This window comes from Schistocerca americana, chromosome 5 (assembly GCF_021461395.2).
Source record: "Schistocerca americana isolate TAMUIC-IGC-003095 chromosome 5, iqSchAmer2.1, whole genome shotgun sequence".
Taxonomy (NCBI): Eukaryota; Metazoa; Arthropoda; class Insecta; order Orthoptera; family Acrididae; genus Schistocerca; species Schistocerca americana.
In genome coordinates, this window is record NC_060123.1 from 436,846,181 (window position 1) to 436,918,269 (window position 72,089).

Consider the following 72,089-nt stretch of genomic DNA (forward strand, 5'->3'; position numbering starts at 1 on the left):
TGGCAGCCCACCGCACACATCTCTGACTCCTGCAATGTTGGAACGTGCGGACACTCTCATTCGCAGTGATCAACATCCACCAGTTGCTCACCACCTAACAGAAGACCATAAAGAGCAGCGATGGACCATCTGTGCGTAGTACAGGCCGGCCGCGGTGGCCGAGCGGTTCTAGGCACTTCAGTCTGGAACCGCGCGACTTCTACGGTCGCAGGTTCGAATCCTGCCTCGGGCATGGATGTGTGTGATGTTATTAGGTTAGTTAGGTTCAAGTAGTTCTAAGTTCTAGGGGACTGATGACCTCAGATATTAAGTCCCATAGTGCTCAGAGCCTTTTTTGTGCGGAGTTGTTTGTGTTTTATGAGGCTGATCGTGACAATTTGTTGTCGAACATCATCACAGACGATGCAACATGGGTTCCTCACTTCGAAACGGCAATCCATGGAATGACGCTACACTACCTGTCGTCCGAAGAAAAAGTTCAAAGCTGCAGCTGCAGTCGGTAAAGTCGTAGCAAAGGTTTCTGAAACTCTGAGGAGGTTATTCCGTTTGATTTCCTCTCTCATTGTGCAACGATCAACTCTGAAATGTATTGCGCTACCTTCAGGAAATTGAACAAACGAGTTCAGCTACTTCTTTGCTACAAAAATGTAAACTGACATCTGCTTCTCCATGACAACGCATGGCCTCACACAAGCCTCTGCATCCGAGAGGTGGTCATAAAACTTCGTTGGACTGTTCCTCCTCATCCACTCCACAGTCGGCATCTCGCACCTTTCGCCTTCCTTCTTTGGTCCTATGAAGGATGCACTCCGTGGGAAAGAGTACGTGGATGGTGGGGAGGTTATTGATGCAGCAAGATCTTGGCTCCGGCGTCGACCAATAGGGTGGTACCATGTGGGCATGTAGCCGCTGTAAGTAAGGTGGTGTAAGGCCGTCACAATGAACGTAGGTTATATTCAAAATTAGGGTTTCGTATCCTGAAGAGTAGGAAGTAATACGTTGTATTGCAATCCTGAATAAAACCAACGTGCTTTCAGACAAAAATGGGTGGCATACTTATTGAACGACCCTCATACTATTCTAGTTACGTTAATCATCGTTCGCTACAGTAAAGAGTACACCACTGTTCTGAATTAAGTTAAGTATATGAGAGCAAGTGACCACTGTACTACATTTCCACGCATCGTCTTCATATTTTAGTTAAGTATTATGAAATTTCTGTTTATAAACTATTATTAGGCTTTGCTAATCTGTGTTACCTTCAATTTCGTCGCAATTTTTCTAAACCTAGAAGTTCGTGTGACATAGTGTCTGTGTAGTGGCTGCGTTCAAGCAAGGCGCCTAATAAAAGCAACCACATTAGGTGGAAAAGGGTCCTCTTCTTCATACTTGAGCCGTGGCTGGCTCGCGTTGATACCATTTGCTCCTTGGCATTTTGTCACAATCGAGTGGCGTCATATTTCTCCCTGATTTACTACCATGATGAGTTGCTGACTTGCCTCTGTCAGTGGCAGCAGCAGCACTTATCGATACTAGTCCTGCGTTACCATCTCTGGTGTGACCGCTATATTTCCGTGTGGTGGTGTGTGTGGCAGTCGGTCGGTCGGGACAGAGCAGCGAGGAAGTCTCCGCAGGGCGGGGTCAGGCAAGGACCGCTGTCGGCGTGCATGCGTGGTCGCATTTGTGAGGCGCTAGCTGTGAGAACTACAAAGTTCGCTGCCCACCGAACCTGGACACTGAAGTTAACCTGTTATGAAACCTCAACTGCTGTGACACCTCTTCGTTCATTGCCGGTTGTTGCTTCCTGGGCCATTCTGGCTAGCAGCAACGTATGGTGTGTTGGGAGTCGGCAAAATTTTGCAGCCGTCTTCCTGTATGGTCTTTAACTATTAACTTGGTTGTTAGTTATCAGTGAAGTGCACCAGCGGTATTTTCTGCCTTGTGGCCGTTAACGCCCCAGTTACCTGCCCTGGTCGTTAGTGTATTTCTCTAGCAGTGTGTTTTCCCTCGCCGTGTTGACACTGTCCGGCACGGCGTGTGGTTCGACATCCTTTAGTAGTTTGTTCATAGTTTTTTCTAGGAAGTTGTTCTTGTGCCTCGGCTGTTTTTAGACGCCATTTTGGAAGACATAGTGCTGCTGGTATCTTCGTCCTCGGCTGATACTTTCCATTGTCCTGCCGTGGTCGGACGGGAGGGAATTGATTAGGTTCTTGGCCGGTCCTTCAGCCATCCGTGGGTCGGGTTGCCATCCGATTATTTAACCTTACTCTTGGCTGCCTGTCTCACCTCACCTTACGTTAGAGCTACCTCCTCAGGCCGACCCTTGGAACACTTCTGAGCACCACTGTTCTCTCGGTTTTAGATTCTGATTTTCATTTTAGTCTGAAGTATTGTGCTAGGCCTTCAGCCGTCTATTAATTTAGTTTGCTTTAATTTTAAAATAATGCCTTCAGCCCACTTAAATTACAATTTGAAGATTGATTTGTTTAAAAACTAAATTTTGAAAGTTTGTTCTATCTGAAATCTTGTTATCCAGGCCTGAGTGGTTCAGTGTTCAGTGTGTGGCCTTCAGCCGACCTTTTACATGAAATATTTTTAAGATAAGGCCTTCAGCCACCTTACATTGAAATCTGAAAATCCATTTTTTAAAACGAATTTTTTTAAAAAATTGCTCTATCTGACAACCTTGTTATCCAGGCCCTAAGCCCTGAGTTGTTCAATGTCTTGTGTGTGGCCTTCCGCCGAGTATTTACGCGAAATATTTTTCAAGTAAGGCCTTCGGCCGCGTGTATTCTTTAAAGCAATTATGTTTATAACTTGTGTTCAGGCCTTCAGCCGTTCTTGTTTTTGGTGTGGTTTTGGGCCTTCAGCCAGGAGGTATCTCAAGTTTTGTTAACTAGGCCTTCAGGCATATTGTTTTATTTTGATCCTTTTAAGGCAATGTGTAATTAAGTGATTCTTAGGAAAATACAAGTTTGTGTGTTTCGTGCAACTGACAGTAACTTATAACACCCCCTCCACAACCATAACCTGATCCGCTCTATCTTGCGAAACCAGATTCTAATACTTAGCTAGATCAGACACCAGAAGTATATGGTGAATGTAACATCAACAACCCAAATTTCCCTTCAGTACGAGAACTCTTTTACTGAATAAAGCTTTATTCATTGTGAAAGTGTACTCTTACTACTGATATCTTAAAACTTCCTGGCAGTTTAAAATTGTGTGCTGCAGCGAGACTCGAACTCGAGATCTTCGCCTTTCGTGGGCAAGTGCTCTACCAAGCGAGCTGCCCAAGCGCGACTGAAACTCGTCCTCGAGTGCTAGTCCCGCAAATTTCGCAATATAACCTAACTAACCTAAGGACATCACACACATCCATGCCCCAGGCAGAATTCGAAGCTGCGACCGTGGCAGGGACTGAAGCGCCTAGTACCGCTCGACCACAGCGGCCGGCCGTTATGCTTACAGTCGATGCTGATACAGACTTCGTCGCAAGGTCCGTGTGGATATGCGTCTTGCTACAAATAAGCACGTTACCTTATCCAAGATATCGGTACGCACCGTGCTGTACTATCCTGTCCTGCTGAGCGAAGAATGTATGTGTCCTTTCCGGTGTTGGTTGCGTAGGGTGTTGAGTACGGCCCTTCAGAATCAATCGATACCAAATTCTCATAATAATCTTGGGATCCTGACCAATGCTTTCAGGAATATGGCGGAATGATAAATCGCAGCCTTGCTAAACCATGTTCCAGTCACTACCCGCACAAGACATAATACAATATTTTAACAAACAGCCCTTATTATAATGTGATTTCTGAATCAGAAATCAACTGCGTAATCTATTCTTATGTACGGGCGGGGGACCGTAGGACAGTTAAAAATGGCAGCGAACCAGGCAGAGGAAGCACTTTGTGTGCTAGAACACGCCTGTTGCCAATCGGTGGTGATGTTCAAAGAACTTTCCGCAACAAATTTCACAAGATATTACCAGTTTACAACATCATTACGAAGTGGCCAAAGAAATTCGAAGAGGACGATTATTTGTGGTTTGGAAAACTTTCGGGTCGACTGTGCGCTCGTAACAGGCAGGGAACCACGTGATGGACGTAATGTTGCCAAGTACGACAAAGTCTGTATATCGAGCTAGTGCACAACTGAACGTTTGTGAGCAAAAAGTGACGAAATTCCTTCGTGACCGATTAACAGTGAAGCCCAAGAAATTGCAGCTCCTCCAAATCGTAACACATGACGACAAATTGCGCCCTTTGCAGTTCAACAATGATATGCAGAACCATCTTCAAAATGATGGCTTCGGGAGCAAATTAATCTTTTTGTAAATACCACAAAAATCTTTAACGGCAAATATTTGCTTAGTCAATTACCACTTTCAATCACTATGATAATTTTCATATCGATCTAAAAAGAGAAAATGCTCTTATTTATGAAAAATGTACGTAATAGTATGCTATGAACTATTACAAGCAGTATCGTGTCATGCATAGTATAGAAGGTTAACTTACACACGTCTTCATGAAGTTAACAGAGTAGGCATATAAAACATTTAGGCATAAATGAGTCGCATAGAGTAAATTCATGATAAAATGATAAACATTCGCCGCGTGGGATTGGCCGAACGGTCTAAGGGGTTCAGCCACGGACTGTGCGGCTGGTCCCGGCGGAGGTTCGAGTCCTCTCTCGGGCAAGGGTGTATGTGTTTGTCCTTAGGATAATTTAGGTTAATTGGTGTGTAAGCTTAGGGACTGATGACCTTTGCAGTTAAGTCCCATAAGATTTCACACGCATGTGAACATTCTGATAAACATTCGTGACTCGTAATGTCCGGTCGTCGCTGGCATACTGTGCCTACAAATATGGTGCAAACAAATTCTGCATGAAACTAAAAAAAATGGTTCAAATGGCTCTGAGCACTATGGGACTTAACAGCAGAGGTCTCCAGTCGCCTAGAACTTAGAACTACTTAAACCTAACTAACCTAAGGACATCACACACATCCATGCCCGAGGCAGGATTCGAGCCTGCGACCGTAGCGGTCGCGCGGTTCCAGACTGAAGCGCCTAGAACCGCATGGCCACTGCGGCCGGCTGCATGAAACTAAACCGGATACGTTAAAATGCACTTTCACAGAAAGAGCTGGACCTTTGACATAGAACAAAGAGAGATACTATTTTAAATTATAAAAGGTAGCAGCAAATATGTGTCTGGGAAATATGCAGCACAATAAAGTTAATTGACAGCACCTTGTCAACAACTAAAAAGTCACATGCGTAGCGGGCATACCAAAAATGGGTCCAAGAAATCGCCGGCGAAACCGCGGACCGAAGACATAATGCAAATGGATAGAATCGAGAATACAAGTAATAAAAGCTTTAAAGCTAAATAAAGGTAGCATAATGACATTTCATTTAAAATTATAAAAGCAATTTCTTATGTACATAGTATACAATGAAGCGAATTGAAAGCAGTATATCAAAACACGATAAAAAAGTTTGCGACCACAGCGGGCTCCCCGAATCCTAGACGAGGAAACGTGGGCTGCACAAGACCGAGGAAAAACAGAGCACCAGTGTACACGATCTACAACAGCCTGTCATATATTGAAAAATGGGCATTGAGTGTAAATTCATTCTGTTCATTAAGGAATATAGAAGGGTGACATTTCCTATTCCCATAAATCTCTATTGCTTCCAAAAGATTCAATAGACAGGCTGTGTGTACAACCTGCATATTGTGATCTATGTTGGATGCGGTATACTAGTGTGCAGTCAAGTGCTGTCCAAATGCAGAACTGTTTTGTGAATGTGTTTGTTCCTTAAAACTCTTCTCCGTCCGCACAAGCAAAAACTTCGTGCAATCACTGCGTTTTATCCTACAGACATCCAGATTCAACATTTTTTACGTTTGGCGTTAGACACTGGACTCGCATTCGGGAGGACGACGGTTCAATCCCGCGTCCGGCCATCCTGATTTAGGTTTTCCGTGATTTCCCTAAATCACTCCAGGCAAATGCCGGGATGGTTCCTCTGAAAGGGCAGGGCCGACTTCCTTCCCCATCCTTCCCTAATCCGATGAGACCGATGACCACGCTGTCTGGTCTCCTTCCCCAACCAACCAACCAACCAACCAACCAACCTTTTACGTTTGTCACCTCTCTTATGTCCAAGTTGCATTATTAGTCTTACTTATGTGAGATGTAGGCGGTACATGAGAAAGAATCTTGCTTGGCGATCTAGGCGAATAGGAACCAATAGATTCAGGAGCGAAACTGAGAATTGTCTTTTTAAATATTGATTGTTAACATCCACTTTTGCTATGGTAAATGCTAGGTGGAACCTATAGGTAATTAAAGCTTCAATACTGCAATAACACTATGCCGTAAATAAAAATAAATCAGTTACCGATGTTATGGGAATAGCTACGAACTTCGAAGTATGCATGACATTTCTGCTGAGCACCCACCTCTCCAGTCAGCGGTAGCATGCAGTCTTAACCTATTCTCTGCACTAGTCGTCTTAATCATGCTCTCCAATTTTAGTAACTTTCCATGTTGGATTGTTTCAACTACTTCATTGTAAACTGTTTTACAGTGTTCGTTAATAAATGCACCGCAATGCCATTCAGGGATTTATTTGAAACAGGTTGGCTAACTACGTTCCATAATCGTAGAGATAAAGGTCGCTTGCATCCATCTCCAAACGAATCCAACATGGTTCCAGAACTGCTTTAAGAGACACCATCAATGAGAGATCTGCGGAGAACAGGTAGGAGGAAGTCCTATCCGCCCATTCATTAAGGTAATCCAGGAAAGGATTTAATTTACCCTTTTCGAGTCATCAGTCCTGTGACTGGTTTGATGCCGCCCAGCACGAATTCCTCTCCTGTGCCAACCTCTTCATCTCCGCAGCTGCACCCAACCTCCTGATTATTTGCTGGATGCATTCCAATCTCTGTCTTCCCCTACAATTTTACCCTCTACAGGTCCTTCTAGTACCATGGAGAGTAATGTCTTAACAGACGTCCTATCATCCCGTTTCTTGTTTTTGTCAGTTTCTGATACGTTCCTTTACTCCCGATTCTGCGGAGAAATTCCTCATTCTTTGTCTTATTAGTCCACCTGTTTTTCGACATTCTTCTGTAGCACGACATCTCAAACGCTTCGATTCTCCTCTGTTCCAGTTTTCCCACTGTCCATTATTCACCAGCGTAGAATGCTGTGCACCAAACGTACATTCTTACAAACTTCTTCCTCAAATTAAGGCCTATGTTTGATAGTAAACTTGCCTTTGCCAGAAACTCCCTCTTTGCCTGACCTAGTCTGCTTTTTATGTCCTACTTGCTTCGTCTCTCATGGTTTCTTTTACTTCCAAGATAGCAGAATTCCTTAATTTCGTCTGCTTCGTGGTCACCAATTTTGTTGTTAAGCCTCTCGCTATTCTCGTTCCTGCTAGTTTTAATTACTTTTGTATTTTCCGGTTTATTCTCAGTCCATATTGTGGACTCATTAATTATTCAAATGGTTCAAATGCCTCCAAGCACTATGGGACTTAACATCTGAGGTCATCAGTCCCCTAGACTTAGAACTACTTAAACCTAACTAACCTAAGGGCATCACATACATGCATGCCCGAGGCAGGATTCGAACCTGCGACCGTAGCAGCAGTGCGGTTCCAGACTGAAGCGCCTAGAACCGCTCGGTCACAGCGGCCGGCAGAGCATTTGCCTGCTAAAGGTAAAGGTCCCCAGTTCAGGTGTGACAAGTAATTTCATACCAGCGCACATTTCGCTGGAGGGTAAAAGTCTCATTGCGGAAACTAATATTCCTTCCTTCTTTCCTTCCACTAACGCTGAGTGTGTACGTCGAAGCACAAAAATCAAAAATGAAAGAAAGCTCAGAAGGGAGGTTAAAATTAGGGTGAAGAGGTAGGAATGATGAGATTCATAGGTGAAAAATGGTTCAAATGGCTCTGAGCACTATGGGACTCAACTGCTGAGGTCATTAGTCCCCTAGAACTTAGAACTAGTTAAACCTAACTAACCTAAGGACATCACAAACATCCATGCCCGAGGCAGGACTCGAACCTGCGACCGTAGCGGTCTTGCGGTTCCAGACTGCAGCGCCTTTAACCGCACGGCCAGATTCATAGGTGACTGCTATGTTTTGTGGAAATATGGAAGAATGATAAGACTTGTTGAATCGAACGAGGAGTCTGCCGAGCACAGTATACTGACTAACAGTCAACCAATGAGGTCATAAGTACACTGCTTGTCATTAAAATTGCAATACTATGAAAGCGGCAACGACTCACGATCCGTCCTCACAGCTTTACTTACGCCAGTATCTCGTCTCGTACCTTTCAAACGTCTCAGAAGTTCTCCAGAGAAACTCGCAAGACTAGCACTCCTGGAAGAAAGAATATTGCGCAGACAGGGCTTAGCAACAGCTTGGGGGTCGTTTCCAGAATGAGATTTTCGCTCTGCAACGGAGTATGTTGGGGTAGGCCAGTCTGTAGAGCATTTTCCGCTGAAAGGCAGAGATCCGGAGGTCCATTCTAAATCTGGCAAACAATTTGAATCTGACAGGAAGTTTCAGGAAGATTACTGTTTAACGTCACGTCGGCAGCTAGAACACTACAGGCGGAGCATGAGCTCAGATTAGGAAAGCATGGGAAAGGAAACTGATAGTGCCCTTTTCAAAGGAAGCATCCCGGCATTTGCCTGGATCGATACAGAAAACTCAGGGAAAGCCTAATTATGGACGACCGGGCCGTGATCTGAACCGTCGCCCTCCGGAATGCGAACGTTAGTGAAGACAGATTGGAGCCATGCCATGGTGCCTCTCTTAACCCGAGCACTTGTTCCTTGGTCTTGCCTGGTGAGGCTATCGGGGTACAGAGGCGGCATCGCCAGGTGCTGCGGACCGCAGCAGGGGAGTCCTCCCTCGCCTGCCGTACGTCAGCGGGGGTGGAGCCGCGCGCCGTCTCTCCCGTCCCTAACGAGACAAACATTCCGCCCCGGCGCCGATACAATCAGCCCAGACCGTCCTCCAACTCGCGGGTTCTGCGTGATCGCGCCGCTAATGACCATCGCTTCATTAATCTCATTACCCGCGCTTTCTCCCGCTCACAAAAAAGAAGGCGCAGTTTTTCTTTCGGCCTTTCACTTTTTTCATGCCAGCCTCCTCCCCTGTCGAATTCTTCTCCTTATCTCCCGCCCCGCTAAAGCCTTGACAATCTTCCGCTCGAATGCAACAGGGGAAGCTGAACCAACTGCGCCCAGTCTCATTGTGCCGCTGTCTTGCATGCAGGTTTTGTTCAACTTTTCCCCGTCTACCGAACGACGGGCGCGTGCTTAAAGCAAAGCGTGGAACGAGTAACATGTTAGGGATACAGATAAAGCGCATTTCTTATATCACGACTGATTTTTGTTCTGTACAGGGTGACTTTTCGATGCGTATGCAAAATCAAAAGACGAGCAGATAACAAGGACAGAAATCGAAAATATACGTACCATATTTCACCCAAAAAGAAATGGTTCAAATGGCTCTGAGCACTATGGGATCTAACTTCTGAGGTCATGAGTCCTCTAGAACTTAGAACTACTTAAACCTAACCGACCTAAGCACATCACACACATCCATACCCGAGGCAGGATTCGAACCTGCGACCGTAGCAGTCGCGCAGTTCCGGACTGAGCGCCTAGAACCGCTAGACCACCGCGGCCATTTCATCCAAAACAGAGTGAGTTATAGTCATTGTTCTCCGCTTAGTAACCACAAAGCGTAAGAAAATAAAATTTACAAACTTGTGCGTTAACATATCAGATAATGAAGAGTTGGGTTGATTTGAAGGAGGAGTCCAAATTTCGAGGTCATCCGTCTCATCGGATTCGGGAAGGCAGGAGGAGGAAGTCGGCCGTGCCCTCTCAAAGGAACCATCCCGGCATTTGCCTGAAGCGATTTAGGGAGGTCACGGAAAACCTAAATCAGGATGGCCAGAGGCGGCATTGAAATGTCGTCCTCCCGAATGCGAGTCCAGTGTGCTAACCATCGCGCCACCTCACTCGGTAATAATGAATACTGTAGTGGAAAGCAACGAATAACCCAGGCAATTAGTGAAGGTCATAGAAAAAACTGAAGTTGCAATAAATACAACAATGGTGCCGAGTATTTGGCTCTGAGCACTATGGGACGTAACTTCTGAGGTCATCAGTCCCCTAGAACTTAGAACTACTTAAACCTAACTAACCTAAGGACATCACATGCGTCCATGCCCGAGGCACGATTCGAACCTGCGACCGTAGCGGTCGCGCGGTTCCAGACTGTAGCGCCTAGAACCGCTCGGCCACTCCGGCCGGCGGTGCCGAGTATTATTCACTCTTTTAATATCTACAAGGTCTATCAAAAAGGATGGTGCAAACTTACACAGCTGAAAGTACACGATAATAGAAGCACAAATGTCCCAGTAAACATGGGTCCGCAAACGAGCTTCCGTGATAATCATGACTGTATGGTTCCACGCCGCCACTAACGGCATTGTTTGTAACATAGTCCGGTTTCTCCCTTGCGCACTTGAGGCCGTCCTCTGTTCGCTGTTTACACAACGAAACATTACCGAGAGGCGGAGTTGGAATCACACCATACACGCAGAATGTTCTGGACGGATACAGTACACAGTCTCGAAGGGTATCAGTCGCATCTGAGGAGTGCTACGTGTGTTGTGTTGTAGCTACAATGGAACCGTACAGTTTTGCACCCTAAAACCATAACAAACAACAACAGTAACGAAGAGCATGCGGATATGCATTTCATGTACGGCAGGGTTAATGGCAATGCACGCGAGGCTGCACGCTTGTAAAAAAAAAGAAAAATAATAATAATTAAATAAAAATTTAAAAAAATCAAATGTGTGTGGAGTCTTATGGGACTTAACTGCTAAGGTCATCAGTCCCTAAGCTTACACACTACTTAACCTAAATTATCCTAAGGACGAACACACACGCCCATGCCCGAAGGAGGACTCGAACCTCCGCCGGCACCAGCCGCACAGGTAGGTATCGTTTTGTTCTGTATTGTTCGTTCAATTTGTTCGGTGCCGATGTCCGATGACATCCGTTCAGGTTCTTCGTTGATCCGTTCACTCAGTTTTTTTATTACAGAGGGAAGCGCCCCTGACCGCTCGGCTAATCCCGCGCGGCGAAATTCATTGAGGAGACGAACACAGTATTGCATCCAGATGCAAGGAAAACACTTCGAACACCTCCTTTAACAGGTACCCCATACGTTAAATGTGAACTAACTGCGATGTACAACCCAATAGTAAAGTCTAAATTTCAGCTTAATGTGTACTAACTGGGACGATGTTTACAATGATGTCAGTGGCGGCTTGGAACCATACAGTCTTGATTATCACGCAAGCGGCTCGTTTGCGGACCCGTATTTTCTGGGACATTTGTGCTTCTATTATCGTGTACTTCCAGCTGTGTAAGTTTCCGCCATCCTTTCTGATACACCCTGTATATTAGTAACATCTGAAATTGGAGGTAAAGCTACAAAGGTATGAAAACAGTTGAAATTGTTTTACTTTATGCACAGGATGCCTTGGTATTTCGAGATAAAGAAGACGACTTACTTGCACTGTACTAACTGAAATAGCTTAGAAGAACGTCATGATTACCGCCAAGAGACGCTGATAAAATTTCTTTATTTAACAAACAGTTTCGGTACATGGACCATTATAAAGTTCAAAAAAGCATTTACATTATATTTGACGATATAAAATCATTGACGTCAGACAGTGCAGTTGTCACGTAGTAATATAAACAGCATTGTCTGTCAGAAATTGCGTCAGGCAACAGTGACGAATCCATGAATTTTAACAACTGACGCCAGTGGTGTTATATCGCATAATACGATACTGTAAATGCTTTTATGAATCCGATATGGATCGAAACTGGTTGTTGAATAAAGGAATTTTATCAGCAGCGGCGGTAAATCATGACGTTTTTCAAATATTTACGAGCTGAGTCTCATCACCTTCTGAAAATTTACTGAATTAGCTTTGCAAACACTACGATGTTGAGCTTAATAAAATCAGGATAAAGTGATGGCTTTCTGGGGAAAAGGTGCGCTACAATCCAGAATCATTATAGATAATGTGATTTTAGAACAAGTCTCCGCTTTCACTTGATTGGGATGTGAAATTTGTCAAGGCAATACTCAACATCTACGTGTAGAATTGACTAGATTTGGAAATATTTGTGGCACCATTCATAATATAGGCTATTTAAAAATTAGACCAGTCAAGAAACGAGAGTAAAATTTGATGAAACTCTAGTACTTCGTGGGAGTTAATGCTGGGTACCTATAGAAACAACGGTACGTAAAATACAAAGTGTAAAAACAAATTTCTTAAGAAGAATAAAAGTCTACTGAAGAACAGACCACGTAAAAAATTAAACAGTGCCACAGGAACTGTAGAACCGTCTGAAAGTAGAACAAGCAAATATCCTAAATCTGTTAAGAAAACGTACAAAGGATGGACTGCAAACTACTTCCAAAACTAGCCTCGTTTTACAAACTAGCAGGAATAAAAGTTGGTAGATTTGAGAAGAGATGGTCAGATAATTTGTGAAGATGGAAGACGCTCAATGTCAGTTCCAGGAAATGTAAAATAAGAAGATTTTATGGAACTTTTAAGGGCACCATTGCAGATACCCTTACTACAGGGTGTTACTTCTCTTCAAATCACATTAATCATGGAATGGAAACACACACCAACAGAACGTACCAGCGTGACTTCAAACACTTTGTTACAGGAAATGTTCAAAATGTCCTCCGTTAGCGAGGATACATGCATCCACCCTCCGTCGCATGGAATCCCTGATGCGCTGATGCACCCCTGGAGAATGGCGTATTGTATCACAGCCGTCCACAATACGAGCACGAAGAGTCTCTACATTTGGTACCGGGGTTGCGTAGACAAGAGCTTTCAACTGCCCCCATAAATGAAAGTCAAGAGCGTTGAGGTCAGGAGGGCGTGGAGACCATTGAACTGGTCCGCCTCTACCAATCCATCGGTCACCGAATCTGTTGTTGAGAAGCGTACGAACACTTCGACTGAAATGTGCAGGAGCTCCATCGTGCATGAACCACATGTTGTGTCGTACTTGTAAAGGCACAAGTTCTAGCAGCACAGGTAGAGTATCCCGTGTGATATCATGATAACGTGCTCCATAGAGCGTAGGTGGAAGAACATGGGGCCCAATCGAGACATCGCCAACAATGACTGCCCAAACGTTCACAGAAAATCTGTGTTGATGACGTGATTGCACAATTGCGTGCGGATTCTCCTCAGCCCACACATGTTGATTGTGAAAATTTACAATTTGATCACGTTGGAATGAAGCCTCATCCGTAAAGAGAACATTTGCACTTAAATGAGGATTGACACATTGTTGGATGAACCATTCGCAGAAGTGTACCCGTGGAGGCCAATCAACTGCTGATGTGCCTCCACACGCTGTACATGGTACGGAAACAACTGGTTCTCCCGTAGCACTCTCCATACAGTGACGTGGTCAACGTTACCTTGCACAGCAGCAACTTCTCTGACGCTGACATTAGGGTTATCGTCAACTGCACGAAGAATTTCCTCTTCCATTGCAGGTGTCCTCGTCGTTCTAGGTCTACCCCAGTCGCGAGTTATAGGCTGGAATGTTCCGTGCTCCTTAAGACGCCGATCAATTGCTTCGATCGTCTTCCTGTCGGGACACCTTCGTTCTGGAAATCTGTCTCGATACAAACGTACCGCGCCACGGCTATTGCCCCGTGCTAATCCATACATCAAATGGGCAATTGCCAACTCCGCATTTGTAAACATTGCACTGACTGCAAAACCACGTTCGTGATGAACACTAACCTGTTGATGCTACGTACTGATGTGCTTGATGCTAATACTGTAGAGCAATGAGTCGCATGTCAACACAAGCACCGAAGTCAACATTACCTTCCTTCAATTGGGCCAACTGACGGTGAATCGAGGAAGTACAGTACATAATGACGAAACTAAAATGAGCTCTAACATGGAAATTAAGCGTTTCCGGACACATGTCCACATAACATATTTTCTTTCTTTGTGTGTGAGGAATGTTTCCTGAAAGTTTGGCCGTACCTTTTTGTAACACCCTGTATAAGTCGATATCAGCATCTCATTTGCGGTAGCTGTGATATCACTGCTGCTCATAGAAGGTTCTGGAAGCTATCGTCAGACCTCAACGTTCGGAGAATCCCAGGTAGACAGGGTGGATTTCCGAGACGTTGGACATAGTCAGTCGGTGGCTTGGGGTAAAAGGTGTCAGTTGGACTGTGGCCCAGAAGCGCAGACGAAAGATTTATTTTGATGTTTAATGATAATGAAAGTGATAATGAGAAGTACGTGAGTCATTCTTGTAAGTGAATATTAATGGGAAGCAGTTTATGTAGCAAAGATACACTCCTGGAAATGGAAAAAAGAACACATTGACACCGGTGTGTAAGACCCACCACACTTGCTCCGGACACTGCGAGAGGGCTGTACAAGCAATGATCACACGCACGGCACAGCGGACACACCAGGAACCGCGGTGTTGGCCGTCGAATGGCGCTAGCTGCGCAGCATTTGTGCACCGCCGCCGTCAGTGTCAGCCAGTTTGCCGTGGCATACGGAGCTCCATCGCAGTCTTTAACACTGGTAGCATGCCGCGACAGCGTGGACGTGAACCGTATGTGCAGTTGACGGACTTTGAGCGAGGGCGTATAGTGGGCATGCGGGAGGCCGGGTGGACGTACCGCCGAATTGCTCAACACGTGGGGCGTGAGGTCTCCACAGTACATCGATGTTGTCGCCAGTGGTCGGCGGAAGGTGCACGTGCCCGTCGACCTGGGACCGGACCGCAGCGACGCACGGATGCACGCCAAGACCGTAGGATCCTACGCAGTGCCGTAGGGGACCGCAACGCCACTTCCCAGCAAATTAGGGACACTGTTGCTCCTGGGGTATCGGCGAGGACCATTCGCAACCGTCTCCATGAAGCTGGGCTACGGTCCCGCACACCGTTAGGCCGTCTTCCGCTCACGCCCCAACATCGTGCAGCCCGCCTCCAGTGGTGTCGCGACAGGCGTGAATGGAGGGACGAATGGAGACGTGTCGTCTTCAGCGATGAGAGTCGCTTCTGCCTTGGTGCCAATGATGGTCGTATGCGTGTTTGGCGCCGTGCAGGTGAGCGCCACAATCAGGACTGCATACGACCGAGGCACACAGGGCCAACACCCGGCATCATGGTGTGGGGAGCGATCTCCTACACTGGCCGTACACCACTGGTGATCGTCGAGGGGACACTGAATAGTGCACGGTACATCCAAACCGTCATCGAAGCCATCGTTCTACCATTCCTAGACCGGCAAGGGAACTTGCTGTTCCAACAGGACAATGCACGTCCGCATGTATCCCGTGCCACCCAACGTGCTCTAGAAGGTGTAAGTCAACTACCCTGGCCAGCAAGATCTCCGGATCTGTCCCCCATTGAGGATGTTTGGGACTGGATGAAGCGTCGTCTCACGCGGTCTGCACGTCCAGCACGAACGCTGGTCCAACTGAGGCGCCAGGTGGAAATGGCATGGCAAGCCGTTCCACAGGACTACATCCAGCATCTCTACGATCGTCTCCATGGGAGATTAGCGGCCTGCATTGCTGCGAAAGGTGGATATACACTGTACTAGTGCCGACATTGTGCATGCTCTGTTGCCTGTGTCTATGTGCCTGTGGTTCTGTCAGTGTGATCATGTGATGTATCTGACCCCAGGAATGTGTCAATAAAGTTTCCCCTTCCTGGGACAATGAATTCACGGTGTTCTTATTTCAATTTCCAGGAGTGTATATGGAATCGTGAGCTACGCGCAGTTTAAACTTCGTGGAGTGTTATGAGCATGGCACCCGTTAGTAGCACTTGATACACTAATTTTCCGGGAGACTGTGTATCAGATTTGAGAACTGCAAGTAGCTGTGAACAGTTTCAGGTGAAGTAACTAAGAGAAATAGTCATATCGTGATGTATTTCAAAGAAAGTATGGCCTAAGCAGGGTGAGTGATGCTGGGTTGAAAGAGACTGATAAGGGACCATAAATTTGCTAGAACTCAACGAATAAACTGAGGTCAATCTGTCTCCCTCATTTCAGAATTATCAGTAACAGTAGTTCCCTATACGTGTATGATGAAGTGCGCAGGCTGATTTGGGAATTTTACAATGTTATAGTAGTGTGGTATGTGTTTCCATTCGTAACATACCTTTCAATTCAATAGCTGTCTGATGTAACGGACACCCTCCCCTCACAGGACTTCCCTAGACTTGAATAACCATTTGAATAATTTAAAAAAGTTGATGGGTGGTGAGGGGGTTGTAGAGGAGGGAAGTTTAAAAGATCCGTGATTTAATGAAGAACATTGGTTGCCAAATGAACCAAAAGAAAGAGGGGAAAAAACATTGGAAACACGCATTTCCTGCTGTCTTAGCCAGGTTACATTACTTAGCGAGCGCAGTTGCAAACGTCAGTCAATTGAACCCAACGATATCAGATATTGTCTTTGTCTCGTGACGAAATGATGTGGCGTGTAAGATCATATAGATGAAAACAAGAAAAGAACAGAACACCGACAGTTATTTTGCATCTGTTTTATTATTTTGGACTGTAGGCTGTGGTGACAGGTTGATCTCTACCGTGCCCAAGGTCTGGCTCTGGCTCTGAGCACTATGGAACTCAACATCTTAGGTCATAAGTCCCCTAGAACTTAGAACTACTTAAACCTAACTAACCTAAGGACATCACACACACCCATGCCCGAGGCAGAATTCGAACCTGCGACCGTAGCAGCCTCGCGGTTCCGGACTGCAGCGCCAGAACCGCACGGCCACCGCGGCCGGCGCTGCCCAAGGTCTACGTTAGGTTGAATACTGCAGTTTGGTTGTGAGTTAGCGAAGATGCATCGAAGGCTTTAGTTAGTCCGCATATTTTTGAAAGAGGTTTTCGTTGAATCTTCTAACGTTTGTACAAAGCCACAGACTGTTTTCGAATGTTTCTAGGACTTAATAAACCGCATTCAAACTGTGCCGTAAGAGATGTCACTCGTCAGCGGCGATTTATTTCGGGTATTCAAAACATTGACACTACATTTTTTGTGATCACAGGGACCACTCACTGAACAAACGAATATAGATTACATTACAAACTTTACTCTCCAACGTCTATGCACTTTTGGCATCGTTCTGGCACCCTCCGTGTTTGGCTAGCAAACTATTGTTTGGGGGCATCCCGGTGCGACTGCCGAACAACTACTTTAAGTTCGTCCTTGGTGGCTCTTTCATTGCGTCGAATAGAGCATGGTCACCAAGAGCCAGATAAGGCGAATATGGAGGATGTGGTAGCACAGTAAACCCTGGTTCTTCACGCATGGTCATAGTTCTTACGCGACGCTCCAGAAGAGAAAAGCCAGTCAGTGGTGTGGAAGCATACTGTGAGCCCTCGTCCCAAAATGTAACTGCTGGGACTATTCGCGCATCAACAAATGGTGAGTGTGCTCTGTGATCAGGAAGGGATGCTGCTAGTGGACTGGCTCCCTCCCAATACGACCATCAACAGTGATAAGTACTGCAGTTTCCTGTTCCAACTCCGCCGATTTTTCACTAATGTAGTGGGCATAACAGTCTTTTTCTTATTGCAGTCCTAATGCTGGGCGGATATTTGACCTGCACGTGTATCTTCAACGTAAACTGCGGTAGTTTGCGATACAAGGAGCGAGATCCGGACCGAAGCCGTGCAGTTGATTTAACGACCGTTGGTCTGGAACGAAGGCTAGCCTCAGTTTCAATCACAAATTACTTCTTTTATTTGATAGTAGTAAATTTCTTCTGTCAAATAATACTGTCTTTGCCTGTGCCACTCTGCTTGTAACACGCTTGCTTCATCTGTCATGCGTCACCAAGGTAGCAGGTTTTCTTCACTTCGTCTATTAAGTGGTCCCTAGTTTTGATGTTAACTCGGTCGCTAATCTCGTTACGGCTGCTCTTCAGTGCTTTCCTATTTATTTGGTTTACTCTCAACTCATATTCTTGTTGTTGGAAGGCTTATTGGATTCAACAATTCTTATAACGAGCTGCTTGGTCACCGATGGTATCTGTTCTTTCGGACATGTCCGAAAGAACAGATACCATCTCGGTAGATATATATAGTTAAGGCTCACCGGCCACTTGACCATCTTCTTCTTCTGTGCGAATGCACAAACAGTGCCCGAACTCTTACGGGAATCGGCAAGCGCCGCGAGTAATGAGTATAATGGGCGAGGGCACTACGAATGTAGTGCGGGACAATACGTTGAGAATGTGCGTTTCGCGGGAGGCGTGCCAGAGATAAATCCCTGCAGTTGCGCTATCCTCTGTGTCCTCGGTGGCTCAGATGGATAGAGCGTCTGCCATGTAAGCAGTAGATCCCGGGTTCGAGTATGTCAACGCCTGTGAACAGCCAAGGGTGTTCATTTCATTGTAATAATTCTTATAATGTTTCCTTTCACAGCGAATCTATTCACTAAATTCCAATCCCACATCCCAATATATCTTTAATTTCCTTCATTGTTTCATCGGCACGTATGTGAAATACTAGAGGAGAAAGACAACATTTCTCGCTTACGGTATTTTTCATCCGAGCAGCGCTTTCTTGGTTTTTCATTACTGTACAGATAGTTTCAGACTGCTAAGAAATACCGACGGCCATTAACAGCAGCTATTTATTTCTGATAACACTTGACGTTTGGACACTAAAGTACATTCCGTATCGCTGCACTGTATCAGTGTGTCAGTGAACAGAACGAGAAAAGGCGTCTTTCAGAATATATCAAACACGCCAGCTATTTTTTAAGAATTAGTGCCATTATTTTACATTCTGTGCTTTTTATTACCATGTTTTAGCGTGCTGTAACTGCGTCACTTCGCCGTTTTTGGAGCTAATTGTCCGATACTCACGCAATACTTGGACAAAGTAACAAAATAATGTAGCTAGGATATACGACTGGCGTGACCCGCACTCCTACAACAGCGTCCACGGTTTCCACTCCGGGCACTTTCCAGTTTCCCTGAGAGCGTTGCTGCACGAGAAATGCTGATAAAGGCAGAGTGCGGCATGGTACATGATCGGACCCTGAAACACCCTGTAAGGCGCAAACCCGAAGTACAGTACACCCGTACCGAACAAGGCATGTCCTTCTCTACGTAACGTAGACATGAGAACACCAGAAGTAGGTTAGTGGTGAATTCGCGTAGTTTCACAAAGCGGCACAAGGTCTAAGCACATGTAAGCTTCGTATGACGCATTCTTACGGGACATCGTCTCACTCTAAGGCATTCATTTCCGAAAAAAAAATGTTTTTGGATATTTGCAGTTAACTATAACAGACATACGAAAAACATTGTTTATTACTTTTCGACAGTTAATAGCATAATGTCGGGACTTTTTGGCCAACGAATCCACTCCTGATACCATTTTTCCATAATATACACTTTTCACATAATATGATTTTGCTATGAACAAGGAAAGTAGCGAAACACCTGTAAATACGGGGTGTTCAAAAAGTCTCTCCGCAGTGCCGTATGATTGTTAGCCGCACGTGCCGTATGCCGCAGTGAATATACCGAAATGAACCTCAGTGAAATACAAGTTACTAATTTATTGAATATTCAGTTTTACTTACAAATTTTCACATTAAATGTTGAAAGTGTCCCCCCTGTTGTTGAATACACAATTCAATTCGCCTAATCATGTTTCCAAACACAAGCTGAAACATTTCTTCTGTAACAGAAGCACTCAAAGTGGATATTGCACTTTTTAGTTCATGGATGGATTTTGGACAGTTTTTTATAGACAGTTGCTTTCCCTGCAACCCAGAAGAAAAAGTCAGGTGGTGTTAGGTCAGGCGATCGTGCAGGCCAAAGTCCCTGTGAAATCATCCGATCACCAAAAACATTAGCAAGCAGTGACATTGAAACGCGAGCTGTATGCGCGGTTGCACCATCTTGTTGAAAATAACCGTTCAGTATTTCAAAAAATGGTTCAAATGGCTCTGAGCACTATGGGACTCAACTGCCGAGGTCATTAGTCCCCTAGAACTTAGAACTAGTTAAACCTAACTAACCTAAGGACACCACAAACATCCATGCCCGAGGCAGGATTCGAACCTGCGACCGTAGCGGTCTTGCGGTTCCAGACTGCAGCGCCTTTAACCGCACGGCCACTTCGGCCGGCTTCAGTATTTCACTTAACACAAGTTCTCCTATGAATGGGTACAGAATATCACTGCAGTATCGTTGTGCGTCTATTGTTTCGTTGGAAAATATGGGACCCACAATCCGACGTCTAGTAATTGCAATCCAAACTCCTATTTTGACAGAATGAAGTGGTTCCTCATGAATACACAATGGATTTGCAGTACTCTACATACGAGAATTTTGCGAGTTCATTTACCCGGGTAAATGAAACCACGCCTCATCAGTGAAAAACTTTTCATTAAGAACATCCCTTCCATTTTGTTGAACAAAATTTTTTAACCATTGACAATAATTCAGTCTCCTGCCATGATGAGTATTATTCAGTTCTTGCACGACTGTCACTTTGTATGGGAAAAGTTCTAATTTTTTCCTTACAGCTGTGTGGGTCATTCCGACACTTAAATCGATTTCCTGGGCGAGTTTTCTTACTGACTTTTTCGGACTCATGGACATTTTATCGGGAATATTGAGCAGTTTATCCTTAGACAAAACGCTAGGACGACCACTTCTCCGTGCATCTGTCACTGAACCCGTACTTCGAAATTTGTTAATCAAATCTCGCACAGCATCGCCATGTGGGAGTGTTGTCTCCGGGAAAGCTGAATCAAATGTTTGACGAACTGAAACTGTGTGTTTACCGCCAGCTTTGAACACTTCTTCGACTAAAAACACACGTTCTTCAATGGATAGCATTTTAACAGTGATAAAAACGAAACAAACGACCAAAGCAACTAAACTTAAATGTTCACGTCAGCACGTAACGACACACACCAACGATACTACTGACGCTGGCTGAGATAAACGAAACAGTGGGATGTTGGGAGAGTCCACTTGAAGGGAAGTAACTCAGGCAGGCGAACAATCATACGCGCGGCTAACAATTATACGGCACTGCGGAGAGACTTTTTGAACACCCCGTGGAACGAAAACTAATTTTAGTTTTTATTGGTTTCGCCGTTTAACCAACTGCAGTTTTACACCAGACGACTTTCGCTTTTATTTACAAAGCATCTTCGGTTATTATTGGCGTTTCTGCCTCTTGTACACATATTCTGCAAACCACTGGTTTTTTCTTTCCTTTAGCGGACGTTAAAAATAGGAACTTTGTTGTGCATATACACTCCTGGAAATTGAAATAAGAACACCGTGAATTCATTGTCCCAGGAAGGGGAAACTTTATTGACACATTCCTGGGGTCAGATACATCACATGATCACACTGACAGAACCACAGGCACATAGACACAGGCAACAGAGCATGCACAATGTCGGCACTAGTACAGTGTATATCCACCTTTCGCAGCAATGCAGGCCGCTAATCTCCCATGGAGACGATCGTAGAGATGCTGGATGTAGTCCTGTGGAACGGCTTGCCATGCCATTTCCACCTGGCGCCTCAGTTGGACCAGCGTTCGTGCTGGACGTGCAGACCGCGTGAGACGACGCTTCATCCAGTCCCAAACATGCTCAATGGGGGACAGATCCGGAGATCTTGCTGGCCAGGGTAGTTGACTTACACCTTCTAGAGCACGTTGGGTGGCACGGGATACATGCGGACGTGCATTGTCCTGTTGGAACAGCAAGTTCCCTTGCCGGTCTAGGAATGGTAGAACGATGGCTTCGATGACGGTTTGGATGTACCGTGCACTATTCAGTGTCCCCTCGACGATCACCAGTGGTGTACGGCCAGTGTAGGAGATCGCTCCCCACACCATGATGCCGGGTGTTGGCCCTGTGTGCCTCGGTCGTATGCAGTCCTGATTGTGGCGCTCACCTGCACGGCGCCAAACATGCATACGACCATCACTGGCACCAAGGCAGAAGCGACTCTCATCGCTGAAGACGACACGTCTCCATTCGTCCCTCCATTCACGCCTGTCGCGACACCACTGGAGGCAGGCTGCACGATGTTGGGGCGTGAGCGGAAGACGGCCTAACGGTGTGCGGGACCGTAGCCCAGCTTCATGGAGACGGTTGCGAATGGTCCTCGCCGATACCCCAGGAGCAACAGTGTCCCTAATTTGCTGGGAAGTGGCGGTGCGGTCCCCTACGGCACTGCGTAGGATCCTACGGTCTTGGCGTGCATCCGTGCGTCGCTGCGGTCCGGTTCCAGGTCGACCGGCACGTGCACCTTCCACCGACCACTGGCGACAACATCCATGTACTGTGGAGACCTCACGCCCCATGTGTTGAGCAATTCGGCGGTACGTCCACCCGGCCTCCCGCATGCCCACTATACGCCCTCGCTCAAAGTCCGTCAACTGCACATACGGTTCACGTCCACGCTGTCGCGGCATGCTACCAGTGTTAAAGACTGCGATGGAGCTCCGTATGCCACGGCAAACCGGCTGACACTGACGGCGGCGGTGCACAAATGCTGCGCAGCTAGCGCCATTCGACGGCCAACACCGCGGTTCCTGGTGTGTCCGCTGTGCCGTGCGTGTGATCATTGCTTGTACAGCCCTCTCGCAGTGTCCGGAGCAAGTATGGTGGGTCTGACACACCGCTGTCAATGTGTTCTTTTTTCCATTTCCAGGAGTGTATGTTTCGCAGTTTTCTGCCTTGTTGCACTTCTTCTTACGCTGATGTGGAGTTATTCGTACTTGACCTCACTTTTGGAAATAGCTCTGCAGTTATAAAGTGATTTAATTGTTCAAAACAACGAAGCAGCTAAGGCAGGTCACCCTTAACAAAGCCAGTAAGAATAAATAGAGCTAGTCAAACATTTACAGCGTTTGGAGGAGTTCAGAAACAAACACTTTTTTATACAGCATAAATGGCACAGGTGCACCGATACCTGCGAGGGTCTATTAAGGTCTTGACGCTAGTGATGTTCAGAGGTGGTCAATAAAATTCCTCTAGGCTGTTGACCGCATTGTCAGTATATAAAATCGTCCAACGTTTGGGCCACTATTGCAAATGGCCGAAACGTTGGACAATTTTATATTTTCACAATGCGGTCAACAGCCTAGAAGAATTTTGTTGACAGTGAAAACGGCAGCGGAAGCCTACGCTTACATTGAGGTGGTGTCCAGACTGCCATGTGATGTAGACTGAGGTCTTGGTATAGCGACATGTACGTATGCAAATGGAAGTAGTATCGCGTACACAAGGCAGAAAAGGTTAGTGCATTGGCAGAGCTGTCATTTGTACTCAGATGATTCGTGTGTGAAGGTTTCCGAAGTGATTACGGCCGCGCGACTGGTAAAAAAGACTTAGAACGCGGAATGGTAGTTGAAGCTAGACGCATGGACATTCCATTGCGGAAATCGTTAGGGAATTCAATATTCCGAGATCCACATTGTTAAGAGTGTGCCGGGAATATCAAATTACAGGCATTACCTCTCACCACGGACAACGCAGTGGCCGACGCCTTCACTTAACGACCGCGAGCAGCGGCATTTGCGCGGAGTTGTCAGTGCCCACAGACAAGCAACGCCGTATGAAATAACAACAGAAAGCAATGTGAGACGAACGACGAACGTGTCCCTTACGACATGGAGCGAAATTTAGCGTTGACGGACTATGGCAGCAGACGACCGACGCTAATGCCTTTGCTAATAATGAAACTTCTTTGTTTAATAATTTTTTAATTAAATTGCAAGAACTGAGAAGGGGAAACGTCTGCGTTATTAAATTCTGAAACTGTTGAGTGAGACTGAATGCAAGAGTCACTTTGCTAATTTTTTATCATTTCATTTCTGACCTACAGAATTTGCCCTGACAAACAACTCAAACTTCTCCTATTCATTAATTACCCACAATATTCAAGGATAACGCGATCTGACTGCTTTTAATTAACTCAAACAATGACCCTGAATTAAAAGAAATCGTAACAATAACCCATACGTTTCATAAGTCACTGAAATCACAGAAAAATCTTCATTACACGAACTACAGCGATCCAGCAAACACCAATACAGCCAGCTATATAAATGATTCTAACTACTGCAGGCTCTAACTACTAATAGGCAGGTGGTTAGCAAAGGAAAGATTTTGTTGCAGAGCAAACAATGTATTTAGCAGATTTTATCTTAATCATGTGACATCCAGTTCAAAAATTATATAATGGTCCGTGACATACAGTTCCAAAAATTATGCCGCCCGGTGTGGCCGAGCGGTTCTAGGCGCTTCAGTCTGGAATCGCGCGCCCGCTACGGTCGCAGGTTCGAATCCTGCCTCGGGCATGGATGTGTGTGATGTCCTTACGGTTAGTTAGGTTTAAGTAGTTCTAAGTTCTAGGGGATTGGTGACCTCAGATGTCAAGTCCCACAGTGCTCAGAGCCAGCGAAAAATTATATAATCGTCAACAAAATTAAATCTCCATGACGGACACGTCCAGACCGTCCGCTCGCGCTAACACTTCAGACCTCTAACCTCCAACACTGATAACTACTAACTCCCAACTTCCATCACTGCTGCCTACTCACTCCCAACTGCGAGTCGGACCAGTCACAGAGTCTCTTACAGAGGGCGCACAGCGCTGTCTGTGATATTAATGCAGTCTATAGCGCTGCCAACACACAAACACATAAACAGGCTACTTACAATAGCACGACATCGCTTGCAGCTCCTCTGCTGAGCGTGTGACGATATCGGTTGGACCCTAGAGGACTGGAAAATCGTGACTGGCCAGACGAGGCATATTTCAGCTAATTTGAGCTGATGGTACGGTTCAAGTATGGCGCAGAGCCCACGAAGCCATGGACCAAAGTTGTCAACAAGGCACAGAGCAAGCTGGTGGTGGCTGCATAGTGGTGGAGGCTGTGTCCTCTGGTCCAACTGAACAGATCATTGACTGGAAATGGTTATGTTTGTCTACTTCGTGAGCATATGCAGCCATTCATGAACTTCATTTTCCCAAATGTTGATGGGATAATAATAAATGAAAAGCACCAGTTTGCTTTTGTTCTACAGTATTACTTTTATTGCTAACCGGTTTTCGGCTTACAAGGCCATCTTCAGACATTTACTGAGTATTATCACCAAAGAAGTTAAATGTTAGCAGACAGCATTGGAAGAGAAGTAACACACCTAGAGTAAAGTAGAAACATACAGTAAGTAACATCTTTGCAATGAAATAGTAAAAACTGAACAGTACATAAATAACAATGGAGTTGACAGGAAAACCTTTACCACAAAATAGGAATAGCATGCCTACATAAGTTTCTATTAATAAACAAAACTAACAAAATAAGATAAAATTAGTACTAGACAAGGCTGCATCAAGAGGTATGAAACATGGAGAGTAATACACAACCAATTAAAAAAGAAGTAACATTGACAACTGTCTCTTCTTTTTTAATTTATCTTATTTTGTTAGTTTTGTTTATTAATAGAAACTGTTATGTAAGCATGCTATTCCTATTTTGTGCTAAAGGTTTTCCTGTCAACTCCATTGTTATTTATGTACTGTTCAGTTTTTACTATTTCATTGCAAAGATGTTACTTACTGTATGTTTCTACTTTACTCTAGGTGTGTTACTTCTCTTCCAATGCTGTCTGCTAACATTTAACTTCTTTGGTGATAATACTCGGTAAATGTCTGAAGATGGCCTTGTAAGCCGAAAACCGGTTAGCAATAAAAGTAATATTGTAGAACAAAAGCAAACTGGTGCTTTTCATTTATTACTATAATGTTGTTCTACCAAGAACCGACGGAAGATTCTGTTAATATGTCGATGGGATGTTTATGGATGACAATACGTCATATCATGGGCCACAACTGTTCGCGATTGGCGTGAAGAACATACTGAATAATTCGAGTGAATGATTTTGCCACACAGATAGCCGGAGGTGAATCCCATAGAATATTTATGGGACATAATGGAGAGGTCAGTTAGTCCACAATATCCGGCACCGCAACACTCCTGCAATGATGGACGGCTATAGAAGCAGTATGGCTCAATATCTCTGCAGGAGATTTCCAACACTAGTTGTGTCCACGCCACGTCAAGTTTCTGCACAACTTCGGGCAAAAGGAGGTCCGACACGACATTAGGAAGTATCCCATGATTTTTGTCACCATAGTGTTTATTGTCTTAGAAATGTTGCTGAAAATTAATATGCTGGCATCTGGCAGCTAATGATTGCCTAACACGGAGGCAACCACCTCTTGTAGAGCATCTGTCAGTGTCTCCCCCCCCCCCCCCCCCCCGCCCTCCTCATAAAAGAAACCCACAGGAGTGGGGTCAGGTGAACGTGGCGGTCGCGATACTGGCCCACCCAACGCACTTCCACATTTGGGGAAAACATTGTTAAATATTCTCTGACAAACGTAGCAAAGTGTGGTGCAGCCCCTTGATGCATGTCTGTCAGTGACACGTTCTCCAACATCCCCCATTAGTACTTCATGGAGAAAGATACATAATTTCCTCTACCGCCGGTCGCGGTGGTCTAGCGGTTCTGGGCGCGCAGTCCGGAACCGCGCGACTGCTGCGGTCGCAGGTTCGAATCCTGCCTCGGGCATGGATGTGTGTGGTGTCCTTAGGTTAGTTAGGTTTAAGTAGTTCTAAGTTCTAGGGGACTGATCTACATCTACATTTCTACATCTACATTTATACTCCGCAAGCCACCCAACGGTGTGTGGCGGAGGGCACTTTACGTGCCACTGTCATTACCTCCCTTTCCTGTTCCAGTCGCGTATAGTTCGCGGGAAGAACGACTGTCTGAAAGCCTCCGTGCGCGCTCTAATCTCTCTAATTTTACATTCGTGATCTCCTCGGGAGGTATAAGTAGGGGGAAGCAATATATTCGATACCTCATCCAGAAACGCACCCTCTCGAAAACCTGGCGGGCAATCTACACCGCGATGCAGAGCGCCTCTCTTGCAGAGTCTGCCACTTGAGTTTATTAAACATCTCCGTAACGCTATCACGGTTACCAAATAACCCTGTGACGAAACGCGCCGCTCTTCTTTGGATCTTCTCTATCTCCTCCGTCAAACCGATCTGGTACGGATCCCACACTGATGAGCAATGCTCAAGTATAGGTCGAACGAGTGTTTTGTAAGCCACCTCCTTTGTTGATGGACTACATTTTCTAAGCACTCTCCCAATGAATCTCAACCTGGTACCCGCCTTACCAACAATTAATTTTATATGATCATTCCACTTCAAATCGTTCCGCACGCATACTCCCAGATATTTTACAGAAGTAACTGCTACCAGTGTTTGTTCCGCTATCATATAATCATACAATAAAGGATCCTTCTTTCTATGTATTCGTAATACATTACATTTGTCTATGTTAAGGGACAGTTGCCACTCCCTGCACCAAGTGCCTATCCGCTGTAGATCTTGCTGCATTTCGCTACAATTTTCTAATGCTGCAACTTCTCTGTATACTACAGCATCATCCGCGAAAAGCCGCATGGAACTTCCGACCACAGTAGTTAAGTCCCATAGTGCTCAGAGCCATTTTTCCTCTACCAAGTGAGTCAGGCAGAAGGTATCGCCGAGTCATAACGATCTAAACGCACGCATTGATGGTAAATCTCCGTTGTTGGCACAATGCACGAGCTGCCTTTGGATCTTACAACTTCCAGACATGGCCATTATGGGTAATGAATATCTTTTCCCTTGTGAAGGCAGCCTCATCAGTAAACAAAATATACGCGTTTGGAAGTCAGGGATGGTAACAGTTTGTTTCAGATATCATTGGCAGAATTCTACTCGCTATTAAAAGTCATTAGCCGATAGATCTTGTCCTCAGTTCGCTGTAAAACAGCTTCCTAAAACTAAACAGTCTACAGTATGCATGCTGAGATGTCTGGTCTAAGCGATCCGCTTTCAGGATGATGGCCATCAAGTATTCGAAATTTAACATAACTTTGTCAATGGAAATCGTTCTGCATACCGGCGCCTTGCTGCTCGGCTGTTACATCGTACTTTCCCGTAAATGAATTACACTTCAGCTTTCTCGGTTAGTGTAATCAGCCATTAAGAACCTTTAAACATCAACAGAAAATTTCTCTAAACAGAACATAAAATATGCAATATTGATAAACTGTTTATCCAGGGACTCGGACTCTGATAGCAGTAACGAAGACTTACCCTCCTTAGCAGTAAGGTGTAACTGTGTTGCAAATGAGGATCAAATTGCAACGTGTTGCATACGAAGCAGTCGAACCAACAGTAAACGTTGGCCTACGGGAAGCCCAGTCAGCTGTTCGTGGTCTTGTGATCAGCCTTGCTGACTCTCTATCTCGGAGACCCCGATACCCCGATTCCGTTCCCTTCCGGGTCGGGGATTTTCTCCGCTCTAGACTTTGTGTGTGTGTGTGTGTGTGTGTGTGTGTGTGTGTGTGTGTGTGTGTGTGGTCCTTATTTAGAACTCATTTTCATCGAAGCGCAAGTCGTGAACGTGACGTCAAATAAAGAAACTGGCAATAGGCGGCCGAACTCTCCGAAGGGGACTCCTTGTCAAGTATACCATATGCAAATTTCCCCTTTCTTATTGGAAGCTCGGCGTAAAACTCTTTCAGGACCCCTCTCGAGGAATCGGTGGACTTGTGACATTTTTATCACGTAAGAAAATTGCTTCTCATCAAATTTTTGTACAGGGGATAGGCAAAATACTGTGAACACCTGTACTTACTTGAGAATGGTTTGTTAATAAGAGGTTGGACCTCCATATGCCCGTAATACAGCTGCGATTCTTCTTGGAATGCTGGCATATAATGACTGTATAATCTCCAGTGGAATGTTATGCCCGTCTTCGATCAGAACCTCTTCTAACTCCTGTAGTGAAGAGGGAGCGGGAATCTGCTCCGGAATCTGTGCTCCAATACCGCCCACAAGCGTTCGATAATGTTCAAGTCCGGGGACTCTGCTCGCCAGGAAAGACGCTGCAATTCAGTTGCATGCTTCTCATACCACCAGTGTGCTGTCCTGGCTGTATGAATTGGTGCATTATCATCCTGAAATATGTCATCATTGTTGGGGAACAACATTTGAATATTCGGGTGCACCTCATCACCCAAAATGTTCACACAATCGCTGGCTGTAACACGAGTCCAGCAGAATACCATGACACGGCTGTCCACACCACCACACATTCACCTCCATGCTTACGCCGCGCGGGGTGGCCGTGAGGTCTGGGGCGCTTTGTCACGGTTTGCGTGGCTTCCCCCGTCGGAGGTTCGAGTCCTCCCTCTGGCATGCGTGTGTGTGTGGGTGTGTGTTGCCCTTAGCGTAAGTTAGTTCAAGTTAGATAAAGTAGCGTGTAAGCTTAGGGACCGATGACCTCAGCAGTTTGGTCCCACAGACCTTACCACAAGGTTCTTTCTGTTGGTCGTCGTCACTAATGGTTTCAGTATAGCAGCCTGTCTATGAATGTTCGCTTTATCGAGTTCTCGGCGGACAGTGTCGATAGATATGGTGTCTCGAAGATCGCAATTGAGCTTTGCAGTCACTTTAGCCGCCGGAGTCTTGTGTTGTTTTTAGACAATTCGTGTTAGCGTTCGGCCATCTCTGACATTTAGTTTTGATTTGCGCCCACTACTGCGTTTACACGATGATATCTTTTCATGTTTTGTGTAGGCTGCCATGGTTGTTGAAACATTTTCTCTTGAAACGTTCAGTAAGTTGGCTGTCTTGGTTAGCGATGGTACAACAAATCGGGCCCCCACAATCTGCCCTCTTTGGTATTTTGTTAGGTCTTCCATCGCACGTCGACCTCGGCCTCTGAATGCAAAGAAGTGTGCAGCACTCGTAAACAACCTGCGTTGATGCCTGGGCGTACTGAACACGGACAGTCCAGCGCGACACGTGGCTTACCTGCGTTGTTGACCGTCAAACGCAACCTTCCCATTACTACGACTGTTCACATTATTTTGCTTGTCCCCTGCACGTGTTGCTGTTACTGTTGTTGTTGTTGTTGTTGTTGTTGCCTGACACCTGCTAAGAAACAACTGCCACTTGCTAAGGAACAACTGACACTTCTTAAGCAACAACTGAGAATTGCTACATACCAACCGACATTTGCTACCGAGCAACCGACCAATGATGGAAATGTAGTGGGCGGTACGTGTTAACTGCAGCGAAGCCCGTGCAAGAACGCACTGTATGCATTCGACAGCTCGTGAAGTGCGATGTTTGACGAAGCTTGTTGTGGGGCTTCCATGCGGTGTGACATCATGTCTGCAAGATATCATTTGAGTGCTTACAATCGTGGACGAAGAAAGGGTTCCTTGATGTAGGTAGCATGTTCATTGGCATCAGCAAGGAAGTGTTCTCCGAAGAATCGCGCTTTACTGTGGCAAGTGATTCTGGGTAGCAGTTGGTGTGAAGAGAGAGGGGAACACGTAACGCTCCACAGAATATTTAATGAACGTCATCGTTGTGACTTAGGCGTTATGATGTAGCCAGGTGTTATGCACAATGGCCGAATACCGAGGTGCTGTCACAACATAGCAATACTGCAGGGAGACTACTCTGAATCGTATCCGTCTGTTTAGAGGTGCGATAGTTCACGGCTTTCTGTTTACGGACGACAATGCCCGCCCACACAGAACCGCTATATGTCGGACACAGAGGAGAGTAAAGATATCTAACGTATGGAACAGTCTGTCTACTCCCGGACCGAAACCCTACAGAGCATGTATGGGATGCTTTTGGCAGATGTGTTACTCAACGAACACCCCCTTCGGAAACTGTACAAGAAATGAAAACCGCGTTGACAGAGGAGAGGGGCAATATCCCCCAAGGACTCCTCATAATTCTAGTAACCAGCTTGAATAACAGGTGCAACATGTGCGTTAGTGTCCGAGGAAGGCACTTTCCTGAGAGTATGGTATCGACATCTATGTTGAGAGTGTGACTTGTGTAAAACTTCAACGTTGTTTATGTCTGTTATCCTGCTTCCCAAGGGGTTAAATCTGTACGCTGTTTCGTTATAAATATACCACTCCACCACTATTACGTATGTAATGTGGTTATGTCGTCCGTCATTCCCTGTGATTACTCTTGTCAAACAATGTCTCTGTTCCTCACTAATTGTCAAGGAGTGTATTACTATTTCTATTATTATTATTATTTCTTTCTTTTCTCAGACGTTATGTCTGCTCAAAAATGGAAAGTGACGCGGACCTTGATCAAGCGTGACTTCCTTTTAACTGTACGGTATATGTTATATTGCATTTAGGAACTTTCGGGTAATTGAACATGTATCAATAATTACGGATTTCTGTAGTTGTATATATAAGTTTGGATGTAGCTGTATTGCATTGATGTACTGGTGGATATTGTGTGGTATGACTCCTGTAGTTGATAGTATAATTGGTATAAAGTCAACTTTATCCTGATGCCACATGTCCTTGGCTTCCTCAGCCAGTTGGATGTATTTTTCAATTTTTTCTCCTGTTTTCTTTTGTATATTTGTTGTATTGGATATGGATATTTCCATTAGTTGTGTTAATTTCTTCTTTTTATTGGAGAGTATGATGTCAGGTTTGTTATGTGGTGTTGTTTTATCTGTTATAATGGTCCTGTTCCAGTATAATTTGTATTCATCATTCTCTAGCACATTTTGTAGTGCATACTTGTATGTGGGAACGTGTTGTTTTATAAGTTTATGTTGTAAGGCAAGCTGTTGATGTATTATTTTTGCTACATTGTCATGTCTTCTGAGGTATTCTGTATTTGCTAGTATTGTACATCCGCTTGTGATGTGATCTACTGTTTCTATTTGTTGTTTGCAAAGTCTGCATTTATCTGTTGTGGTATTGGGATCTTTAATAATATGCTTGCTGTAATATCTGGTGTTTATTGTTTGATCCTGTATTACAATCATGAATCCTTCCATCTCACTGTATATATTGCCTTTTCTTAGCCATGTGTTGGATGCGTCTTGATCGGTGAGTGGCTGTGTTAGATGATACGGGTGCTTGCCATGTAGTGTTTTCTTTTTCCAATTTACTTTCTTCGTATCTGTTGATGTTATGTGATCTAAAGGGTTGTAGAAGTGGTTATGAAATTGCAGTGGTGTAGCCGATGTATTTTTATGAGTGATTGCTTCGTGTATTTTGCTAGTTTCTGCTCGTTCCAGAAAGAATTTTCTTAAATTGTCTACCTGTCAATAATGTAGGTTTTTTATGTCGATAAATCCCCTTCCTCCTTCCTTTCTGCTTAATGTGAATCTTTCAGTTGCTGAATGTAAGTGATGTATTCTATATTTGTGGCACTGTGATCGTGTAAGTGTATTGAGTGCTTCTAGGTCTCTGTTACTCCATTTCGCTACTCCAAATGAGTAGGTCAATATTGGTATAGCATAAGTATTTATAGCTTTTGTCTTGTTTCTTGCTGTCAATTCTGTTTTCAGTATTTCTGTTAGTCTTTGTCTATATTTTTCTTTTAATTCTTCTTTAATATTTGTATTATCTATTCCTATTTTTTGTCTGTATGATAGATATTTATAGGCATCTGTTTTTTCCATCGCTTCTATGCAGTCGCTGTGGTTACCCAATATGTAATCTTCCTGTTTAGTGTGTTTTCCCTTGACTATGCTATTTTTCTTACATTTGTCTGTTCCAAAAGCCATATTTATATCATTACTGAATACTTCTGTTATCTTTAGTAATTGGCTGAGTTGTTGATTTGTTGCTGTCAGTAGTTTTAGATCATCCATGTATAACAAATGTGTGATTTTGTGTGGGTATGTTCCAGTAATATTGTATCCATAATTTGTATTATTTAGCATGTTGGATATTGGGTTCAGAGCAAGGCAGAACCAGAAAGGACTTAATGAGTCTCCTTGGTATATTCCACTCTTAATCTGTATTGGCCATGATGTGATATTATTTGAATTTGTTTGGATATTAAGTGTGGTTTTCCAAATTTTCATTACTATGTTTAGGAACTGTAGCAATTTAGGATCTACTTTGTATATTTCCAATATTTGTAGTAACCATGAGTGGGGTACACTATCAAAAGCTTTTTGGTAATCAATGTATGCGTAGTGTAGCGACCTTTGTTTAGTTTTAGCTTGATATGATCTATTATCAGTTGCTCTTTACATCCTCATGCTCCTTTGCAACAGCCTTTTTGTTCCTCATTTATAATTTTGTTCTGTGTTGTATGTGTCATTAATTTCTGTGTAATGACTGAAGTTAATATTTTGTATATTGTTGGTAGGCATGTTATGGGGCGATATTTAGCTGGGTTTGCTGTGTCTGCTTGATCTTTAGGTTTCAGACAAGTTATTCCATGTGTAAGTGTATCAGGGAATGTGTATAGGTCTGCAATGTAACTGTTAAATAATTTAGTTAGATGTGAATGTGTTGAGGTGAACTTCTTTAGCCAGAAATTTGCTATTTTATCTTTTCCAGGGGCTTTCCAATTGTGAGTAGAATTAATTGCTTTGGTGATTTCATGTTCCAAAATTATTACTTCAGGCATTTGTGGTATCATCTTGTATGTATCTGTTTCTGCTTGTATCCACCATGCATGCCTGTTATGTTGTACCGGGTTTGACCATATGTTGCTCCAGAAGTGTTCCATGTCTGTTATGTTTGGTGGATTGTCTATTTTAATGTGTGTGTTATCTATTGTCTGGTAAAATTTCTTTTGGTTTGTGTTGAATGTTTGGTTTTGTTTCCTTCTATTTTCACTTTTTTTGTATCTTCTAAGCCGTTTGGCCAATGCTTGTAATTTCTGCTTCTTTTCATCTAATTGCTCTATCGCTTTTTGTTGTGAGATTTTACCTAACCTTTTTCGTTCTTTTTCTGACATTTCATTTCTTATAAATTGTGTTAGCTGTCTGATGTCTTTTCTCAGTTTTTCCAATTCGATCTGTAGCCTGTGTTGCCATGCTGGTTTTGTGGGTTTCTTGTGTGTGTTGGTTGGTTCTGATCTCTGCCAAGTGTGTATATTTAGTGTAGTGAGTGCTCCTATATAAACCAGTAGTTGTAACTCTTCCATAGTTATGTTTTCATTTATTTTGTTGTGTATGATTGTGTTGATAGTTTTTATTGTTGTTTCGACTTGTGGGTTATTTGGCGGTCTATGCAAGAATGGTCTAATGTCTGTATTTGTGTCTTTGTATTCTATATATGTCAGCTGAAATTTTTCTTCTATATCTAACATGTGTGTTACTTTGAGTTCTATTTGTGCTTCTTCTGGTGGCTGTCTTAAGATTTCGTTTTCCTCGGATTGTTTAATTGATGCATGTTGTTCTTTGTTTGTTTGCTCTGGGATGTTTGAGTCCATTACTGTATTTTCTTCTTCTTCTGATTGCACATTATTTTGTTCCAGTATTTGTTGTACTTGTTGTTTGATGTTTTCTAATTCTGATTGGGGTATCCTGTTATTTTTGATTATTACAAGGATCTGATCAGCTAGTCGTTGTTCTGTTAAAAATTTTAATTCTGGGTATCTAATAATAAATGTTGTGTATACTTGTGATCTGTATCCAGTTGTGTTTGTTCCTAGGTTTGTTGCTTGGTAATAACAGAACATGAGGTGTCGATTAACTTCATCTGACCATCTCATCCTCTGTCTGTTTTCCTTCTAGGGTGGTTGCAGGAAGCATATCCTGCAAAACACCTCTATTTGGATTTAAATCATTTTCCAGTTGGCTAGCAGTGTCGTTACCATTGTGGGCGGGCATAGGGTTCAAGCGTCGTCCGCGACCATGACGGCGCTTGTCCGAGGCTTCTTTAGTTCTGTCCTGAACCAACTAATCACACTAAAAGGGGGGTTAGCCCTATTAGTGGTTTGTTCTTTTCGTCGCCTTTTACGATTGGCAGAACATACCGGAGGCCTATTCTTTTCCCGGGCCTCCACGGGAATTATTATTATTATTATTATAATTAATTTTATCACCTGTGTATCGAGGTGCGATGTTATTAGCTAAGTCATAGCGGACGATGTGACGAATGAGTTTTTTGACGCACGCAACTTATTACCGACGTTTATAGCCGAGGAATTATGACACAGACTGCATGCGTTTAACGGAACTATACACTGTTACCTGTGACATTAGGAAGCGCTTTCGAGAACGGGTTCATCCTCATGATATGTGTGGAACTTGATCAGACAGTAACAAGATAACCGTTTCGCAAACCTCTGCCCTGCCGTCAGTAGGTTCCGCAAATGTCTGCCTCAAACAAACTTAAGCACACACCCAGCTCAGAGAAGGCATCTGATTGGCTAGTTTATGTCGTAATGACTTTACAGGGAAGGCAAATGCTGAAGTGGCCCTCTCTGTACCCATAGATACGTTTTCATTTGCCGGAGATCGTCGCCTACAGCGTGTAACGTCTATTAGCAACGGACATATTTTGTAGTAAAGAGAGAACATTGTGAATCATATTCTGTTATTGTATGGAATTGTGTGTTTTTTTATTATTATTTATTTTAGATAATATCTGTGTCGGCGAGTACTGAAACCACACAGACGATAAATATCATACAAAGATAAGAATATACCACTAGTATAAATAATACAGAACGAACATTAATTTCTCTGTCTTCTTCTTGGAGTTGTACGAGTAAGATAGTCTGTGACTCTGTAGTATATGCTAAAGTAGTCTTCTTTTGTCAAGATCGATAGATGTACGCCATTACGTACTCATTGTAAAAGGTGTGTATTAGTTAACATATTTGAATGTTTTGAATAGAGTTATTTAATGAAGCCTTGCATTATTATTTGTAGTAGCTTCCTTGGAATATTATCCCATCCTTTTGAGATATTTTCAGTTATTTAAATACTATCCGTGGTGCAGAGCTGCGCTACGAACGAACGAGCCGCTGCCGCGGCGCATTCAAACTGCATAAAAAGAAATTGATCATACCGCAAAGAAGCGGGAAGGTAATAGTGAAATAAAATCATCTCTTTCAGCTTCCGGACTTGCAGAGCAGGGTAGCAGATTTTATGATGTGTTTTGCAGGTTGACGCGGGCTGTTGATAATATATTACTAACAGTACAAAAAAGATAATTTACCTTCGTAACATAATAGGAATTTCGCTGTGCTTAGTTCTTGTCTGGCAAACCTTATAGTGAAAACGTATTTTTCTCCGACAATAGTCTCATGTTCTTGTGCTAGTCGTGGTAATTATTGGTGTTTTACTCTTAACAAAAGTCCACTGCAAAATTATTTTGATGATGAACAATCTTTGCGAACTGTAACATAAATATTTCATAACAAAATAATTTTTCATTTTCAATAACTATAAAGTAGGGAAGATATGTTGACTTTTATAGTGAGTTACAGTAACGAAAAATGTTCCTTTAATAGAAAGCCAGTTACAGAACAATAAGAACCCAATATATTCTGTTTTGTTGAAAATTAATGATTATAAAGAAATTCATGGCACAGCATTAATAAAAGGTATTTCGCGGCTCTTTTCGTATATGCGTTGTTACGCAAATAATAATAATAAAACAAAGCAAAATAAGAGAAAAGAGTTTTTACGAAAAGTGAAACTGACGCGAAAAGCGCCAGTACTCGTGTAAGGGTAAGTGGAAACTATGTGAGGCATGTGACCGCTCTTTGTCAAGCGTACGCTTCCATACGCTGTTAATTTCATTACGGCTCTGTGTGTTAACGTTGCCGTCACACAGTTTAATTTCAACGGGTTCTCTACTAAGTGACGTCACTTAGTAGGAACCGTGATCCAGAATCCTCCCCCTATGAAACATGATGAGGGGTTCATTTACTCATTAAACGCTGCGCTCCAAGCGCGTCATCTCAGCATTCACCATCTACTCTGTCAGATACTGGGTGCGCCTCTGCAATTTAATGGCAGTCCCACCTTGACGAAGATGATAGAGGCAGTGTTCCAAAACTCGGAATTTTATCAAAATTCAACGCGAAAACTTATGCGAGAAAATTCATCCGGGAACTATTAATCGAATGACTACGCCGCGGAACTCTTGGCAGCCTTACATATTTACCCCCGAACATTAGAAATATATAGCCATCGCAAACTGGTTGTCTGGCACGTTTTGATGAAGTATGCTGTCGTCTTACAGGCCAATTTACAGGACAATGGCGCTGGAAACCGATATTGACTGCATTGCTTAAGGTTTTCATTTGAATCCTGTAATGGATAATATCATTTCCTCTTCGTTCTTTTTTTTATACATGTAAAACCAAACGCGAATTAACGAATTGCTTTGTGCCAGAGAGAATGTTTTTATACAAAGAAGAGAAGAGATACGCTCTTCAGTTGATTAGTTTCGGTATCGTCACCTGGTTTTTACTCTAAGTGGTAGCGAGCGGACGTATGACTGGTTCTGCCGTGCCAGTATTGTTTAAAACTGTGTATAATAACCCCTTATTAAAAAGTGTTATAAAAGTTATTAGGAAGACAAATTTTTTATATATATATACAGTCATAAACAGCACTACGCACAATGGAATTAGTGTGAAGAAGTACGTAAATTTAAATGATGAATATTGATTTATAATTTACTGACATTGAAGGTCTGCTGATATTAGTGCCAATTAAAACTCACCCAGGGTATGTGCACCTTCCAATTTATTTCAATTATTCTATCCAATTAATTTTTCTTTAATTATTCAAGCAACAATTATTAATCAGTTTCCATTATTTTGCCCTTCCCCCTATATGCAACTATTCAATCCCTCCGTTATTTAGACCGAAGAGGTTTGGGACACACTGTTGAAGGCAGTGGGCAGAAGCAGGTTGTTCCCCAGAAAAGAGAAGTGGCCGCACGAAAAGCTGAATGTTTGAAGACTGAAAGACTCGTCACGTTGGAAGGCGCCTGTCATTGCATTTGCATCTGGCCACCAAAACCCGATTTCGTAAACCGATTCTGGTTGGTCATGTAAACACTCCAGTACTGATTATGGAAATGCGGTTCTAGCAGCCGGGTTTCGTCTTCAACAATCTATTTTCGCTCCGACGTAAATGCTCAACCCTTCTTGAAACGTGCTTGGGTTGCAGGCTACTCTTGTTTTTAAAAAAATTCACCTAATCTGTACATAGTAATTTTTTGTTTTTTTTGCAATTAAGGAGAATAAAGAATACTATACTGAGCAAGAAGTTGTTTACCTCCGATATTTAAGTGAAGGGAAACAACCATTGTGATGGAACTGTAGAAATATGGGATCCCTCAACTGGTGAGACTTATATGTAAATAGTTCAGTCAGATTGTAGAAGGAGATGAAATATCAAGAGAGTGCTGTTGTTGTTGTTGTTGTTGTTGTTGTTGTTGTTGTGGTCTTCAGTCCTAAGACTGGTTTGATGCAGCTCTCCATGCTACTCTATCCTGTGCAAGCTTCTTCATCTCCCAGTACCTACTGCAGCCTACATCCTCCTGAATTTCCTTAGTGTATTCATCTCTTGGTCTCCCTCTACGATTTTTACCCTCCACGTTGCCCCCCAGTACTAAATTGGTGATCCCTTGATGCCTCAAAAATGGTTCAAATGGCTCTGAGCACTATGGGACTTAACATCTGAGGTCATCAGTCCCCTAGAACTTAGAACTACTTAAACCTAACTAACCTAACGACAGCACACACATCCATGCCCGAGGCAAGATTCGAACCTGCGACCGTAGGGGTCGCGCGGTTCCGGACTGAAGCACCTAGAACCGCTCGGCCATCAGCGGCCGGCCTTGATGCCTCAGAACATGTCCTACCAACAGATCCCTTCTTCTAGTCAAGTTGTGCCACAAACTCCTCTTCTCCCCAATTCTATTTAGTACCTCCTCATTAGTTATGTGATCTACCCATCTAATCTTCAGTATTCTTCTGTAGCACCACGTTTAGAAAGCTTCTATTCTCTTCTTGTCTAAACTATTTATTGTCCATGTTTCACTTCCATATACTCCGTACAAATACTTTCAGAAATGACTTCCTGGTGTGCATCACATATATCTCCTATCTAAAAAATAAAAATAAAAAATAAAAAAATAAAGGAAAGGAAACTAGAAGCAAACAAATAACTGTAGGGGAATAAGTGTCGTGGCATCTATCAGAAGACTTTTGAGCGCTATACTGAGAAACAGGTTGGAGAATGAAATTAAGGGAAGGACACGAGAGGAACACGCAGGTTTTACAGTTGGACGATCTTGTATAGAGCATATTTGTAGACTAAGACAAATAGTGAGAAGGCGTATTCTAAGCGTCAGGAAGCACACCTAATATTTTTGGATTTAGAAAAAGCGCACTACGGGAAGCGATGGAGTATGTAGGTGTAGAACCATAACAAATATCCCTAATTCGGAGAATATACCGCCAATCGTACCCAGTAGTTAAAGTAGGGAGGAAGTTGAGTGAGACATCAGGAGGAGTTAAACACGACTGCAGTATGTCGCCGGCCTTGTGTATACTAGAACGGTGAAATTAGTCGTACGGGGGTATGGGAATTCCTTTCCGGCTTGGTGGTATCTACTCATTATTATTTGCCGCTGATCAAGTGCTGATAGCGCAAAGTGGAGGGGATGTCATATTTATGATAAAGAAATTAATCAAAGCATTTAAACAAGGCTGGCTTATAATAAATATGAGCAGAACGGCATATCTAGTACTGGGGGGGGGGGGTGGGGAAATGGGATATAGTACTGACGCAGAAACTATTAAAGCCGTAAAGCAATTTAAATACTTGTACTTAGGATCGATTATCCATTTCCCGAGACGCTGCCAACCAGATGTCAAACGCAGGATTCAGCAGGCAAGAGGAGCTATTAAAATGCCAGATGGAGATCTGTGGAGCAGAGCAGTATTAAAAAAAAATGGTTCAAATGGCTCTGAGCACTATGCGACTTAACTTCTGAGGTCATCAGTCGCCTAGGGCTTAGAACTAATTAAACCTAACTAACCTAAGGACAACACACGCATCCATGCCCGAGGCAGGATTCGAACCTGCGACTGGAGCGGTCACTCGGCTCCAGACTGTAGCGCCTAGAACCGCACGGCCACTCCGGGCGGCCAGTATTAAAAGAAACAAATAAGAGGATTCTAAGCAGAGTACAGGCGGTACAGATGGATGGAATAGAGAGGGCAGCCACCTTATCCACAACAAAGCGGAGAAGAAATGAGGAAATTAGGGAGATAATGGATATGAAACAACCATATACCCTACACTGGTATGGCCAAGTACGGCGAATAGAGAAAGGATGATAGCCAAAAACAACCCTGGAATTCCAGAATGAGATTTTCACTCTGCAGCGGAGTGTGCGCTGATATGAAACTTCCTGGCAGATTAAAACTGTGTTCTCGTATTATGACGTTCTTAGATAATACAAATCTCCTTCATCATAACCAACATGGATTCCGCAAACAGAGATCATGTGAAACTCAGCTCGCCCTATTTGCCCAAGAAATTCACAGTGCCGTAGACACTGGCGAGCAGATTGATGCCGTATTCCTGGACTTCAGGAAGGCATTTGATACGGTTCCGCACTTACGTTTAGTGAAAAAAATACGAGCTTATGGAATATCGGACCAGGTTTGTGATTGGATTCAGGATTTCCTAGAAGAAAGAACACAACATGTCATTCTTAACGGTTCAAAATCTGCAGATGTAGAGGTAATTTCGGGAGTACCGCAGGGAAGCGTGATAGGACCTTTATTGTTTACAATATACATAAATGACTTAGTTGACAACATCGGTAGCTCCGTGAGGCTATTTGCAGATGACACGGTTGTCTACAAGAAAGTAGCAACATCAGAAGACTCGTACGTACTCCAGGAGGACCTGCAGAGGATGAATGCATGGTGCGACAGCTGGCAGCTTTCCCTAAACGTAGATAAATGTAATATAATGCGCATACATAGGGGCAGAAATCCATTCCAGTACGATTATGCCATAGGTGGTAAATCATTGGAAGCGGTAACGACCGTAAAATACTTAGGAGTTACTATCCGGAGCGATCTGAAGTGGAATGATCACATAAAACAAATAGTGGGAAAAGCAGGCGCCAGGTTGAGATTCATAGGAAGAATTCTAAGAAAATGTGACTCATCGACGAAAGAAGTAGCTTACAAAACGCTTGTTCGTCCGATTCTTGAGTATTGCTCATCAGTATGGGACCCTTACCAGGTTGGATTAATAGAAGAGATAGACATGATCCAGCGAAAAGCAGCGCGATTCGTCATGGGGACATTTAGTCAGCGCGAGAGCGTTACGGAGATGCTGAACAAGCTCCAGTGGCGGACACTTCAAGAAAGGCGTTACGCAATACGGAGAGGTTTATTATCGAAATTACGAGAGAGCACATTCCGGAAAGAGATGGGCAACATATTACTGCCGCCCACATATATCTCGCGTAATGATCACAACGAAAAGATCCGAGAAATTAGAGCAAATACGGAGACTTACAAGCAGTCGTTCTTCCCACGCACAATTCGTGAATGGAACAGGGAAGGGGGGATCAGATAGTGGTACAATAAGTACCCTCCGCCACACACCGTAAGGTGGCTCGCGGAGTATAGATGTAGATGTAGATGTAGATGTGTGCCCGACCGAGACTCGAACTTGGGACCTTGCCTTTCGCGGGCAAGTGCTCTAGCAACTGAGCTACCGAAGCACGACTCACGCCCGGTACCCACAGCCTTACTTCTGCCAGTATCTCGTCTCCTACCTTCCAAACTTTACAGAAGTTCTCCTGCGAACCTTGCAGAACTAGCACTCCTGAAAGAAAGGATATAGCGGAGACATGGCTTAGCCACAGCCTGGGGGATGTTTCCAGAATGAGATTTTCACTCTGCAGCGGAGTGTGCGCTGATATGAAACTTCCTGGCGGATTAAAACTGTGTGCCCGACCGAGACTCGAACTCGGGACCTTTGCCTTTCGCGGGCAAGTGCTCTACCAACTGAGCTACCGAAGCACGACTCACGCCCGGTACCCACAGCCTTACTTCTGCCAGTATCTCGTCTCCTACCTTCCAAACTTTACAGAAGTTCTCCTCTCGGTCGGGCACACAGTTTTAATCTGCCAGGAAGTTTCATATCAGCGCACACTCCGCTGCAGAGTGAAAATCTCATTCTGGAAACATCCCCCAGGCTGTGGCTAAGCCATGTCTCCGCATATCCTTTCTTTCAGGAGTGCTAGTTCTGCAAGGTTCGCAGGAGAACTTCTGTAAAGTTTGGAAGGTAGGAGACGAGATACTGGCAGAAGTAAGGCTGTGGGTACCGGGCGTGAGTCGTGCTTCGGTAGCTCAGTTGGTAGAGCACTTGCCCGCGAAAGGCAAAGGTCCCGAGTTCGAGTCTCGGTCGGGCACACAGTTTTAATCTGCCAGGAAGTTTCAACCCTGGAATTTTTTTTTTTTTTTTTTTTTTTGCACTATGGGACTTAACATCTGAGGTCATTAGTCCCCTAGACTTAGAACTACTTAAACCTAAGGACATCACACACATCCCTGCCCAAGGCAGGATTCGAACCTGCGACCGTAGCGGCAGCGTGGTTCCGGAATGAAGCGCCTAGACCCGCTCGGCCACAACGGCCGGCAAATCCCTGGAATGGTCGCAGCCGTGGAGGAGGAACGTGGACAGCCGAGATTACCATGCAAAGGGGGAGTAATTGGTATAACGAGGAAAGAGATCTTAAAGAGCAAAACTGCCGTGATCGTGAAAGCTGCTGAACGGGAATACTGGGCAACAGCTGAAGAGTGGACAAGCCCTTAAAAGCAAGTAGGAGACAGCCATTGTGCTGACTAAATCAGAAGCTCGAACGGCTCATTTCCGGAGGCTGAAATGATCGTATGGCATTGTTGGCCGGGAGGCCCCATGCGGGGAAGTTCGGCCGCCGTATTGCAAGTCCTTTTCAGTTGACGCCACTTCGGCGACTTGTGAGTCAATCATGATGAACACACAAAACCCAGTCATCACGAGGCAGAGAAAATCCCTAACCCCGCCGGGAATCGAACCCGGGACCCCGTAAGCGGGAAGCGGGAAGCGAGAACGCTACCGCAAGACCACGAGCTGCGGACTTCCGGAGGCTATTTCCATAAAACAACTGAGGATTGGAAAACCGGTATTTGACGGGTCTAGCAAAACCGCTTCAGGCCGTAACATGCAAACGTGACAGCGGAAAAATGGTTTCCGAAATCTAGTTTTCGTCTTCTGGAAGCCGCGTCTCGTGTAAACATAGCGTGTGAGACGTTCTCCTCAGCGGCTCGTGAAAGCGGCGAATACATGGCCGGCGCCGTGGGAACAAGCGGCCAGCGAGGCGTGGCAGGCGGGTCTGTTTATCCAGCGGGCTGGGCTGGACATGGCAGCCTGGGATAGGCCGTCCACACTCCACACTCCAGGCGACAACACCTTGCGCACACCCGCTGTCGGCCCTCACTGCTACCACCGTCATACCTACAAACCACTGCAAGGCTATTTTTCGAGACTTCCATGCTTACGAACTTGCAGCATGCTGGAGTAACTCGGATCAGCAACTCCTGTTAATCAATAGATGATTAGTTTCGGGCAGAGACCCGTTTTCAGATCAACAAAGTCGGAAATGTCAACAAAATGTGTAATGTATATTCACAGTGCTTACAGATAACTGTATGCACTGTGAAAGTACATTACACATTTTGTTGACATTTTCAGAAATGCCATTTCCGACTTTGTTGTGTTGATTTGAAAATAGGTCCCGGCCTGAAACTAATCATCTAATGAAAAATAAAATATTTTCATCTTGGACTGGTTTTTCGTTGTATTATGAAAATATTTCATTGCGAAAGCATTTTTAAAGCTAAATCTTCGAAAATTGGTGTTTGGCTTCTCGGTTAGAGGTGAAGAAATACGTGGTTCACTGTTTTTGGGAATTCGACACATCATGGGGTGAAGTAGCGTCAGACTGATTCAATAAATAATCATTGCTCAGCCCAAACCGCCAAGGATAAAAACTTGAAATTTGGAGAGGTTGTGGATCTTACACTGTAGGCATTGTTTAAGAAGGGACTGACCAAAATTACACTCCTAAGGGGGCGAAATAGGGGATGAAAGACTTTCTAAAATTATGTTGCTATTAAGGGAATTTTGAAGCTGGAACTACGAAAACTAGTATTTGCTTTCTCGGACAGAATTCAACATTTTTGGAACTTCAGCCACTAAGGGGCTAAAACAGTATGTGAAAGTTTTTTAGAAAATAAATAGTTACTGAAGAACTACTAAAGGATTTTGAAGGCTACATCTATGACAACTGGTATTTGGCTTCACAATCACAAATAAAAGAAATACGAGTTTCTGGAAATTCAAACATCTAACAGACTGCAATAGACGTTGAAAAATTCTAAGAAAATATTTAGTTATATTAAAAAAATGTTAAAGCTAAATTTATGAAAATTGGTGTTCCACTTCTCGGTTAGATATGAATAGGGATGAAATCTGCTATGGAAATATCTCCACAAGAACGCAAAAGGCATTATTAACAATAACTTTTGACTCCAGCTACCAGAATCGCTTTTTGGTCGAAAGTACATTCGGAAAAGCATGCTTATAGGGCCTTAATTAGCGTGAAAAGCTTACAAAGTGATGCAATTTGTGAACAAAGTAAAAATTCGATGACATAAAAAAAAATTGCAGATCATACAGTCTACGCGAGCTAAGCTAGTGGACTGATAAAATGAGCGAGCATTTGATTGCTGAACAGAAGTATCATATTACAAAGTGGTCATCAGCTAGTACCGTGGTATAAGACAATAGCGTAGAGTTAGCATAGGAGAAATCGAAAACGCTAGCTGACAGAGGAGACAGAGTCCAAACGCAAATGAAACTCCTCTGGGTCCCACAGGGTGCCACTCCCACCTCAGAAATGAAGGTCGATAGCCCAGGCTGCGCCGCTGACGGAAGCGGATTCCTTAACCGATGGTTCAAATGGTTCAAATGGCTCTGAGCACTATGGGACTCAACTGCTGTGGTCATAAGTCCCCTAGAACTTAGAACTACTTAAACCTAACTAACCTAAGGACATCACACACATCCATGCCCGAGGCAGGATTCGAACCTGCGACCGTAGCGGTCGTGCGGTTCCAGACTGTAGCGCCTTTAACCGCTCGGCCACTCCGGCCGGCGCCCTTAACCGATGGACCTCCGATATTCACATCGAGGCTTCAAGGGACACATGTGTATCGGACAAGCTCTAAGCAAGTGGTTGCTAACTCTCATTCGCGTGAATTCATAGCTCAGCATTCTCCTATACCTGGGAACACTGAGTGGAGGCCTTTTACCAATAAGGGCAAGGAAACTCTCCCTCGCAACCACACACAAAGGTAGACGAGCACACAGGGTGGTTCTGCGATGCTGGAGAATTGCCGACTGTCACCACCACGTTCGAAGGTAAACAGAGATCCTGGTCTGTCAAACAATGAATTTTTGAACAGAGAGTTCACTCGGCATCAGCCGCTTGGACGCCGAACCTGTGATGGTCGATCTCCGACCAGTGATGTAGAACTTGCTGGCTCGCCTCTCAACACATAATACTGATAGCACTGCGCATATCGTAGGATTTGAATCTTTTGTGCCCTCTGTAATACCCGTGTACTTCTTGTGTAGTTGCTCAAGGACAGAAGAAACAACTAATGACCATGTGTTGGTTCCTTCCAATTTCCTTACTACGAAAGTTCCCTTAAAAGCCGAGTCGAATACAGGTCCCACTACTTTAGAACACTTAGCCATCTCTGTTTTCAGCAGTAACCTTACAGCACATAGGTGTCTAGTGCCCGCAATGCCTAAAGGTGATGCAAAGACTGCCTATTCACAACACTAGCTGGAGGTAGATGTGATGTCAGAGAGGGGGAAATGGCGAGGTCTTGCAGAAGATGATAAATTCCATTTGTTCCAGTGGAAACTAATGGTGTGTTTGCCGTTCGTACAGCCGTCCAGTATGAAGCGCTCACAGCAGCAGTCATCTGGGAAGAGGAAGACTAAGTATTTGGCAGTTCCCTTTGCTATAAAAATATAGCTGTTAGTAGTACAAAACCACCACTCTTGCATGTGTTCGGCACAGCACTCCAACGTGCCGCTAACGTTATACTGATTCCATGTGTGTTTACTATTACGACAAATTAATAATATTTATACTTACGTTTTTGTTGTTACAGACCAGGACACACAGAAGGTCCTGTGTAAAGTGCAGCGGCGGCAGCAGCAGTCACTGTCCACAGGATGTCTTCTTCCAGATCTTTCGAACCCAGAGTCGCTCGAATATGTCGTAGCACAGCCACAGCTGCCAGAACTTGAGAGTCTCACAAGGGGACCCTCCATACTGTAAACCACGGATTTTGATGCGCTTCAAATATGTTGTAGAGGCACTTACCCTGAGTGCCTGGCTATCCGGTTTTTTAGCGACGGGTCTTGGTTTTTGAGAAAATCGATTTTGAAGTTCATTGCGCGCTTTGTATACGCGTAACAGCACACATGTTTCGAGCAAGTCAGCATAGGGCATCGGTAAAGGTTCACTGCTACCACACTGGAGGTACTGTGTTCTCGACTACTTCTTTTTTTTCAGAATCGACCGAATTTTTCAATTTTATTTCAAAGAATATCAACAAACAGTGTAATGGGTGCGAAATTATAAAGATATATTCAGTTATTAATTTTTTTCTTTCATACAATATTACAAAATTTTATTTTTTCATCGTCCACATTGCTTGATTTGGCCAGAACAATATTGTGGGTGATACTTATCATAGAGACAACCGAAGCACAAATTTTCGCAGCACCACGTGCATTTTATAAAAGTAACCGTCTTGCAGGCGCACGGTTTCTTCATGAGCGATACTGGAAAACACAATTCTTTTGCATTCAAAAAGATCTCTCTTTCATCCACTAATTTCGATGCGAACCATCCGTATCTGATCATGCTTCCAAAATTAGGTGCGCTGAATTGATGTAGGATTAGCAAATGTAATTTTATCGAATCTTGCCTAGAAGCGATCTCTCTATTGTCTTTCATCAAGTCGGGAACATTTATAATTTCGCACACCTTACAATGTTTGTTGATATTCTCTGAAATAAAATTGAAAAATTCGGTTGATTTTGAAAAAAAAGTAGACGAGCAGGATTCGAACACGGTACCTCCAGTGCGGCAGCCGTGAAACTTTATCGCTGCCCTACGTTGACTTGCTCGAAACATATGTAATGCTACGGGTATAGAAAGCGCGCAGTGAACTTCAAAACAAATTTTCTCAAAAATCAAGGCCCGACGATAAAAAACCGGGTATCCAGGTATTCAGGGTAAGTGCCTCTACAACATATTTGAAGCGCATCAAAATCCGTGGTTTACAGTATGGAGGGTCCCCTTCTGAGTTAAATCTGTGGAGACCCTTTTTTTTCACGCTGTAAATCGAAGTGCCATCGTCAACGACAATCCAGACTTCATGGTGGAAGATAATTTGATGCTTGAGTTCACTATATTGTGAATAAACATTTGAGCTCAACTTCTCAGGGCCTTATATCGGTCCGTAAGATACAGCCAGTTGGTAGAATGGGTTAGGATATCATAGTACCAAGGAACATGGTTCCTTATACCGATGTGTTTTGTCCTGCTCAGGGTTCTTATGTCGTACACAGAGCTACGCAAAGAACCTACTTTGTTGAGCAAGGTCATCGTCCATTTGCGCACTGTTTCCAGTATCGTATCCATATGGAGGGCAGGGTGCAAGTCACCGATGCGAGTATATCCGCTAGCACGAAGTACCCATCTGAGTGCCATATTTTGTCAAACTTCTAGACGGCCCATTTGTGTTGGACTGGCAAGACCCCAGACCGAGCTGCTGTACAATATCTTAGAGAGCACCGTCGCCTTATATAATCGAAGCTTTGCTGTGGTACTGAGGTCAGTACTCTTGAAACAAGGGAGGAGTATCTTGGCCATACCGAAAGCTTCGTTCCTCAAGTGGTCAACATGTTTATGGAGAAAGAAGTGTCTGTCCAAAGTGACCCCGAGGTTATTTCACCGTTTCCAAACAAAAATGGTTAAAATGTGTGTGAAATCTTATGGGACTTAACTGCTAAGGTCATCAGTCCATAAGCTTACACACTACTTAACCTAAATTATCCTAAGGGCAAACACACACACACACACACACACACACACACACACACACACATGCCCGAGGGAGGACTCGAACCTCCGCTGGGACCAGCCGCACAGTCCATGACTCACCGTTGTCTCCCAGCGGATATCCCGCCCATGCATTCGCAAGTTGGTGGGCATGGAGGGGCGTTTCTTGCTGAAATAGATGGCTGTCGTCTTGGCAGGATTTAGTTGCACTTTATTGGTCCCTCACCAAGCAGTTATGGCATCTAGTTAACACTGAAGGCGTCGAATGTTGGCGTGAGCCAGCCGGAGTGGCCGAGCTGTTCTAGGCGCTACAGTCTGGAACCGCGTGACCGCTACGGTCGCAGGTTCTAATCCTGCCTGGGGCATGGATGTGTGTGATGTCCTTAGGTTAGTTAGGTTTAAGTAGTTCTAAGTTCTAGGGGACTGATGACCTCAGATGTTAAGTCCCATAGTGCTCAGAGCCATTTGAACCATTTCGTTGGCGTGAATATGTCTGCCGCTGGCGAGAAAGGCCGTATCATCAGCAAATTGCGCAATTCGTACCACAGTGACGGTTGGCAAATCATTAACATACAGATTAAATAGTAGTGGGGATAAAACGGAGTCTTGAGGCAGCCCCGTCTGCGGCAGTTGGGAATTTCACGATTGGTTCTCTACTTTAACACTCACCTTTCCGTCTGTCAAAAAACTAGGTATAAGTTTCACATAACAGTTTAGTTGTTCCCTCCATACCTTACCATACGCCCTTTCAATACCTAAGAAGGCCACTGTAGTAGCATTAGACACACTGAAACTTCTGGTAACATGTTCCGCTAGACGAAGGATTTGCAGCTCTGCGGATAGTTTACGTTCGAAACCATACTGTTCTGCCCTGACTGTATCGTCTGCCACCAGTGGTTCCAAAGTTCAGGCCTGGATGACTCTCTCGAAGGTTTTGCTCAAACCACTAAGAAGACTAGTGGGTCGGTAATTTGTGGCCGGGGTAAAGTCCTTCTGTGGTTTGGGAATAGGAACTCCCTTGGCGATCTTCCAAGCAGTACTGTGGAGGCTGAATTTACTTCTCCCTTTAAGCCTTAGAATCCTACACCGTTACATTTATTGAGGAGACACTATAAAGTCTTCAGAAAGTAATACAATTGCTTAGACTTGTGCAGCCGGAACCAGTTAACATGAAAGTTTCCTGGGTATGGCACTGTATAGTATTGTAAATAGCTGTCACTGATGAAACCGAAGTTTCAGCCACAGTTTACAGTGGTCTTCTTTCTTTTGTGTACCAGGCTTAAGAGTTTCTGCTGTTATTTCATGCAGTGTTGCGTATCTATTTTCACTAACAATTCTACGTAAACGCTCTCGGTCATTAAGTGACGGCCGATGGCTGCTGCGTTGTCCGTGGTGAGAGGCAATGCCTGAAATTTAATATTCTCTGCACCCTCTTGACACTGTCAAGAATTTTCAAATAAATTCCGAAATGCAATGTCCCTTTCATCTAGCTCCAACTACCATTCCGCGTTCAAAGTCTCTAATTCCCATCGTGCAGTCATAATCGCTTCGGAAATATTCCACATGACTTACTTGAGTACCAATGACAGCTCCACCAGCCTTTTATACCTTGTGTGCGAGATACTACCGCCACCTGTATATGTGCATATTCCTATCCCATGACTTTTGTCACATCACCATACAATGTATACAATATGAGTACTAATGTATAAAGACGAAACGTTGTTAGCAAAACTCTCAAAATATATATGGGATAACGTTGTTAGCAAAAATTTCGAAATGGTCTTGACCGACTTTCTTCATACTTTACAAATACTCTAACGAGCATTCAGATGTAAGTATTCTATGTATATTTTATTTAACAAGAATGCACAGATTTTCTGATAGAAATGACTGCGAGGAAAGATGTTTGTCACTGCTGTGAAAAAGTGCATGTTTGTTGTCTTTCTCGCAGTCAGTGTTAACTACGATATCAGGGCATTTAATCCATTAGACAAATTGCTTCTCCCATATATACTTGTTCTCCTTCTACAAAACTTTAAACGGAAATTGTATACACAACAATTTGCTGTTTTGTTTTCTTCCTCGTAGACGTCATTAATGAAAAAGATGAAAGTTTATTTATATGTCAGCGCTTTTGATTAGAATACTGCTGAGAAATCTGAATCGTACGAAACTTTGAATCCTACCCGTTCGCAAATAAAAACTTTGCGAAATGTTATTGAAGATACTATGCTCACAAATCCAACAGTCCCGTATACCAATGATCCCAACCGACTTGCCCTTTTACTTTCTCCATCAGGTTTCGTTCGCAGTAGCAATGAACAAGTCTCAAGGTCAGAGAGAGAGGGGGAATTGGGTGTGGTCAGAGGGGGGAGTGGGTGGAGGGAATGGACATATACAGAGGGGGGATGTAGGAGATGGATAGAGAGTGGGGGAAGACGAAGAGATGGGGAGCAGGAGACGGACAAAGATTGGGAGGAGGAGGTAATGGATAAAGAGAAGGGAGAGGTGTAGATGTGCAGAGGGAGGGGTGAGAAGGAATTCAGGAAGTACATCCAATTCCCACACACATCTAGCAGTTGCGAAACATTGCCGGGTTTGCTAGTATAACAATATGGCCCTGACCACTATGGGACTTAACATCTGAGGTCATCAGTCCCCTATAACTTAGAACTACTCGAACCTAACTAGGTTAGATGGCCTTGGGCAAGTACAGAAAGGGCAACAGACTCAACGGGTGCTGGGCAAAGTCGGGACATGCGGGGACCAAGCAGCAATCGGTATTGTAATTGTAAACTGTCCAAGCTGCGTTGGTAAAGTACCGGAACTTCAAGCACTGATAGAAAGCACCGAAGCCGAAATCGTTATAGGTACAGAAAGCTGGTTGAAGCCAGAGATAAATTCTGCCGAAATTTTTACAAAGGTACAGACGGTGTTTAGAAAGGATAGATTGCATGCAACCGGTGGTGGAGTGTTCGTCGCTGTTAGTAGTAGTTTATCCTGTAGTGAAATAGAAGTGGATAGTTCCTGTGAATTATTATGGGTGGAGGTTACACTCAACAACCGAGCTAGGTTAATAATTGGCTCCTTTTACCGACCTCCTGACTCAGCAGCATTAGTGACAGAACAACTGAGAGAAAATTTGGAATACATTTGACATAAATTTTCTCAGCATGTTATAGTCTTAGGTGGAGATTTCAATTTACCAGATGTAGACTGGGACACTCAGATGTTTAGGACGGGTTGTAGGGACAGAGCATCGAGTGACATTATACTGAGTGCACTATCCGAAAATTACCTCGAGCAATTAAACACAGAACCGACTCGTGGAGATAACATCTTGGATAACAAACAGACCCGAACTTTTCGACTGTGTATGTACAGAACAGGGAATCAGTGATCATTAGGCCGTTGCAGCATCCCTGAATATGGAAGTTAGTAGGAATATAAAAAAAGGGAGGAAGGTTTATCTGTTGAGCAAGAGTAATAGAAGGCAGATTTCAGACTACCTAACAGATCAAAACGAAAATTTCTGTTCAGACACTGACAATGTTGAGTGTTTATGGAAAAAGTTCAAGGCAATCGTAAAATGCGTTTTAGACAGGTACGTGCCGAGTAAAACTGTGAGGGACGGGAAAAACCCACCGTGGTACAACAACAAAGTTAGGAAACTACTGCGAAAGCAAAGAGAGCTTCACTCAAAGTTTAAACGCAGCCAAAACCTCTCAGACAAACAGAAGCTAAACGATGTCAAAGTTAGCGTAAGGAGGGCTGTGCGTGAAGCGTTCAGTGAATTCGAAAGTAAAATTCTATGTACCAACTTGACAGAAAATCCTAGGAAGTTCTGGTCTTACGTTAAATCAGTAAGTGGCTCGAAACAGCATATCCAGACACTCCGGGATGATGATGGCATTGAAACAGAGGATGACACGCGTAAGGCTGAAATACTAAACACCTTTTTCCAAAGCTGTTTCACAGAGGAAGACCGCACTGCAGTTCCTTCTCTAAATCCTCGCACAAACGAAAAAATGGCTGACATCGAAATAAGTGTCCAAGGAATAGAAAAGCAACTGGAATCACTCAACAGAGGAAAGTCCACTGGACCTGACGGGATACCAGTTCGATTCTACACAGAGTACGCGAAAGAACTTGCCCCCCTTCTAACAGCCGTGTACCGCATGTCTCTATAGGAACGGAAGGTTCCAAATGATTGGAAAAGAGCACAGGTAGTCCCAGTCTTCAAGAAGCGTCGTCGAGCAGATGCGCAAAACTATAGACCTATATCTCTGACGTCGATCTGTTGTAGAATTTTAGAACATGTTTTTTGCTCGAGTATCATGTCGTTTTTGGAAACCCAGAATCTACTATGTAGGAATCAACATGGATTCCGGAAACAGCGATCGTGTGAGACCCAACTCGCTTTATTTGTTCATGAGACCCAGAAAATATTAGATACAGGCTCCCAGGTAGATGCTATTTTTCTTGACTTCCGGAAGGCGTTCGATACAGTTCCGCACTGTCGCCTACGGAATATCAGACCAGCTGTGTGGCTGGATTGAAGAGTTTTTAGCAAACAGAACACAGCATGTTGTTATCAATGGAGAGACGTCTACAGACGTTAAAGTAACCTCTGGCGTGCCACAGGGGAGTGTTATGGGACCATTGCTTTTCACAATATATATAAATGACCTAGTAGATAGTGTCGGAAGTTCCATGCGGCTTTTCGCGGATGATGCTGTAGTATACAGAGAAGTTGCAGCATTAGAAAATTGTAGCGAAATGCAGGAAGATCTGCAGCGGATAGGTACTTGGTGCAGGGAGTGGAAACTGACCCTTAACATAGACAAATGTAATGTATAGCGAATACATAGAAAGAAGGATCCTTTATTGTATGATTATATGATAGCGGAACAAACACTGGTAGCAGTTACTTCTGTAAAATATCTGGGAGTATGCGTGCGGAACGATTTGAAGTGGAACGATCATATAAAATTAATTGTTGGTAGGGCGGGTACCAGGTTGAGATTCATTGGGGAGTCCTTAGAAAATGTAGTCCACCAACAAAGGAGGTGGCTTACAAAACACTCGTTCGACCTATACTTGAGTATTGCTCATCAGTGTGGGATCCGTACCAGATCGGTTTGACGGAGGAGCTAGAGAAGATCCAAAGAAGAGCGGCGCGTTTCGTCACTGGGTTATTTGGTAACCGTGATAGCATTACGGAGATGTTTAACAAACTCAAGTGGCAGGCGCTCTGCATCGCGGTGTAGCTTGCTCGCCAGGTTTCGAGAGGGTGCGTTTCTGGATGAGGTATCGAATATATTTCTTCCCCCTACTTATACCTCCCGAGGAGATCACGAATGTAAAATTAGAGAGATTAGAGCGCGCACGGAGGCTTTCAGACAGTCGTTCCTCCCGCGAACCATAAGCGACTGGAACAGGAAAGGGAGGTAATGACAGTGGCACGTAAAGTGCCCTCCGCCACACACCGTTGGGTGGCTTGCGGAGTATAAATGTAGATGTAGATGTAGAACCTAAGGACATCACACACATCCATGCCCCAGGCAGGATTAGAACCTGCGACCGTAGCGGTCGCGCAGTTCCAGACTGAAGCGCCTAGAACCGCTTGGCCACACCGGCCGGCGCTAGTATGACAATAAATCTTTGTTTAGTTTTGTAATAAGATATTACGTTGTGTTGATGGCCTAAAAACATTGGAAAAAGATAAGACTAAGTTTTCCAATTTCTGGATAATTTTTTTGTGCTTTACTCGAAAGCACGTAAATGTAACTCCAATTGTGTAATCTTTTTCTTTTTTCAGGTAGCACACGAAAGCCGATGCGGCAGCAAATTGTTTGTTACGAAACAGGCTGTTTTCAAATTTGCTCCTCACGCCCTGTATCATGAAAATCCCAAATCACTTCAGTTATTTGTTTGCGTCATTGGTTTCTTATCTTCACACATCATCTTTTCGTTTTTGATATTCTAACAGCAGCCGTGTCCATAGACTAAATTCTCATCTAATGGTGATGGCACAAATGTGCTGAAACATGTTTGGGCAACAAAATAAAGTTGCCCGCATACTCTGGTGGAATCCATTTCCCATAACTCCATATATTTAGTTTAGTATCCTCTATCGGGTAGCTTTTCACTCTAAATGTTGTGTACACGCTGTATACATGCATCACAACCACTACCTGTACTATAATTGCTCTCACTAAGCGTCAGTTCTTCGCGTGAAGGAATAGTCTCAATGTAGCGAACAACGGAAAATATTTTCTATTTCCATGGCCGATCTACAGAACAGCCGGCCAGCAGATGCTCTTCGTGTTCTTTCCTCAAAGTGGTTGCAGCGTAAAGGATATTACGCTCGCTCGTGCAGAAAATAAGCGTAACGGTGTAACGTCGCAAGTGGCGATGTGAAATTTTATCCTCTTGCGGACGGTGCAACAGTCAGAGAAGAGTTCACTCTAAGAGCTGTTTCCTTGTTTACTGCGTTCGTAGGAAACGCAATTATCCGACAGTTACATAAAGTACTCCTCTTATAATTACTTGCTGTAATATGAAATGTTCCGACATTTCTGTTTGTCTTACTCAAAAGGTCATCTGCGTCACCTCGTTTGCTTTCTTTTAACGAGTCTGCTCACATGTACTTAGCCATTTTAATTAAAAACGGAAAAACACGACTGCCGTGCAATGGAAGTAAATAACTAAGGTAACGCCAGTTGATAGGCAATGCATTTCGTATTAGTACGAATATTCATACGTTTAAAACGACCTCTTTTGGTCTCAAATAATACACTTTTATCTCCTATGAGATGTGTGCTCCGTTTCGTTTCAAATGACACAAGCCTCTATCCATCATCTTGGTGATTAGCGTCATTCAGCCCTTGCTTCACTACTTTCTGAGCAGAAAGAAACAGTTCTTTCTTATTCAGTCCAGTTAAATAACAGTGACTTTTTCAGTGAGCTGATTTCCGCTGCAATATTAACAGTTCTTAAACATAGTACAACGATTTAGAGAAGTTATTTGCTCTTTTAACAGTAGTAACAACTGCTTAATTTATATAAACTAATTTAATTCCTGTTTCCAATCAATAACTGTCAACAGTTCAATAAGTTTCAATAGCAGTTAAACTAAGTCAGTATAAATGTGATCGTCGATAAGGTTTATCACGTATTTCCCATGAAAATACATTATAAAACGTTGATAATCATCATAATCTGAGGAGAAAGAAACAGTTCTTTCTTTTTCAGCCCAGTTAGATAACAATGATTTTTTCAGTGAGCTGATTTCCGCTGCAATACTAATAGTTCTTAAACATAGACCACGGTTAGGAACTTGGTGCAGGGAGTGGAAACTGACCCTTAACATAGACAAATGTATTGTATTTCGTATATATAGAAAGAAGAATCCTTTATTGTATGATTATATGATAGCGGAACAAACACTGGTAGCAGTTACTTCTGTAAAATATCTGGTAGTATGCGTACGGAACGATTTGAAGTGGAATGATCATATAAAATCAGTTGTTGGTAAGGCGGGTGCCAGGTTGAGATTCATTGGGAGAGTCCTTAGAAAATGTAGTCAATCAACAAAGGAGGTGGCTTACAAAACACTCGTTCGACCTATACTTGAGTATTGCTCATCAGTGTGGGATCCGTACCAGGACTGTCCAGGTTTCTAGAGTGTGCGTTTCAGGATGAGGTATCGAATATAGTGCTTCCCCCTACTTATACCTCTCGAGGAGATCACGAATGTAAAATTAGAGAGATTCGAGCGCGCACGGAGGCTTTCCGGCAGTCGTTCTTCCCCCGAACCATACGTGGCTGGAACAGGAAAGGGAGGTAATTACAGTGGCACGTAAAGTGCCCTCCGCCACACACCTTTGACTGGCTTGTGGAATATAAATGTAGATGTAGAAATTAGCCGTTTAACATACACTGCTTGAAAAAGATTGCAGTCATAAAAATATTTTGATTCGTAAACACAAAGCTCGACAAGTGATACTGAGTCAATGTTGCACACACACACACACAATATATATATATATATATATATATATATATATATATATATATATATATATATATATATATATACAGGGTTGTTACAAATGATTGAAGCGATTTCACAGCTCTACAATAACTTTATTATTTGAGATATTTTCACAATGCTTTGCACACACATACAAAAACTCAAAACGTTTTTTTAGGCATTCACAAATGTTCAATATGTGCCCCTTTAGTGATTCGGCAGACATCAAGCCGATAATCAAGTTCCTCCCACACTCGGCGCAGCATGTCCCCATCAATGAGCTCGAAAGCATCGTTGATGCGAGCTCGCAGTTCTGGCACGTTTCTTGGTAGAGGAGGTTTAAACACTGAATCTTTCACATAACCCCACAGAAAGAAATCGCATGGGGTTAAGTCGGGAGAGCGTGGAGGCCATGACATGAATTGCTGATCATGATCTCCACCACGACCGATCCATCGGTTTTCCAGTCTCCTGTTTAAGAAATACCGAACATCATGATGGAAGCGTGGTGGAGCTCCATCCTGTTGAAAGATGAAGTCGGCGCTGTCGGTCTCCAGTTGTGGCATGAGCCAATTTTCCAGCATGTCCAGATACACGTGTCCTGTAACGTTTGTTTTTTTTGTTTGTTTTTTTTTTGCAGAAGAAAAAGGGGCCGTAAACTTTAAACCGTGAGATTGCACAAAACACGTTAACTTTTGGTGAATTGCGAATTTGCTGCACGAATGCGTGAGGATTCTCTTCCGTCCAGATTCGCACATTGTTTCTGTTCACTTCACCATTAAGAAAAAATGTTGCTTCATCAGTGAAAACAAGTTTCGCACTGAACGCATCCTCTTCCATGAGCTGTTGTAACCGCGTCGAAAATTCAAAGCGTTTGACTTTGTCATCGAGTGTCAGGGCTTGTAGCAATTGTAAACGGTAAGGCTTCTGCTTTACCCTTTTCCGTAAGATTTTCCAAACCGTCGGCTGTGGTACGTTTAGCTCGCTGCTTGCTTTATTCGTCGACTTCCGCGGGCTACGCGTGAAACTTGAACGCACGTGTTCAACCGTTTCTTCGCTCACTGCAGGCCGACCCGTTGATTTCCCCTTACAAAGGCATCCAGAAGCTTTAAACTGCGCATACCATCGCCGAATGGAATTAGCAATTCGTGGATCTTTGTTGAATTTCGTCCTGAAGAGTCGTTGCACTGTTATGACTGACTGATGTGAGTGCATTTCAAGCAAGACATACGCTTTCTCGGCTCCTGTCGCCATTTTGTCTCACTGTGCTCTCGAGCGCTCTGGCGGCAGAAACCTGAAGTGCGGCTTCAGCCGAACAAAACTTTATGAGTTTTTCTACGTATCTGTAGTGTGTCGTGACCATATGTCAATGATTGGAGCTACAGTGAATTTACGAAATCGCTTCAATCATTTGTAATAGCTCTGTATATATATACTGTTTAAAAATATAGATGTTGTGACAGAGTGACGGCACAGGATCGATATGGCATGTATCTGGAATCACGTCTCTATTTGTCGCGAATTGGAGGAAATTTTGTGCAAGTGGCTCCTTCCCGGAACAGAAAGTGAAAGCGGGTCCTTACTTTGAAACTCGGCGAAGAAGACATGTTTTGAGTCTCAGGTATCGTGCAAAACCGCCCTTAGCGGGAAAATGAACTGAGAAATTCTTCTGTCGTTCCTGTGGGAGGAGTTCGCCTACCTCACCAATTGGACTGCCAAGGCGGGGAAAGCCAGTCTCGGGAGCCAACCGCCGATGGAGGGCCAACATTTTGCGGGATGGTACAAGAACCCACTCACAGACGAGCCAGGGAAGGGACGATTCGTGCAGTCGTCTCCACGAGGAGTGTTTGTGACGCCGGGTTCATGCACTGCCGTCCCACCAAACGATGTTGCAGTACACGGGTAAGCTCTCCGTGCGTAGCAAGACCCTCGGACAACTGTTTCCTCTATTTGCTCCTATGTTTATCGGATTTCCATATCGAAATATATTAATAATAATAATTTGCGACAAATTATGAAACAACAGCGGTCGTTCTTAAAATTTTAATGAAATGCTGTCCAGATCGGAATATTTTTTTATTATTTTTTGAATCCAGTGACGCAGAGCTACACTACAATAAACAGCTATTAATGGTCGCTTCTTTGGCGTTTTCTATCAGTCCAGAGGCTGTAAATGCACACAGTCCATTGCAGTGAGAAAACACTGGTGGTGACATGCTCTACTTGCATTAGCAGCCTGTAAAATTAGTAATTTTTGCCTCACAAACATTAATATACGCTCAATAGTAAACGCCTGATGGCCTAAAGTTATCGAACAATTGTAAAGTAAAAGAAATGAACCATCGCATAGCAGCGACAGAATCTATTATTCTTTATCTTTGCCGTTCTTGCGCGGTGCCAGTAAATCTCTATGTACGTATATCGATTAATGGTATAAAAAAGAATTCTGTTGTTTTCAAGACAAATGAGGCTTTTGGCGCCTCACCTTTTACTGTTTGTATTCCATGAGAGGCGGACGCGGACTTGCTGCGTTCCGCAACTGTATTTTATATTCTATGTGTAAATATTGAGTGAAAATGCTAAATGTTATTTCTTTTTCAATCAGAAAGCATGTAGTTTCTGGTAACTGATTACAAACAGACAGCATCAAGAGGACATTTTGACTGTTATGTATAAAGTATTTAACCACAATGGTCATCTATTGTAATTTAATATGAAAAGGTACGTAGCATTAAAAAAACGTGTGTTAAAGATAAGTGTGCTTATTTTCGTAAATTAACCTTGATGATTCCATCTCCTTATTTAACTGAATGATAATTATTGTTTATGTTACTTCATCATCAGAAATTACGATCACACTGATGGGCCGAACGCAGCATGAGGCAGAAGGAACATTATCATTTTCCCATTATTTCTGAACCAACTTTTTTTTAATTGTGTAGTGTTGCATTTCTTTTAAAGTCTATAAATCTTCTGGTCCCTTAGTGTTGTTCCGGGTATGAGTACATCGCGACTATAAAATAAAAAAAATGCACAGAAATGATAATGTTTCTTCCGAGCGATCCCAAATATATATATCAACATGCTGCTCTTATTCAGGTATTTAATGGTCAACGTATGTTATAATAGCGTAATAAATCCCTGATTCTGTTGCCAAGTGGCCCACCAAAAATATTTACTTTTTCGACATTAAAAAAAAGTAACAATTCTTTTTATTTTCGTCCCCCTAGAGCAACGCTACAAGCCTCATGAATAATTGAAAACGCCAGACAAATGATCATTACAAGCTATCCACTGCAGTGAAAATCGCGCACCACAAGGTTGACTATCGTCATCGGTTTCGCCCTAAAATAGCTATACTATGTGATCAAAAGTATCCGGACACCTGGCTAAAAATGACTTACAAGTTCGTGGCGACCTCCATCGGTAATGCTGGAATTCAGTATGGTGTTAGCCAACCTTTAGCCTTGATGACAGCTTCCACTCTCGCATACATACGTTCAGTCAGTTGCTGGAAGATTTCACGGGGAATGGCAGCACATTTTTCACGGAGTGCTGCACTGAGGAGAGCTATCGATGTCGGTCGGTGAGGCCTGGCACTAAGTCGGCGTTCCAAAACTTTCCAAATGTGTTCTATAGAATTCAGTTCAGGACTCTGTGCAGTCCAGTCCATTACAGGGATGTTATTTTCTGCAACCATTCCGCCACAGGCCGTGCATTATGAACAGATGCTCGATCGTGCTGAAAGATGCAATCGCCATCCCCGAATTGCGTTTCAACAGTGGGAAGCAAGAAGATGCTTAAAACATCAGTCTAGATCTTTGCTGTGATAGTGCCATGCAAAACAACAAGGGATGCAAGTCCCATCCATGAGAAACACGACCACACCATAACACCACTGCCACCAAATTTTACTGTTGGCACTACAGACGCTAGCAGATGACGTTCACTGGGCATCCGCCATACTCACACTCTGCCATCGGATCGCCACATTGTGTACCATGATCCGTCACTCCACACAACGTTTTTCCACTGTTCAATCGTCCAATGTTTACGCTCCTTACACCAAGCGAGGCGTCGTTTGGCATTTACCGGCGTGACGTGTGGCTTGTGAGCAGCCGCTCGACCACGAAATCCAAGTTTTCACACCTCCTGTTTTAGTACTTGCAGTGGATCCTGATGCAGTTTGGAATTCTCGTGTGATGCTCTTTATAAATGCCTGCCTATTACACATTACGATCCTCTTCAACTGTCGGCGGTCTCTGTCAGTCAACAGACGAGGTCAGCCTGTACGTTTTTGTGCTGTACGTGTCTCTTCACGTTTCCACTATCACATCGGAAACAGTGGTCCTGGGGATGTTTAGGAGTGTGGAAATCTCTCATACACACGTATGACACAAGTGGCACCCAATCACCTGTACACGTTCGAAGTCCATGAGTTCCACGGAGCGCCCCATTCTGCTCTCTCACGATGTCCAATGACTACTGGGGTAGCTGATATGGAGTACCTGGCAGTAGGTGGCAGCACAATCCACGTAATATGAAAAACGTATGTTTTTTGGTGTATCCGGATACTTTTGATCACATAGTGAACCTCAGGCTAAGGTTTTGAAATTAATAAACATACGTATAATGGGTCTCGTATATGACAAACACTTATCTTCCTTAAAATAACCATAAAAGCAATATTGTTTGTGATTTAAAACAATGTGTTACCCAGGTGGTGCTCTCCTTTTATAGCGCCTAGCCTCTGTAGACCAGTTAGCAGCTCGAGGCAAGTACCAGTCGGTACTACACAGGAGTTGTGTGCACCGCTTTCTCGCTGTCATCTGGTCAAAACAGTATTTTGTATCATAACTAACGTTGCTTTTACGTTAAACAAGTATTGCCGTACGTGACTCATTGTAAATATTATGTATTCCAGAGCCCTGGTCGGAAGACAGTGTTATAGCCCGTAGCTTGTTATCTGAATTAAAAACGAAAAATTATTGCGATTAAAAAGAATTAATAATATGCTATGTATACACGTTTGAATTTTTTACACTTAGGGAGCTCTTGAGAGTAATACCTGTCGTGTAAAAATGCCAACAGGCAGCTAGCCGGGTGTGTTCGCGAGTGGGACAAGATCACAGATAGTCACGTCTTGTGAGTTTAGACCTATCGTATAGACGGCAACATCAATCTCTCGAGTGCTGCTTGCCGTAGCTCTCAGACAAGAAAAAGTATACTGGCATTGTAGGGAGAGCTGAGAGGCGGCGCAGAATACAGTGGCCGGTAGATGCGCAGTCGTCAGAGCACACTTGGGGAGAATGTTAGTGGTGGGGGTTATGGGCAGGTGCTGTAGGGGAAGTGCCGTTCCAAACTGAAGCCTATGCTCGCATTTTTTTGTAACAGTGTGTGGAGCCCCTCCACACTCTTATGTGCATGGTGATTATTCAAAAAGATCTGTCACCTCTGCTTTGGTTAGTACCTAAAAAGAATTCCACTGAATACGCAGGGATTTATTTTCACTTAGCTTGTTACCGGTTTGTAAATTTCAAAGAAGCATAGTGTGTGGCGAATTTTGAGTAAAACCTGTAGATTTCTCTTGTTGCCATGTGAAAATCTGCTTTTTTTTTGCCAAAGCATAGCGAAGATTACAGTGTCACCTCACTAATATGTTGTGTAGACGCAGTTATGAGAGAATTCTGAAACAATTATTTATTAAGTTTAGCAAGTGAGGAACGGAGGAAAAGTAAGGTCAGTAGCGAGAAGCACATTCTCGGTGCAATATAAACGTGTAATGTTTTCTCTTATGTTGTTCCAAAACCCATAGAATTTCTCGTTTCACCAGTCATCAAGAAACAAAAGATAGATACTTCTCAATGTAACTACTCAACAGAACTGCAACCATTTATTTCAGTTATGAAGAATAGAGATGTTCAATGTTAATATAGTTTAGTTTCTTTAAAAAACATCAAGAATTACACATTAAAAATCGGGATGGATTATATTTCAGCATGCTCTCGTATTATCTTTGAGGGGTACCGTTCGATTCCGTGTATGTGCGTGCGTCATTTCAGGACACGCCATCAGCCATAATTGCTCCATCTAAAAGAAATTACTGAAAAATTAAACAGATACCTGCGTTGCCTCGCCGACAATCGATATTAAAGTGTCATTCCAGTGTACGACTGTTTGCGTTCTTCGACTCTCCACTTCGTTTCACCAGATAACTCTGACCCTGTTCGGAAGTGAAACCAATGAAATGTTTTACGAAGACCTAAATAACGGACAGTTGATTAAGTATTCAAGTGATGGTCTTCATGAAACTGAAGGTACTGCAATCTTAAATTACAAAAAGAAGACGCAATTTTGAATTCATGTATCATTTGTGAAGAGTAAATATACCGCACGTATCATAATCGTCGATATGAGCTGCGAACTTTTGAAAGAGAAAAGTAATGACACGCAGTATGACTTTCCCAGCTGCGTATATACTGAGCGAGATGGAGCAGTGATAAGGCGCAGTACTCTTTTTCGAGAGGACGATGGTTCAAATCCCGATCCAGCCATACAGATTAAGATTTTTAGAGATTCCCCTAAATTCTGTACTGAGGGTGCGTTCTTTGAAAGGGAACGGCCGATTTCCTTCCACCGTTCTTCCCCTATCCGAGCTTCCACCCTGTCGTCGACAGTTCGTTAATCCTTAACTACGCTTTTTTTCCTTCAGTTATATATTTTGAGACAGTTATTAGAACAAATATTGAAGGACTTTATAATCTACAGTATACAAGAGAATTATTACTCAGCTTTCAAAGCAGAGGTAAGTGTCTCGAAGAATGTTGGTACTGGAACCGACACTGAAAGATCTGATAAGATTTTAGTTCAGTATCTAAACCATTCTGTCGTCATTGGTTAGTAGGCACCCGCGCAATTGGACAAGTTTGGGGATTGACTTCGGCCTGATCAAAGGAACCACCACAGAATTTACCGGCAGTAATTTAAGGAAACCATGATTAACCTATATAGGGATTTTCGGGAAGTGGCGGGGAAGAGGAGGGATTTAAGCTATCACACTCACTCATCTCTACATAAACTGGCAGTCACTAGGAACGTAGTAATGTCTCTAGCTACACACTATGAGTGTTGACCCAGAAGCCACATTTAATGAGCTAAGCAGTGCTGTTGTGTGGGAGAAAGCTCGGAGATGACAAACATTTTGATGGAACGTAACGATGAGAGGTTGCCCCGAGGATTCTAACCACGGGGGCTGTTATTCTGACAGGACTACTTCTGGAAATTACAGCAACATAACGATCCTCGCGCTGGGTTGTACCACATGATCGACCTTCCTCTCACTACTGTTGAATCTTCTCTTCCTCCTGAAACCACCTCAGTGATCACGAAAAGAAGACTTCTGTGCGGAACTGAACGACGAAAGTAATTTTCACACGATGTACCAATGAAACATGAGATTTATGCAGGGTGGTCCATTGATAGTGACCAGGCCAAATATCTCACGAAATAAGCATTAAACGAAAAAAACTACAAAGAACGAAACTCGTCTGGCATGAAGGGGGAAACTAGATGGCGAATGGTTGGCCCGCTAGACGGCGCTGCCATAGGTCAAACAGATATCAACAGCGTTTTTTTTTTAAATAGGAACCCCTATTTTTTATTACATATTCGTGTAGTACGTAAAGAAATATGAATGTTTTAGTTGGACCGCTTTTTGCGGTTTGTGATAGATGGCGCTGTAATAGTCACAAACGTATAAGTACGTGGTTTCACGTAACATTTCGCCAGTGCGAACGGTATTGGCTTCGTGATACATTACTCGTGTTAAAACAGGCTGTTTACCAATTGTGGAAAAGGTCGATATCGTGTTGATGTATGGCTATTGTGATCAAAATGCCCAACGGGCATGTGCTATATATGCTGCTCGGTGTCCTGGACGACATCATCCAAGTGTACGGACCGTTCACCGGATAGTTACGTTATTTAAGGAAACCCGAAGTGTTCAGCCACATGTGAAACGTAAACCACGACCTGTAACAAATGATGATGCCCAAGAAGGTGCTTTAGCTGCTGTCGCGGCTAATCCGCACATCAGTAGCAGACAAATTGCGCGAGAATCGGGAATCTCAAAAACGTCGGTGTTGAGAATTCTACATCAACATCGATTGCACCCGTACCATATTTCTATGCAGCAGGAATTGCATGGCGACGACTTTGAACTTCGTGTACAGTTCTGCCACTGCGCACAAGAGAAATTACGGGACGATAACAGATTTTTTGTATGCGTTCTATTTAGCGGCGAAGCGTCATTCACCAACAGCGGTAACGTAAACCACCACCATAACATGCACTACTGGGCAACGTAGAATCCACGATGGCTGCGACAAGTGGGACGTCAGCGACCTTGTCGGGTTAATGTATGGTGCGGCATTATGGAAGGAAGGATAATTGGCCCCCATTTTATCGATGGCAATCTACATGTTGCAATGTATGCTGATTTGCTGTGTAATGTTCTACCGATGTTACTAAAAGATGTTTCACTGCATGACAGAATGACGATGTACTTCCAACATGATGGACGTCCGGCACATAGCTCGCGTGCGGTTGAAGCGCTATTGAATAGTATATTTCATGACAGGTGGATTGGTCGTTGAAGCACCATACCATGGCCCGCACGTTGACCGGATCTCACGTCCCCGGATTTCTTTCTGTGGGGAAAGTTGAAGGATATTTGCTATCGTGATCCACCGACAACGCCTGACAACATGCGTCAGCGCTTTGTCAATGCATGTGCGAACATTATGGAAAGCGAACTACTCGGTGTTGAGAAGAATGTCGTTACACGTGTTGCCAAATACATTGAGGTTGACGGACATAATTTTGAGCATTTATTTCATTAATGTGGTATTTACAGATAATCACGCTGTAACAGCATGCGTTCTCAGAAATGATAATTTCACAAAGGTACATGTATCATATTGGAACAAACGAAATAAAATGTTCAAACGTACCTACGTTCTGCATTTTAATTTAAAAAAACTACCTGTTACCAACTGTTCTTCTAAAATTGTCAGCCATATGTTTGTGAGTATTATAGCGCCATCTATGACAAAGCGAAGAAAATGGTCGAACTAAAACATTCATATTTCTTTACGTACTACACGAATATCTAATAAAAAATGAGTTTCCTATTTAAAGAAACGCAGTTGATATCCGTTTGACCTATGGCAGCGCCGGCCGGAGTGGCCGAGCGGTTCTAAGCGCTACAGTCTGGAACCACGCTACCACTACGGTTGCAGGTTCGAATCCTGCCTCGGGCATGGATGTGTGTGATGTCCTTAGGTTAGTTAGGTTTAAGTAGTTGTAAGTTCTAGGGGACCGATGACCTCAGAAGTTAAGTCCCATAGTGCTCAGAGCCATTTGAACCATTTTGAACCTATGGCAGCGCCATCTAACGGGCCCACCATAACGCCATCTGGTTTCCCCCTTCAAGCTAGCAAGTTTCGATCTTTGTAGTTTTATCGTTTGACGCTTATTTCGTGAGATACAGGGCGATAAAAAAGTCAGTGTAAATTTGAAAACTTAATAAACCACGGAATAATGTAGACAGAGAGATAAAAATTGACACATAGCCTTGGAATGACATGGAGTTTTATTAGAACAAAAAAAAAAAAAAAAAAAAAAAAAGTTCACAAAATGTCCGACAGATGGCGCGTGAAAAATCTCTTGCGCATGTCGTTTGGTGATGATCGTGTGCTCAGCCGCCACTTTCGTCAAGTTTGGCCTCCCAGGTCCCCAGACCTCAGTCCGTGCGATTATTGGCTTTGAGGTTACCTGAAGCCGCAAGCGTATCGTGATCGACTGACATCTCTAGGGATGCTGAAAGACAACATCCGACGCCAATACTCCGGACATGCTTTACAGTGCTGTTCACAACATTATTCCTCGACTACAGCTATTGTGAGCAATGATGGTGGACATATTGAGCATTTCCTTGCTTTGTCTTACTTTGTTATGCTAATTATTGCTTTTCTGATCAGATGAAGCGCCATCTGTTGGACATTTTTTGAACTTTTGTATTTTTTTGGTTCTAATAAAGCCCATGTCATTCAAAGCATGTGTGTCGATTTGTACCTCTCTATCTACATTATTCCATGATTTATTCAGTTTTCAAATTTATACTGACTTTTTGATCACCCCGTATTTGGCCCTGTCACGATCAATGGACCACCCTGTATATATATATATATACAGGACCATTACGGCATAATACAAAACGTAACTGAAAGAAATACGTAATGCGACGTACAAAAAACACTTAATTGTAAGACAATAATGACTCTAAACTCATCGCCATTTGCGAAGCTCCCCCGAACATTACAAAAGGCGGGTTGTGGGATCATTACAGACGGCAGTGCACGCTCTGTAACGCTTTCACATGCTGGCCACTTGGTTGGTAACGAGATCTTGTGGTAGGGTGTACCATTTCTCCACCAGTGGTGTTCACAACTCCATGCTCCCATCTCGCGCCATATGAGGGTAGTAATGCACCCAGTAACACTGTCTAACATTATTGTCTCGGTGATCCAGGTGTTATGGTGTCGAGCGGAAAAATATCACACGGGCTTACTGATCTCCAAATCTCTGAACACCATATACACTGAGTGATCAAAAGTATATGGACACTTGGCTGAAAGTGACTTACAAGTTCGTGGCTCCCTCCATCGGTAATGCTCGAATTCAGTATGGTGTTGGCCCACACTTAGCCTTGATCACAACTTGTACTCTCTAAGGCATACGTTCAATCAGGTGCTGGAACATCTCTTGGGGAATGGCACCCCATTCTTCACGGAGTGCTGCACTGAGGAGAGCTTTCGATGTCGGTCAGTGAGGCCTGGCACGAAGTCGGTGTTCTAAAATATCCCAAAGGTGTTCTATAGGATTCAGGTCAGGACTCTGTGCAGGCCTGTCCATTACAGGGATGTTACTGTCTTGTAATCACTCCACCACAGGCCGTGCATTATGAACAGGTACTCGATCGTGTTGAAAGATGCAATCACCAAACCCGAATTGCTCTTCAACAGTTGAAAGCAAGAAGGTGCTTAAAACATCAACCTAGGCCTGTGCTGTGATAGTGCCACGCAAATCAACAAGGGGTGCAAGCCCCCTCCATGAGAAATACGACCACACCATAACACCACCGCCTCCGAATTTTACTGTTGGCACTACACACGCTAGCAGATGACGTTCACTGGGCATCCGCCATACTCACACTCTGCCATCGGATCGCCACATTGTGTACCGTGATTCGTCACTCCGCACAACGTTTTTCCACTGTCCAGTCGTCCAATGTTTACGCTCCTTACACCTAGCGAGGCGTCGTTTGGCATTTACCACGTGATGTGTGGCTTATGAGCAGCCGCTCGAGCATGAAATCCAAGTTTTCTCACCTCCCGCCTAACTGTCATAGCACTTGCAGTGGATCCTGATGCAGTTTGGAATTCCTGTGTGATGGTCTGGATAGATGTCTGTCTATTACATATTACGATCCTCTGCAACTGTTAGCAGTCTCTGTCAGTCAACAGGCGAGGTCGGCCTGTACGCTTTTGTGCTATACGTCTCCCTTTACGTTCCCACTACACCATCACATCGGAAACAGTGGACCTAGGGATGTTTAGGAAAATGGAAATCTCGCGTACAGGCGTATGACACAAGTGACACCCAATCACCTGACCACGTTCGAAGTCCGCGCGTTCCACGGAGAGCCTCTTTCTGCTCTTCAAATGGTTCAAATGGCTCTGAGCACTGCGGGACTTAACATCTTAGGTCATCAGTCCCCTAGAACTTAGAACTACTTAAACCTAACTAACCTAAGCACATCACACACAGCCATGCCCGAGGCAGGATTCGAACCTGCGACCGTAGCAATCATGCGGTTCCGGATTGAAGCGCCTAGAACCGCACGGCCACCGGGGCCGGCCTTTCTGCTCTGTCGTGATGTCTAATGACTACTGAGGGAGCTAATATGGAGTACCTGGCAGTAGGTGGTAGCAAAATGCACTTAATATGAAAAACGTATATTTTTGGCGGTGTCCGGATATTTTTGATCACATGGCGTACTTAGTGATCAACGTTACTTTGCTTTTATGGATGATAAATCACGAGCACATCTAACTGTGCGGGTGTAGGAGCTCTTGGAACGAGAGAATAATCGCTGAATGGACTGATCTGTCTGTTCCCCCGATTCAAATCTCATCAAGCACGTATGGGATGCGTTGGAGAGACTTACTGCAGCACGTTCCCATGCACCAATGACCATCCAACAGTTCTTAACTGCACTGGTTCAGAAACGTAACACTTTAACACAAGAACTTGTAAGGGGTCCGTAGGCCCTTACTATAAGTTTGCACTCGGCACAGGTCGAAAGGGCAAACAATCGATAATGTCGGTTTGCGAGAGCGAGAGTAGAGTTGAGTTAGTTCCCAGGTTGCGAGCCGAGCCGTGCGGAGGCCGGTTGCTGTAATGCAAGGCTTTACCGACAAAGTGAGTGGCCATCGCCGCGGTTTAACCCCTTTGTGTTAGAATAATACGGGAAAGTGAAGAAGTATAATTACGGTGGTGATCAGTGATATTTCTGTGCCGATATTTGTGGTTTCGCGTCTACCGCGCCTACATCATTTGGATTGCAGTGTTGGATTACAGTGAATGAATTTGCGTGTGACGATAATGAATAGCGAGGAAGCCTGTGCTGAGATTAGCCGTTATTAAATATGTATGACGAAGGCAGTGGCTGTCTCCTTTTTCTTGTGTTTTTGAGACGAATATAGGTCTTGATTAGTGAAGCTGTGTTGGCGTTCTTCTTGTCACCAGACATTTCATTATTACAGCATTTGAGAAGGACAAAAATGGAATGTAACAACTCCGTAGAAGTCAAATCATATTGCCAGCCCCATTAGGTACACTGTCACATTAATTAATTATTATTTGGGCTGCTATCAGATCCCGATCGAGCGGGATACATAAATCGGACTTGTTACAAACTTCTTATCGACCATCGAGCGAGGTGGCGCATTGACTAACACACTGGACTCGCATTCGGGACGACCGACGGTTCAATTCCGCATCTGACCATCCTGATTTAGACTCAAAATAGTTCAAATGGCTCTGACCATTATGGGACTGAACTTCTCAGGTCATCAGTCCCCTAGAACTTAGAACTACTTAAACCTAACTAACCTAAGGACATAACACACATCGATGCCCGAGGAAGGATTCGAACCTGCGCCCGTAGCAGCAGCGTGGTTCCGCACTGAAGCGCCTAGAATCGCTCGGCCACAGCGGCCGGCGGGAAATGACACATAAAACGAAAGTTATTTTCATGCTTAAGTGTTGCACACCAGTGTATACTCAAACGACATCACTGAGGCGCCCTCCTTTCCATAGAATCTCTGGATACTTTCGATACCGCCATACCCAAAACCTCTCCTCTGCCTCACTGTTTAAGATGGGCAGCCCCCTGCTCTGTGCCATGTTCAGCTGCACCATTTTCCATTCAGAAATGATTAGCTGTTGACCTCTAAGACTCACGCCAGACCTCGTGAGAAGTTTTATCGATGTCGAAGAAGGCTAGTCCAATGTCAGGTTGCCTTTCTCTCGCCCTACATGTGTATAATGTAAACCAACTGCACAGTACCTTCCTAGGAGGGCCACTCGGAAAGATTTTCCACCACTTACTCTTATATTTGTGTGAACTCATCCTGTACTACAAATAGTGCACTGAAAATACCGACAAAGTTCTCACGAATGACACCGCAAATAAAACCTGCACTAAGCAGCGGACACGACTTCCTACTTTTGACGTGTAATAAAACTTTTTATGAGACTCAGTTTATGGAGATGACGAATGCAGTTTTGTGCAGCTGATGTAACGCTAAATTCAAAACTTCGCGCATTATGTTTACTGAATCGTAAACAAAAACAGTTAAGCGGATCCCACAAAAAGTTTTGTCAACGCCACCATTCGTGTTGCGAGGGACAGAATTTGTCTCCAGCAGTGTGTGGCGGTTGTTTCAACTGCAGTGTGTTCTTATTTTCATTACACTACTTTATATAAGGCTTTTTATTTTGAAATTTTAAACATTGTTTTCGGCTGAAGTCCAGCAAACGTGCGTTAACTTAATTACAGAATATATGTGTAGCCATGAAACTATTGTCAAATAGACCATTGTTTCGACAGCACTAAGGCGGTCTTCATCAGAATAAAAATTACACTTCGTTTTTCACTCATGGTGTGGTTACATGTAATCCTATGTAATTTTTATTCTGATGAAGACCGCCTTAGTGCTGTCGAAACATTTTTATGCAGCCGAGGTGGCTACACACATATTCGGTAATTAAGCTCTTTATTTTATTTATTTCTTTATTTAACGTCGTCTGATTAGGGTCATCTGGCCCTCTCTTACATCACACCTGGGTTTTACAAACACAGTATCTTTCTTATATCATAGCTATCTAAGAAATAACAATTTTAATGCCACGAAGAGTATTAAAATGATCTGTCTATAGTGACAATATGTGTGACTACTACTATGAACTATTAAAGTTGAAAGTGGGCTGCTTCTGTGTTGGCAGCGCTTTGCATTGGATTTCTGACTGCGCTTTCTTTGTAAGAGACTTTGTGGCTGGTTGGAAGTTAGTCGCCAACAGTGATGGAAGTACTGTTGGGCCGTTGGAGGTGAAGAGCCAGTAGTGATGTATGTTAGATGCGAGAAGTTAGCATTGATGGAGGGTAGAGGTCTTAAGTGTACGAGTAGGCTAACGATCTGTACATGTTCGACTTGGAGAATGAATATTATTCATGATTATATAACTTTGTACTAAACGTCAATGACGATTTATATTCGTGTCTGAACTGTATGTCAGATTATTAAGGTAAAAAATACATTATTTTGTTGCAACAAAATCTTTCCTTTGCTAACCACATACCTATTATTAATGGCTTTAGTAGTTGAAATCTTTTATTCAGCTGGCAGTATTGACTCACGCTGTATTGCAGTAGTTCACGTAATGAAGATTTTTGTAAGTGCTTAATGAAATGTGTGGGTTATTGTTAGGATTTCTTTTTAGTCAGGGCCATTGTTTTGAATTAATTATTTGAAGTCAGGTTATCCTTTTTTTGAGCAGTCAGGCTGTGTTGCGGTAGAATATTTTCGGTCAGTGTTGACATGATAAGAATAAATAAAGAGGAAGAAGGCTCAGTACGTTCAGTTTTACTCAGCTGTCTCAGAATTAAATAACGTAGAAGCTTCAGCATCTCATTTCATTCAGCAATAGAAACGCGAAAGAATTTTAATAAAGAAGCTACAAAGTAAACGCTGGCAGTACTTGTACTATTGTTGCTGGTGCGGCTGCCAGTAATAGTTATAACAGTAACAGCATTTTCGGTGGTAGATCGGAATGAGTGTGTGAAGGTACTTGCAATACGAAGCCCAAGCAGCAGAGTCCTCATAGGCTAAACCATCAACCATGAAATGTATTCACGGTTACGAATATGAACAACCATCAACTGCATAATGAATGACGACAGTGAAAATTTGTGCTAGATCGGGACTGTAACCCGGATTTCCCGCTTATCACGAGCGGTCGCCTTAACATTAGGCACGCTTCAAAGTCATATACAAACTTCCAAACGCCGTCAACCATGTACCGT